Here is a 72,089-nt window from a genome sequence, read left to right as displayed (position 1 = left end):
TATGATCAAGGAAATAATTAATGCTCTGGTGAGCTGTCCTGATGATGAAATGATTGCCCTGCAAATATTGCTTCCACTTATGCACTGCTTGAACAATGGACAACAACTCCTTTTGATAACTAGAGAGTGCTGCAGCTCTTGGTCCCAAGGGTTTGTTGTGGAAGGCAATGGCCATATTATCTTGCATAAGGACAACTTCAATACCCACATCACAAGCATCAGTCTCAAGGACAAATGGCTTAGTAAAATCAGGTAAAGCCAGTGCTGGTGTAGTAGTCATAGAAGTTTTAAGCTTATTGAAAGCTGCAGAAGCAGCAGGAGACCAAGAAAAAGCATCCTTCTTTAATAATTCAGTCAAAGGTTTACTAATGAGACCATAATCTTTAACAAACTTCCTATAATAGCCAGTGATGCCCATGAAACCTGTTAAGTATTTCAGAGTTGTGGGAGTAGGCCATTCAACCATGGCAGATATCTTAGCAGGGTCAGCCTTAACTCTAGTGTTGCTAATGATGTGACCCAAATATTCTAGTTCAGATTGTCCAAAATAACACTTAGAGAAGTTGGAAAATAATTTATGGGTTCTGGGGAGTTCAAGAACAGTTTATAAGTGAAGTAAATGGGATTGTAAACAAGGTCTATAAACCAAGATATCATCAAAAAATACCAGAACAAACGTTTTAAGATAGTCTTTAAAAACTATGTTCATGAGAGCTTGGAAAGTTGCAGGTGCATTTGTAAGGCCAAAAGGCATTACCTTGAATTCAAAGTGGCCATGGTGAGTTCTGAAAGCAGTTTTGTGAATGTCAGAGGGAAAAACTCTAATCTGATGATATCCTAACTTCAAATCCAGCTTTGAAAAAAACTTAGAGCCATGTAGTTCATCCAGCAACTCCTCTCTGACTCGTATTGGAAATTTGTCTTTGATTGTGATGTTGTTAAGTTTTCTATAATCAACACATAACCTCCATGTGTTGTCCTTCTTCTTCACTAACAAGATAGGAGAAGCAAATGGACTATTGCTTGGTTGGATGATACCAGATTGAAGCATCTCTTGTACAATGTTTTCTACCACTGTTTTTTGGATGGATGGACAGCTATATGATCTGAGATTAATAGGGGGGCATTTGGAATGAGGGAAATTTTATGGTCCAAATTTCTTTTTGGTGGCAAAGTCTTTGGGTCAGTGAAAACATCTTGAAATTGGTTAAGGATGGAAGTGACTGGTGGAGGTGGGGAAGTTGGCTGGATAGTGCTTGTTGAGATGGTAAAGAGTTGGCCAACCACTCCATGAGAGTGTTTCTTGAAGAATCTTTTAACAGCTCCACCACTCATCATACTGAAGGATGATTTCTGCTGGACCCCATGCAATGTGATCTTTTTTCCTTTATGTTTGAAGGTAATGCATAACCTGGATAAATTGAATAAGACATCACCTAAATTTCTTAACCAGTCAGCACCAAGAACAATATCACAGCCCCCAAGAGGCAGAAGTCTCAAATTACCAAGGAACTTATGGCCTTGCATAGTCCATTCTAACTGAGGGCATACCCCTGAACTAACAGCTTTATCACCATTTGCCACAGTGACCAACAAACTAGCAGTTTGTTCAATTGGGCATTGTAAAGAAGTTGCCAAAGCTGAATCAATAAAACTGTGAGTACTACCTGTGTATATAAGAATGGAGATTGATTTTTTCTTAATAAATCCAGAAATCTAACAGTGTCACCAGCCGCACTTCCTGCAAGAGCATGTAGGGAGATTTCCATGTCACTCTTAATGGGAGAATCCTGTTCTGTGTCATTATATGTTGCCAAACCCTCTTCAGAATTCTCCTCAACCTCTTCACCGATGAGTACACATAAGTATTGTTTCTTGTACATATGACCTCTTCTGTAGTAATCATCCAAGTTAAAACATAAGCCCTGGGCCTTTCTAGCTTGTACTTGTTCAGGAGTCAATTTCTTTAAAGGCAAAATGGAATTAGATTTGGGTTGTGAAGTTTGTTGAAGTGCTGTTGTAGGCACTGGTAAGGATTTTGGAGGTTGTGGGAATGGCTGGAAAGACTTGGTGGTAGTAAAATTAGTAGTAAATGGTCGTTGAGTAGGCTTAGTGGCTCTTTGTTAGATAAGGAGAGTCTTATCTTGCATTCTAGACAATGAGAAAGCATGAAGTAAGGTAGTGGGTTGGAACATGAGAACATACCCTCTAAGCTCTTCTTTCAACCCTCCAATAAACCTAGAAATAAAATAGGACTCAGGAAAATCCTTGTGAAGACTGAGAAATAAAGCCTTCAAATACTCAAATTCTTTAAAGTATGCATCCACAGTGGTTAATTTAAAAAATTTATTAAATAATCTAACAATATTATCATGAGCATGATTTTCGAATCGAACACAAACAGTATCACAGAAAGATTGCCAAGAAATATGGGTTCGATTCAGACAGAAGTTATCATACCATTTGATTGCTTTGCCGTCCAAGTGAATGGAAGCCATCCTTGTCTTATGGTTATCCTGAATATTGTTCATCTGGAAATAATACTCACATTTTTGAATCCAACTCTTTGGGTTCTCACCATCGAATCGAGGAAAGTCGAGTTTGGGCATACGGTACTGCTGCGAATTGTTTCTACTACTATCAAAGTTAGACCCCCCCCAGCTTGATTTGACATACCACCAGTAGAATCCTGAGATCCATTTTGGTCTCGTTGCAGATCTCGATTTGAAAAAAAAAATTGTAGCTGAGACTGCATCTCTTGTTGAATTTCAACCTTTAATAACTGTAAATCTTCCTTAATAGTTGTAGTACTAAGTTGCAGAGCAAGATTGTTGACTTTTTGATGTAAAGAATCGAGTTCAATCTGCTGTCGATGTTAGTATCATTTAGATCTTTGCAAGTTGGAAGTACCATGATGGATAGGAAGGAACGGCTCTGATGCCAATTGTACTGATCTAGTACAAATCGAGAAAGGTTTAACAAATGAACATAATTGATACCGGAATTAGTAACTCTGCCGTAGCAGCCCTGTTTAACACTCCATTCCACTTAAGTTCTTAAACAATATTATTACAGCTTAAATACTGACCAATAGAAAAGGAAACCCTAAATTAAGTGACTAACCCGAACAAGACACCTGTCAAGAGCACGCAGGCTCAACTGGACCAGTAACTAAACGGCTGGCAACATTATTTAGGCAGACGGAATGATGATGAGGGCACCCTCACACAATAACTCAAGAAGGCACATGACAGAATGAAGAGAGAATCCTACACACGTTGAATGGTGGGAAGGAAACCTTCCGAACTATTTCTGGAGACTCCACAAAATCGTGGAAAATAAAGATATTTTTCTGATGTTCTCTAAGAAAGGAAATCAACCATTTCTTGCGAGGGTGAGAGTACTTGCCACCTTCACATCCGATCGGCAGTGACAAAATCACCACTCGCACAGTATCCAATAGAAACGTCTTCTTTCGGCTCGTCTTCATCTTCATCTTCTTGGTCTTCGGCTTCAATGGTTGATGATAAACTCTTGAACTTCGATCCTTGATAATTTGTAACTCTTTTCCTCAAATTCCTTGTCGCTTGAAACTTCTTTAAAGATTTTTCTTCCATCCCCACGGCTTATTAAATAAACAAAAACTAAAAACAAATAATAAAAATTTCTCTCGTCCATTTTTTTTCTTTTTTTTTTTTTATTTTTGTTCGGTTTATGAAGACAAGAGAAATAAAATACAAAACAATGCGAAAATAAAACAAACCATAGTCGTGGGAAAAGTACTTTACCGCTTGATTCTTCACAACTTGTATCGTCTAAACTTCAATAATTCTCATCTTTTGATTTTCTTCACTCTTGTACTTAGTCTTCCAATTTGATATAAAATCCCGCTCCTTGTATGTAAGTCTTCAACATGTATATGTAAAAATCTGCTCATTGTATGTTGCTTTTACTTGTATATGAAATTTGCTCTTACTTGTATTGTTGCTTGTAAACCTTGAACGTCTTCAACTTTCTTGTAGATTCCGATGTCGCTCCCTTGTTGATGATGATGTGTGTTTCTATGGATTTTTTCTTGTTGAGAGAATGGTGTTAACTTCAAATCAAACTACAAGAAAGTGGTTTTCATCTATAGACGTCACCCTCATGATTGACAAAATTAGCACTCAAGAGATCAAAGAGTAGTGCTTCTATTGGTGGGAGGTTGGATAGCTCACCATTCTACCCGGAATTAACGTACGGTGACACACACTCAAAAGAAAGCTCTTTAGTCAGCTACAAAGAATTTTTGGTCTAGTGCCTCAGTTGATATGAAAATACGTAGTCTCCACTAATGATTGGTCAGCAACTCTAATAATGCATTCCCTCTTCACCTCATTTGCATCACCGGATGATTAAATCTATTACTTAACACTCTAACAAGTAAAAAATCTGAACATAGTTCCCTAACACTTCCAAGTTCAGTTATGTCGGTCAGAATTATCTATGTAAACATACCTAGAAGTATTCTAGCGACTCTAAAATCTCTACAAGTTGGAGGTTTTTTATGCAAAATTTTGAAAAATTCTATGCAAAATAGTCAAACACTCCCCCACACTTAAACTTTACATTGTCCTCAATGTAATTGACTCGTCCAAGTAAAATCAAGGTGGAAAATCCTAATATGATATGCAAAAGAAGAAAAAATGAAAAACAAAAGATAGAAATACAAAACCTATGGGTTGCCTCCCATGCAGCGCTTGGTTTAAATTCGTCAGCCCGACTTTCAGCTCCAATTAATCCTCCAGAGGGAGTGGATCACTCAATTCTATGACTTCTTCATTCTCCGTCACGAACTGCTCATAGTATGGTTTCACTCGGTGGCCATTCACCTTGAAAATCTTCCCCGTTTTGGGACTAGAAATCTCAACTGCACCATGAGAAAACACATTAGAAACAACAAATGGTCCAACCCATCAGGACCTAAGTTTACCGAGAAACAACTTAAGACGAGAATGAAATAAGAGAACTTTCTGCCCTATGACAAAACTTTTCCGAGAAATCATCTTATCATGAAAAGCTTTAATTTTCTCCTTGTAAATGCGCGAACTTTCATATGCATCATTACTGATTTCTTCCAATTCATTAAGTTGAAGCTTTCGTTGTTTCCCTGCGGTATCTAACTCCATGTTTCACATCTTGATGGACCAAAAAGCTTTGTGTTCAAGTTCTACGGGAAGATGACAAGGTTTACCATAAATCATCCTAAATGCAGACATTCCAGTGGGAGTCTTGTACGCTGTCTGGTACGCCCATAAAGCATCATTGAGTCTAAAGCTCCAATCTTTCCTTGTAGTATTCACCGTCTTCTCTAAAATGGACTTGATCTCCCGGTTAGTTTTTTCAGCTTGTCCACTTGTTTGCGGATGGTACGGTGTGCCAACTTTGTGAGTAACGTTGTATGTCTTGAGAAGAGCGTGGAAGGATCTCTGAAAATGGGAACCTCCATCACTAATCACTACTCGAGGTGTGCCAAACCTAGAGAATATTTCTTCCTTCACAAACTCACAAACAACTTGAGAATCATTAGTCTTGGTGGCTCTAGCCTCCACCCATTTAGAAACATAATCAACAACAAGAATAATATAAAGGTTCCCATTCGAATTCACAAAAGTCCCAATAAAATCAATACCCCAAATATCAAATATCTCTACAGGGAGAATCGGTGTTGGTGGCATCTGATTTATAGCACCTAGATTGCCGGTTCTTTGGCACCTATCACAAGCTTTACAAAACAGGTATGCATCTTTGAATAAAGTGGGCCAATAGAAACCACTCTCAAGAACCTTGAGAGCTGTCCTTTTGGACTTAAAATGGCCTCCACAAGCATATGTGTGACAGAAATTAAGAATAGATTGAAACTCAGAGTCTAGGACGCACCTTCACATTATTTGTTCGGCACAATGTTTCCACAAATATGGTTCATCCCATGTATATTGCTTGGAGACTTTCTTGAGTTTCAATTTCTGAAAAGTTGACATGGTACTAGGTACTTGTCATGTCACCAAGTAGTTCACAATATCAGCGTACCATGGAGTTATGTTATCCATCGCAAAGAGTTGCTCATCCGGAAAAATATCATGCAAAGGAATTGCTTCTTCGGATGCAATCAATCTACTCAAGTGATACGCCACGGTATTCTCACTTCCCTTCTTGTACTTAATTTGGAGATGAAACTCTTGAAGAAGTAGAATCCATCTAATGAGCCTTGGCTTAGCATCTTTCTTTGTTAGTAAGTACCGGAGTGCAGCATGATCTGAGAAAACAATCACTTGCATACCCACCAAACAGGATCTGAACTTTTCAAGTGCAAACACTATTGCCAAGAACTCCTTTTCAGTGGTTGAGTAGTTGATTTGTGCGCCATTGAGAGTTCTAGAAGCATAGTAAATGGCATATGGAACTTTACCATCCCGCTGTCCCAGCACGGCTCCAATAGCGTAGTCACTAGCATCACACATCAATTCAAATGGTTTGCTCCAATCAGGTGGTTTGATGATGGGTGCAGTAGTCAAAAACTCTTTCAAGGTATCAAAAGCCTTCTTTCATTCCTTGTCACAATCAAAGGTAACATCTTTTTGCAAAAGTCAACACAGGGGCATTGCAATCTTAAAGAAATCCTTGATGAATCTCCTATAAAAACCCGCATGGCCAAGAAAAGAACGAACCTCCTTCACAGTTGTGGGGTATTGTAAGTTTTTAATCACATCTATCTTAGCTTTGTCCACTTCTAACCCCTAGAGGATACAATATGGCCTAGCACAATACCATGGTTCACCATAAAGTGACATTTTCCCAATTAAGCACAAGATTAGTTTCTACGCATCTTTTAAGAATAAGTGTAAGGTTATCTAAGCACTTGTCAAAAGAATCGCCATACACACTAAAGGCATCCATAAACACTTCTATGATGCTTGCAACATGATCTGAAAATATGCTTATCATACAACGTTGGAAAGTTCCAGGAGCATTACACAAACCGAACGTCATACTTCTATACGCAAATGTGCCACATGGACAAGTAAATGTCGTCTTTTCCTGATCTTCCGGAGCTATGACAATCTGATTATTCCCTGAAAAACCATTAAGAAAACAATAGTGAGAGTGTCCAGCCAATCTCTCAAGCATTTGATCAATAAATGGTAAGGGAAAATGGTCTTTTTGGGTAGTAGAATTCAGCTTCCGGTAATCAATGCACACTCTCCAACCGGTCTGAATTCTAGTTGGAACTAGGTCATTATCTTCATTTTTCACCACTGTGACACCGGATTTCTTTGGAACGACTTGGACAGGGCTCACTCATTTGCTATCGGATATGGGATAGATAACCCCTACATCCAACAACTTCAGGATTTCTTTCTTCACCACTTCCATCATTGGAGGGTTTAAGCGACATTGAGCTTCCCTTGTTGGTTTTTACCCCTCCTCAAGAAGTATTCAGTGCATACACACGGAAGGGCTGATTCCCTTGATATCTGCAATGGTCCACCCTATGGCAGACTTGTATTCTTTTAGCACACGAATAAGATTCTCTTCTTGCACCTTGGTGAGGTTTTTAGCAAGAATCACCGGTAACTCTTCCTTCTCACCTAAATAGACATACTTGAGGTGATCTGGAAGAGGTTTCAATTCAATGACAGGTGCCTGCAAAATAGACGTTAAGATTTTCTCATTAATACAAGGTAAGGAAATATAAGAAACGTCATTTCTAGGTGGGAGTTCTTGTAATGCGGCAAGAGAGCAAATGACTTCTTTAAACTCATCATACATTTCTATATCACTTTTCATGTCATCATGCTTTGCACAATCTAAACTCTTCATATGGATTTCTCTAATGCATCACCGTCTAACTCAAACACTTGTTGAGACAAAGAATCTATCACATCAACCGAAAAACAGGAATGTACGTCACTAGGATATTTCATAGCCTCAAAGATGTTGAAACTTATGGGTTCACCGTCAAACTCCATACTTATTGTGCCTTTAAAGACATCAAATTTAGTTCTAGCAGTTCTCATGAAAGGTCTACCCAACAGCAAAGGTGTAAACGAGGGTGAATATTCATCCCTCATTTCTAGAACATAAAAATTTGCAGGAAAAATAAGCTCGTTAACCTGCACTAAAACATCTCCCACAACCCTTTTCGGGTAAGTAGTGGACCTATCAGCAAGTTGAATAATAATACCGGTATCCTTAAAAGGACCAAGGTCTAATGATTCATATATTGAGGCAGGCATAACATTAATAGTTGCACCTAAGTCTTGCAAAGCACGATCAAACCTGGTTGTCACTATCGGGATCCTTCAATTTTGGTGGAAGTTTCTTTTGAAGATACGCGGAAGCATTCTCACCCACATACATAACTTCATTACCGACCAATTTGTGCTTGTTAGTGCACAATTCCTTTAAAAACTTTGTGTAGCGAGGAACTTGCCTTATCGCCTCAAGAAGTGGTATGTTCACTTGAATATTCTTAAAGATCTCATAAATATCCTTGTATAGTGTCTCCTTCTTGGACTTTGCAAACCTACTAGGAAAAGGAGGAGAAGTGACATTAGTAGAAACAAGAGGTTTAGAGTTAAAATTTGTTACCAAATCAGCCTTGTTAGGGACTGTTTCATCCTCTTGGTGCTCCAAAACAGATTCATGGTGCTCCGATGATGTTGTCGGTTGATTTACTTGCTTCCCACTTCTTAGCTCAATAGCATCGACGTTCTCTTTATGGCTCAACGGTTGCGAAGGAAGTTTTCCAGACCCTTGTGCTTTGAGTAGATTTATATCATTAGCCAATTGACTAACTTGGTTTTGCACATCTCTCATAGCCATCTCGGATTTCTGCTGGAATTGGTTGAACCCTTGCACTGACTTTGAAATCTCTTGCATACCTTGCATCATAAGAGCAAATTTTTCATCCACACTTGTGCTTTGAGTTTCTTGTTGTGGTCTTTGCATGAATTGATAGCCTCCTTGTTGATTGAAAGTAGGATTTGCTGCAGCTTGCTTGTTGGCGTAGCTGAAATTTGGATGATCTCGCCAACCCGGATTGTATGTGTTGGAGTACGGATCATACCTCGGCCTTTGCTGATTTTGGTACATAGCATTTGCGTGCTCCATATTGCTTTCATGCGATAGAACAATCACTGCAGAAATTTGTTGCATCATCCTCTCCATATTACACATCCTTTGTTCCATATGAGAAGCTTCACCAACCTCATTAACCTTCTTAAAAAGAGTTTCTGATCGGGTGGAGAATTGCTGCGAATTAGATGCCATATTCTCAATCAAAGCTCTTGCTTGTGCGGGTGTCTTGTCAACTAAAGCTCCATCGCTTGCAGCATCAATCATTGTCCTATCATTTAATAAGAGTCATTCTTAGAAATATTGGATGATAAGTTGCTCTGTGATTTGGTGATGCGGACAACTTTGACATAATCTCTTGTATCGCTCCCAATACTCATACAAAGTCTCACATGCCATTTGAACAATGCCACATATCTCTTTTCTGATTTTTTTCTACCTTGGATGCGGGAAAGTACTTCTCAAGAAAGAGTTTCTTCATACCGTTCCATGTAGTAATACTACCTGCTGGGAGACTGTAAAACCACTCCTTTGCCATATCCACAAGAGAAAATGGGAATGCTCTAAGCATAGCATCATCGGTTCCAACTTCCTTTGGCTTCACACTTACAAGTACCATGTGAAATTCTTGGAGATGACGGTTTGGATCTTCCCCCGCTAAACCATGGAACTTGGGCAATGAGTTGAGAAAAGTTGGTTTCAACTCAATTTCTTCGTGCAATTGAATACACAAAGGTTGAGTGTTCAATTGTGGTGATGCGAGATCCTTGAGTGTTGCCATAACTACTTGTTCTTCCTCTACTTCCGAATCTGCGAACTCGCTTGATGATGATGAACAAGGAGGAAACAACTTAACCGTTCGAATGAAATCCTTTAATTGAGTGTCGGATCGAAGACGAATACCAATAGGGCTTGGTTTGCCCCCTTTAAGCATCCACAAAAGGAATAGTACCTGAAAATAGGATTCTCAAAAATTGTATTAGTAATCTAAAAGTAAAACTAAAAGCAAAAAGAATAGCTAAAAAGAAAAATAACAACTTAATACTACCACTGCCTCCCCAGCAGAGACGCCAATTTTGATGAGGATGTCAACCTATCAATAATAATTCTCTTATGCTATACAATTCTATAAAGGAGTAGTGAGGCAAGTCGAGTTCGTATCCACAGGGAGGTGTGAGTTTTAAGTTATTATATAAGCCAAATTGATGTTGTTGAAAGACACAAATTCTAAGACTGCAAAGGTTGTAATTCAAATATGAGATAAAATTGACTAGAGATTCATTCGCCACTACCAAACAAGATATTATTAATCATACAAGTTCTACTTCCAATTAATTTCGATTGTTAACAACTTTAAGACAAGTTATAAGTTCAACTAATCTTTAGACTCCAAAAATCACCGCATAGAATAAGTTCTCCAGCGGATTCTAATTAAGTGAACCACCCAAAATAAGCTCTCTAGGTGTAATTCAAACAATTGCATTAATATTTGTGAATCAAGTTGCTCCTAGCCACATGGTCTAAGTTCGACACGTTAACCTAGGGTTAGGGCTGTTCATGGTCGGTTTTGGTTCGGTTTCCAAATGGTTCCAGCTGGTTTCGGTTTGTCCCAGTGGTTTTTGGTTAACCAATAATTCTATATATCAAACCAAAAGAAAAATTGCACAAATTAATAGACAAAAAAATCGTGCCGATAGTATTGGATTACACAAACAGATAATTTTTTTTTATCAAGAATAGTTAAAGCTTACTCTATATCTAGAGATCAAAAGAAGATGTATATAATATATCTTAATTTAGTTATTGACAAACAAAAAAGAAGGAAGACGGGATGAAGAAAGTCTAGTAGCAGTAATGGCAGAGAGAAGGAGAAAGAGAAAGAGGGAGAGTATTATAATGAAATATTGGATTTAGGGTTTCTATTTATTCTTTACATCAATGGATAGAATCTAATACTTGTACATCAACGATAGAAACTAAGTTTAAAAATTAATTGGTTTTCCAATGGTTTTTGGTTCGGTTTTAGCAGTCAAACCAAACCAAAACCAACACTATTGGTTTTCCACTTTCTACACCAAAACCAATCCATTAATAAATGGTTCGGTTTGGTTTCTTCCTAATTGGTCTGGTTTGGTCCGGTTCCAACGAAAAACCGAAACCATGTTCAGCCCTACCTAGGGTTATCTTTTACACACTATTGCATACAAAATCCCTTTACGACAAATAGTGCACCGCTATTTTTGTAAAGATTACTCCAATAATTACGGATTAAAGTTTTCTATACTAGCATTAGAGTTGCAAATGAGTTACCTAATTGCACACTTAGATACCTAGCAAACATCTCGTGGTCATATAAACGGTAAAAGACAATCAACAAAATATCTTTATCGGAAGAATAACTTGCATAAGATTGATCAATAAAACATGTTCGGAATTTTGAAATCCTCCCCAATCAATAAAGGAATTAGCTACTCATAGTTTTGGTTTAAGAACATAGGAATATTCAAAGTAAATAAGGTTTCAAGGAAAAACAGATGTAAAAGCAAACCCACTGCTGCTGCAGGTTCAGGTTCAGGTTCTGTATAGCTTCTCCTCTTTCAGGATTTTTAACGAACTATCTGCAAGCACAAAACTGGTGATCAGGAAGAGGTAGTCCTGTTGTGTCTCTGCGCGTCCCTTATATAGCTTTCTTCTCCTCCAATATCGTGACCTAAAACAGCCCCAGCAATCCTTGTTCAATACAAACTCTGCCACCTCCAAATCTCAGCCATACATCACACAAAACTGACGGCCAAGTCAGCACTTCTCTGGCTGTTTTCACGGCAATAAACTCCTTCCAAAACTAAGATAAAGTTGCGCCCAAGACTCCATATCACGTGGCCTTCTAAGTCTGATCCTAGCCAATGCCAGATAAATAACCCCTGAACTGAGCCTTGAACCAGGGTTAACCACTGCATCAAACCCGGGTTGCACTGGTTGTTTCTTCCCTTCTTTCTAGTTGCCAACAACTCCACCTGAACTTCAACACTTCCATCTGAAATCATCCATTGACTCGACTGCACAGCAATAAAAATAACTCCCAAACTGGTACCATTTCACTAAAGATCTTGTCATTGTCCCTTGCTTGTCTGAACTGCCCTTCATTCAACAGCTAAAACGACTGCAACTGCAACATCAGCTCAGTCTTCATCCATCCATAGCAGTACACCAGCTTCAGTTCCATTCCCTTGCAACAACATTGCTCCTCAATCACCTTCTTTCACTTACCCTTGTTGACAATTTCATCTCGCAACTCTGCCAAGCTCTCAGCGCAACCACTGACCCATGGAAATCATTCACAGATTTAACCCAACAAACCACTTCCTTGCTGCTCTTATCATAGCACCAACAACTATCTTGTTGCCTTGTAGAGACACAACTACATCTCATTCTCCTCGCAGAAGCAACACAACCTCTCTTCTCGCTGCCTGTACAGCTAACACTTGGTTCAAAAGACCATGATAAATTCTGCATCTTAGCTCAGTCATTCCCGGTACATCTCCATACCCACAGCAAACCAGCTAACCTCCTTTCACTTACCCTTGTTGACTTCTTTGTCCGGTTGATTTCAACTGAAACATCACCAAACCCCATCACACAGCTCCATGGCTAAACAGCAACAAACTTACGGCAAAACTGCTAAACGCTGCCTATCTGAGCTCCTAATTCATCTCCATCAAACAAGAGACTCGAGCTTTGCTGGCAAGTTGAACTCTTGGCAGGTGAACAAGAAGAAGAATGTTCATTCAGGCGATTTATCAAATATCTGAAATGCACAACCTGGTGGTCTTATTCTCATCCATGATTCATCTTCTACACTCTCCATTTCCCTGCACAATTGAATTCTGATGCAAACCCACTTCGTCTAATCCTTCAGAACTCATAATTCATCATCAATCTGGCCATTTATCATCACAAACCAACGACAACAGCATTAGTTCTTTTCCCTTCTATTCTCGACCTCAAATGGAACTGTCAGAACCACTGCAATTCACAAATTCTCGACAACCAAAACCCATTCTTTCTGTGTACTTCTCGAGCTCTCTTCATTTCCTTTGCAGCCTCTGAGAACGCCCAACTCCAACATAGCCACCAAAATCTCATCGATTCACAACCTCAGATCCCCTATCTTCAACTGATTTCAGTCTTGAAACTCTACCAAACTATCATATCTCGAGCTCTTTATCACCTGCTCTGAATTTTGCCTTAACCTTGGAAGATGACCACCGGACCTCGGCTAGAACTGACCGCAACAAATCTGGGAGCAGCAACGAGTGAACTCCGGCAATTGGTTCTGCTGGCGAATTGCTTTCTCAAATTGGTTTTAAGGAAATCTAGATTCATCCACACACATGCCAACAGCACAAGGTCTTGTACAGCAGGCCCTTTGGCTGGACTGAGTTGTTTTAATGGGCCGCTGGCTTGGTTTACTCGCCAGAACTGGAAAGATAGCTAGCAATCCGCTCCTTGTACAAGCTTGCTTCTTTATTGTCAAATTATCACCAATAGCAGCCTGGTTTCTCTCCCTTTATGCAAGTTTCTTTCATTGTACCTAAAAGCATGAAAAGCAAACGTAATATACAAATTCACTAGAAAATTATAAAGAACAGTGTTGAAAACCGAAACTAGAATTAGGTGTTTTAGACGCCTATCAAGCCACTACAGACACTAGCCTACTACCAATGAACTTCGGAATGGACTGTAGTTGAACCCTAATCAATATCATACTGATTCAAGGTACAGTTGCGCTCCTTATGTCTCTGATCTCAGCAGGATACTACGCACTTGATTCCCTTAGCTGATCTCACCCACAACTAAGAGTTGCTACGACCCAAAGTCGAAGACTTGATAAACAAATCCGTCTCACACAGAAAACTATATAGGATTGAATAAATCCGTCTCTCACAGAAATACCCAAGAGTTTTTTTTTGTCTTTTGATTAATCAAGGTGAACAGGAACCAATTGTTAAACCAGACTTATATTCCCGAAGAACAGCTCAGTATTATCAATCACCTCACAATAATCCAAATCGTATGATGGCGAAACTAGATATTGTGGAATCAAAAACGATGAGATTAAGATGTTTGTGATCACGTTTTATCTTGCCTATCGGAGAAATTAATCTCGAGCAAATCTTAGAGAAGAATACTCAAACGATATAATCGGGCAAAATTGGAACACACAACTACAAGAGAAATAGTTGGGTCTGGCTTCACAATCCCAATGAAGTCTTCAAGTCGTTAACCTAGAGAGTGTCGAGAAGAAACCTAAGGTTAAAGGAGAATCGACTCTAGTTATGCAACTAGTAACACACAAGAGGTGTGGGGATTAGGTTTCCCAGTTGCTAGAGTTCTTCTTTATATAGTTTTCAAATCAGGGTTTGCAATCTAAGTTACCTTGGTAACAAAGTATTCATTAGTCACCGTTATATGAAAAACCTGATTCAACAAGCTAATATCTTTCAACTGTTAGATCGAACTTAGCTTGTTACACACAAATGAAATGTACCCTCATTTAGGTTTGTGAACCGTACCCAAACGTGTACACCATGTTGGCTCAACAATGGTCAACCGAAGTTCGCCATATGATAACTCTCATATCAACCATATTCATCTTAACCATAACTAGTTCAAATGACTCAAATGAAACTAGTTAAAGAGTCGTTCAATTGTTATTTTCTCATAGAAGTATACAAGAACACAATCGAAACAAAATCGGTTTGATTCACTCGAGTCAATTCATGAACATTATAGCCACGGTTTGCAAAGGTCGCATTCCTTATTATATAAATGTTTAAGTTCATGTACACAACCGATTTTAGAAAGTAACCCACTCAAGTACGCAAACGGGTACACATACTTGAGTAGTCGGAATTGAGTTTGGTCACGCCAGTACGCATACGGGTGTACATACTACTTTGACTTCCAAACTCCGACAGATTTTCACGGACGTAAACTTTCCGTCGGTATGCGAACAGGTACGCATACCTTCCCAGACATCAGAAACCACCAGTACGCGTACGGGTACGCATTCTTTAGGCTCCCGGTTTTTGACTTGCACAATAATGTGATTTACACACTATATTTATATCCAAACATGGTTACATGATTCTAAACTCTTTACTTCAATCATTGAAACTTTCTTAGAGGATGTTATATAGTTGTTATTCACAAACTATTTTTCATCAAAGCAATTTTCAAGTTATTGAAATTATCATAATGAAACATTGCAAGACTTCACCAAATGATTGTATCATACAAACCATGTGGGATGTTACTCGGCAATTTTCATATGATCTTATTCAGACGTTCGTCACGAATGTAAGATGAATTTGGCCGAAGCGAAAGCTTGCCAACACATATTCTGAGAAATATATAAGCGAGTTAAACTCAGCTCGAAATCTCAAATGTGTATAATAGAAAACTATATCGTAACACGACTTATGTCTCAATATAGGAGATAGAGTAGAAATAGACTTTCCAAGTGATAGTAAGTTTCAGTCTCCGCATACCTTTTATCGATGAAGTTCTACAAGCTCCCCTTAGTAGTTCTTCGTCTTCAAATGATGAACACCGTGAAGCCTAAAGCTCAACTACATAATCTATGTCCTAGTTCGAGACATCTAAATAAGCTAGAAATCAAGACTTATAGTGTTGATCACTAACATTTACAAACATGCTTGAGATAACAACTTTTTTCGCATGCGAGTTCGACCGAGAAATGCACTAACAATAACCAATATAATACGAAAAAGGAAAAACACAAGACAATTATATATTTTGCTAACGAGGAAACCGCAACTGCAGAAAACCCCCGGGACCTCGTCCATATTTGAACACCAAACTGTATTAAGACGCTACAGACACTAGCACACTGTCAGACTTCGGACTGGAATGTATTTGAGACCGAATCCACCCTCCAAGCGATTCAATTACAGTTGCGTTCATTACGTCTCTTGAACCTCGCAAGGATCCATGCAATTGATTTATTTAGCTGACGTCCTTTACAATATAAAAGTTTCTTCAACCGAAGTGAAGATTTTCTATACAATCTGCCTCTAACAGATAAGCCTATTTTATTTCCCTTTAGATCAAAGATCAAGGCTTGGGAATCTTTTTGCAATAGACAAAGCTAACAAACCTCACAAATCTGGAATATTTACGCCCAGTTAATTGAGAAGCTTAGATTTTTAACCACATCTTAAGAACAATCGTGAAATAATCAATTAAGAATAGTTTAAAATATATATATCTTGAAGAATCACAAAGTCCAAGACAAATAAACTTTATGATTTCTATATATCTTGCCTGAAAGAGTGTTAATACCCAAAAACCGCTCCTAGGTAAAACAATGTATTGTCAAAGTACTTTGTTTAGGTTCGAAAATCAAAATCGTACAAAACGAGCCTAAACCAAGAAGTTGGCCATTCACGTTTTGCTTCGGTTATAAAGAGAGAAAATGGGTTGATCTTAGGGGAGGGAAAGCAAAGAAATTTGAGGGAATCAGTGGTGATTGAATTGGGTGTGAGGTTATTGAACTATGAAAGAAGAAGAGCTTGGGAATGATAAGCTTGTTCTCTCTTCTGAATAGACAAAGTTGTCTATTTATAGATGTAGGGAACACTCATTATTTCCTCGTAAGCAGTGGAGATTGTAGAGAGATGGAGAAATGGGATTAGTGGAGAAAATGATATGGTTACGCCAGTAGTTTCTGGAAACCCGTAAACCATCACTTTATTACTTAGCCACTTCCTTTAACTGCTTACTACTACTTGTAACTTCCTTACCATGGGATGTTGCCATGCCGCACGTTGCTATAAACCACCAGACCGATACCCATAAATAATTCCCCCATGTAAACATGTTTTGATTTCTCGTAGGAATTAGTAGAGTTACGGATTTATTTCTAGTCTTGTCTAGATTGTCACGATACTTGACTGAGTAATATCCTAAGCTTGCCAGTCGGCGTAGATTGAAGAGACAACTCGATCCAAGGGTATGTGTGACCAACAATTTTGCCATAAGATGGCATTGTAAATAACTAACCATAATAATACACCAAGATACACATACCAAACTAATGATTAGTTTTATGCGCAACCTAGTCGATAGCTAACCGAGTCGGCATGTGCATGGGTGCTTATGAAGTTTCTGTCTATGTTGGTTTGTGATCGTGGCCACGAAATTTGGTGGGACGAATCGTTACCATGGACATATCTTGGCCGGGAAACTAGGTAATCGTGGCCATGAACATAGTAGGCCGAGAAATAAGAGGGCCATGACTATCTAGGCTAGGATAGGCCGGCTAGCAAGGAAACTGTGGCTAGTTAGGGGCTTGGACAACTAGCAAGGAGGCCATGGTTTGGAGGTAAGATGGCCAGCTAGGCTGGTAGCCGTGTGCCAGGCCGTAGTTGGGAGATAAGGAGGTCTTGTCCTGGCTTGCTAGGAGGCAAGGAGGACGTATCCATATGGCTAATCTAGGCTGAGACATGGTTAGGCCGGAAGGAAAAGAGGTCGTGGACATGGATACACTAGGCCTGAAGACAAGGAGGTCGTGGCCATATGGATAAGCCAAAGACATGGCAAAGCCAAAAGATAAGATAGCCGTGGCCAATGGCCAGGCTAGGGGAAAAGAGGTCGTTGTCGTAATTAGGTCAGGCTAGGCCAGCTAACAAGGATGTCGTGGCCATGGTTATCCATGCTAATAGACAAGGAGGTCGTGGCCAAACCTGAAGACAAGGAGGTTTTGGCCATGGTTAGCCAGGCCCGAAGACATGGAGGCGTGGCCAGGCTAGGCCAGGCCTGAAGACAGGGAGGTCGTGGTCTGGTTAGCTAGTTGTCTAGCTAGGAAGTTGGTGGCCACGACCTGGCTAGATAGTTGTATATCTAGGAAGTTGGTGGCCGTGGCTAGGTTATGAGGTCCAACTAGATTAGCCTAGGTATGGAGTGCGGCCATGTTGGCGTTGGCACTTCGTTTGTAGCATACAAAACATATTCGAGGAATTCAACCGTGGAAGTTCTGCGACTCGAAGTAATATTCCAAATATTATGCTATGGTAATTCAAAATAGTGTAGTAGCTTATTCTGAATATTTATAATTGCAGCATCAGTGTAGACTAATCAATGCATGACAAATCATATGGACGTGCATAAAATAATGAGAGTTCATCTGGGTGAAGCTCTAAAATCTTGTAGGCATATTGAAGGCCAGTATGGCCATTAGCAGGATACGCATTCTCAATTATCTTGCGGAATATGATGTAGAAGCACGAATCTATAATTCTGATGTCGGGTCAGGAATTATACATATTTATAAACATATATATATATAGAATACCGGGAGTTCAGCTGGGTGAAGCTCTATTACATATATAATTATAGATATGTCTCTCGTGTAGGTTCAAAGGAGATTTTTACAAGTTTTTCCCTTGTCAAAAAAACTACCATCTACAAAGAGATTACGAAAACCTTGATAACAGAAAAACAATATCAGGATACACGAACTATCAAGGTAAGCATAGTCGGATCCGGCTTAATGAATTCCCAAGTAAATTCTTTCATTCATTGATATAATTATGTTTCTTAGAGGAAACCTAGGTCAATAGAGTATGACTCTAGCTATCAACTAGGACAAAAAAGTGTCGGGGATTAATTTTCTAGTTGAAAGAGTCTTTCTATTATAGATGTTCAAGACTGATAGTTGCTTAGAATTCAATCTCAAATAACTTGATATTCAAGCAAACACCTTTTCTATTTAGATGAAAGTAAGGATGTGAGAAATTTGTCGTGAAATCACATAAAATAATATACATGGTGGTTCAGGTATCTAAACTGGTTATAATGACAGTTCTTGGAAAATATGCCTTTGAACTAATAAGAAATATTGTGTTCGCTTAAACACTTAAAAATTTAATCAAGATGCACATACACAAAGTGTTTTAGTGATCAATGATATCTTATAGGTGTTTATAAGAGTCATATCAATACTAAAAATATTTAAAAAAAAAGTCTTTGAGCATCAATTGTTGGTGAGACAGCTTGTGAACCGTTAGTAAGTTCATGAATCCCAGACACTACGGTTCATGAACCGTTTAGCGGCTCATGAACTCATATGTCAATGGTTTGTGAACTGGATGCGCCAACCATTGGTCTTTTACCAATTTCAGATCACTACAGTTCATGAACCGGGTTGGCAAACTTTCCTATTCTGAACTTTACGGTTCGCGAACTAGTTCGCCAACCTTCCTGTATTCCAGAAACTCATATATATTCATGATTTGCGAGATGGTTCGCTAACCTGCCCTGAGTCCAAATTACCATAATTCTTATTTTCCTATTTGATGTTTGAAACCTTCCCAAGATGCCATAAATATAAATATCATTGCTTGGGCAATTTTTGAATGATCCACAAACATTAATTCTTGAACATAAATTGTTTCGAATTAAGATTGCTTGGACCAATGAACATCTATTGCTTGAATCATATTTCGATATGTTTAACAAGACAAGCTTGACTTGAAATTTCTTCTTTGAAATAAATCTATTAGATGTCATAAGACATAGTCTCATGCAGGTAGTGAAAATACCGGGGTCTAACAACCACACCCAACAATTCGTTTGACAATCTGAGAGGACTTACTCTAATATACTTTATAGAGAATCAACTAGACAGTCAAACTCAATCTAGAGAAAAGTATATAGAAGAGTATTAATATCTTTAACTCTTAATTCAATCCGCAGTCATCAAATAGATATCTGCGAGCCCGATTGAATATAAGAGGAATAAACTGGAACGGTAGCAAAGGCCAATGTTCGAGGATCAATCAATCTCAATCAACAACCAAATGTTGGATTTCCTAATTGGTCGATACAACGCACAACCTGTGATATTTCAATTATATAACAAAATATAATGCAGAAAAGAAATAACACAGACACCAGAATTTTGTTAACGAGAAAACCGCAAATGCAGAAAAACCCCGGGACCTAGTCCAGTTTGAACACCACACTGTATTAAGCCGCTACAGACACTATCCTACTACCAATGAACTTCAGACTGGACTGTAGTTGAACCCTAATCAATCTCACACTGATTCAAGGTACAGTTGCGCTCCTTACGTCTCTGATCCCAGTAGGATACTACGCACTTGATTCCCTTAGCTGATCTCACCCACAACTAAGAGTTGCTACGACTCAAAGTCGAAGACTTGATAAACAAATCTGTCTCACACAGAAAAGTATATAGGATTGAATAAATTTGTCTCTCACAGGAATAAATCGGTTTGTTTCACTCGAATCAATTCATGAACATTATATCCACGGTTTGCAAAGATTGCATTCCTTATTATATAAATATTTAAGTTTATGTACACAACCAATTTTAGAAAGTAACCCACTCAAGTACGCAAACGGGTAGCCGGACTTTATTTTGGTTACTCCAGTACGCGTACGGGTGCGCATACTACTTAAACTTCCAAACTCCAGCAGATTTTCACGGACGTGAATTTTCCGCCGGTATGCGTACGGGTACGCATACTTGCCAGACATCTGCAACCACCAGTACGCATACGTGTACGTATACTTCAAGCTCCCGGTTTTGTACTTGCACAATAATGCTCCACACTATGTTTATATCCAAACATGGTTACATGATTCTAAACTCTTTATTTCAATCATTGAAACTTTCTTAGAGGATGTTATATAGTTGTTATTCACAAATTATTTTTTATCAAAGCAAGATTCAAGTTATTGAAATTATCATAATGAAACATTCCAATACTTCACCAAATGATTGTATCACAGAAACCATGTGGGATGTTACACGGCAATTTTCATATGATCTTATTCGGACTTTCGTCACGAATGTAAGATGAATTTGGCCGAAGCAAAAGCTTTCCAACACATATTCTGAGAAATATATAAACGAGTTAAACTCAGCTCGAAATCTCAAATGTGTCGTAACACGACTTATGTCTCAATATAGGAGATAGAGTAGAAATAGACTTTCCAAGTGATAGATAAGTTTCAGTCTCCACATACCTTTTGTCGATGAAGTTCCTTAAGCTCTCCTTAGTAGTTCTTTGTCTTCAAATGATGAACGCCGTGAAGTCTAAAGCTCAACTACACAATCTATGTCCTAGTACGAGACATCCAAATAGGCTAGAAATCAAGACTTATAGTTTTGATCACTAACATTGACAAACATGCTCGAGATAGAAACGTATGCGAGTTCTACCGAGCAATGCTCTAACGGATAGAATGGTAAAGCTTGTGAGTAAATAGAAAGGTTCAGTCTTCACATACCTTGTTGATGAAGTTCTCCGAATATCTTCGTAAATCTTTAGTTTTCGAGTGTTATTCGGTAAGGTCTGCTACTCAACTACCAATTTCTACATCTAGTCCGGGAGTTGACTTAGTAAACTAGAAATCAAGATACAGTTTTGTTCAACTAATATTGAAAACAAGCTTGAGATAGCAAAACTTGTGGGTTCTACCAAGCAGTGCTCTGACATTCTTCTACACGATCAGGTTCACAGACTTTTAATTTAACATATTGATTGTGGAAGAGATAAGAGAAGAACTCTACATACGTATTGCCCAAGGGTCTTGACTTATATCTACTTCCAATTGTATTGGGTTTTTTACATAATGGTTGCAGAACGAAAGAGTAGGTGGTGTACTTGGTACGCTAGCCTTTTCAGTAATCCTCATATATCCAGAAGCTGGTCAAAGCTATTGTTGACAATTGTTTTTATCCCCAAAAAGATATTCTAATTTGAAAAAGAGATAACAGTGGACACCCTACTTTTAAGAGTGCCTACAATTATTTATGTTCAGAAAATTTTTGGGAGCTTGATGAAAATAAAAAATGGACTAAACTGTGACATTTGTTTATCCTTTTACATATTCAACATTTTTTATGGTTGCTTTAAACTCAGGTCAGACCTAATTTGTATCAAAGATGACCGACTATATTTACAAAAATATCTTATTTAGGGTTCAACAACAATAATAATGGTCTCTATTAAGAAATCATGTCAACCTTAATTGAAGTCTCAACAATGTTAGCATGTTCCCTCCAAACAGTAAGTCTTTTAAGGATTGATCTCCTCTTTCATGATGTGGGAAACCTGGAATGCTAGGAAGTCTGGCATTTTTAGGAATGTTACGCCTCATTCCTTATCTTTGATTACTATGATAATAAACAAAGCAGTGGAATGCCATATTCATATTTCTCATAATATGAGTTCAACTCACTTTAAGTAAATGATTATTGTAACATGAGATGTCCAACTATTGATTATAATAAGTTAAACACAGTGGTGCATGTAATCATCTTGGTTTAATTTGCATGAATTGATAGTATTCTCAGGGATGAAAAATGGGACTTCATTGGAGCTTATATGTGTAAAGTACATTTACAAAAATGGAAACAACATGACTGAACTTAGAGTAATCAAAGATGTCCCATCTAGCTCACAAATTAGACAAAAAGAAGCCATGGTGGAGAGTGATTCAACATATATTACTAATGTTTGTAAAAGTCCAGTTATTTTTCCTTATTTGTTTTACCCAATATCTTAAGTGATATCCAATTCTTGATATGTCATATGGAGTCTGTTCTCTTTGTACATTAGGCATACAAAAAATAATACAAATGCTGATATTTTGGCTTTAAAAGCAGATAATGCAAATTTATTTGAAGAGGAATTAATACACCCCCACTTTCCTTGTTTTTTTTTTGTTGAATGATTGTTTGATTTTGTATAATGGTAATATAAAGTTCGATCTATGAGATTTGTGAATATTTTTCTTAGAGCCAAATTCTGATTTAAACTAGTAAATAAATAAAAGATGATAACAATATTAAGAGAAACTGGAACTCAGGATTCCGCCATTAATCATATTCAAGTGATACATGACTCAGTTTCTTTGCAAAAAAATAGATTTCTATAACATTAATTGTAAATCATAAGCATGGCACATCAAAAGATCTAAGTCTAAGCATATACCATAAGACAAAATCACAACTAATTAATGAAACTCATAGATCATAAAATTAATGCAAAAAGTAAAAACAAAAATTGAATATAATTACAATTCAATTGTGAAGTATGGCTTCCTTCATTTTTTTCGTGATTGGTGAAAAAGCGGGGGTCTAACAACACCACCCAATATTTACTTAGCAATATGTATGGACAAACTCGAATATACTTCTAAGATAATCAACAAGACTCAATCAATTAAAAGTATATCAACGATTTTATATCTCTCTTCTTGATTTGATTTACTCAAGCAAGAACTGCGAGTTCTAATCAAATACAAGGAATAACTTGGATGGTACCAAAGACCAATATCCAAGGATCAATCAATGACAATCAACAACCAAAGGTTGGATTATTCTAGTTGATGATCTAAACGCACAACCTGTATTATTTCAATTATAAAGATAAACAATATAATGCAGAAATAGAAATAACACAGACACCAGAAATTTTGTTAACGAGGAAACCGCAAATGCACAAAAACCCCGGGACCTAGTCCAGATTGAACACACACTGCATTAAGCCGCTACAGACACTAGCCTACTCCAAGCTAACTTCGTAATGGACTGTAGTTGAACCCCAATCAGTCTCCAACCGGTCCAAGGTACAGTTTTACTCCCTACGCCTCTGATCCCAGCAGGATACTACGCACTTGATTCCCTTAGATGATCTCACCCGCAACTAAGAGTTGCTACGACCCAACATCGCAGGGTTTGTCAATAAACAAATCTGTCTCACACAGACAATTCTATCAAAGGATCAATATGTATCCCACAGATAAACCCTAAAGGTTTTGTTTCGTCTTTTGATAATAATCAAGGTGAACAGGAACCAATTGATAATCCGGTCTTATATTCCCGAAGAACAACCTAGAGTTATCAGTCACCTCACAACAATCTTAATCGTATGGTAGCGAAACAAGATGTTGCGGAATCACAAACAATGAGACGAAGATGTTTGTGACTACTTTTTATATCTTGCCTATCGGAGATATCAATCTCAAGCCAATCAATCTGATTGTACTTGTACGATAGAACATGCAAGATCAGATCACACAACTACGATAAAGGTAGTATCGGTCTGGCTTCACAATCCCAATGAAGTCTTTAAGTCATTAACCTGGTTTTAGAAGAAGAAAACCAAAGGTTAAAGGAGAATCGACTCTAGCACGCAAACTAGTATCACATGCAATATGTGGGGATTATTTTTGCACAATACTAGATGTCGCCTTTATATAGTCTTTCAAATCAGGGTTTGCAATTAAGTTACCTTGGTAACAAAGTAATAAATATCCACCGTTAGATGAAAACCTGATTTAGATTCAAGCTAATATTTCTCAACCGTTAGATCGAAAACTTAGCTTGTTACACACACTTGACAATGCACGTTTATAGGTTTGTTAACTGTACCCAAACGTATGCACTTTGTTGGTTCAACAATAATTAACCAAAAGGTTAGCCATACAAGCATTTCATATCAACCATGTTCTTCTTTACCATAACTAGTTCAAATGACTTCAAGATGAACTAGTTAGAGAGTTGTTCAATTGCAAGGAAATCTCATGTACTACACAAGACACAATTGAAGCAAAGATGATTTGATTCACTTGAATCGGTTCATGAGATTTTATAGCCACGGTTTGCAAACCACATTCTTAGTCTTTTTAAGTTTAAGTTCAGAAATCATCTTCAGATATATAACCTTCTCAAGTTCGTAGACTAGGTTCGCGGACTTAAGTTACTGGGCAGAGTTTACAAACTCCAGCAGAAATTCTCGGGAATGAGAACTTCGCCGGTTCGCGGACTTAGCTTCACGCAAATAGTTTATCAACTCCAGCAGAAATTCTCGGGTTTGAGAACTTCGGCAGTTCGCAGACATGGCTCATGCCATTCTTCCGGTTTTCCTGATCAACAAAGTTCGCAAACTTTGGTTCAAGGAATAGGACTTATACATAAATGTGTTTCCGCAACAATACTTATGTCCACTATTGGTTATGTAATCTAAACTATCATTTCAATCATTGAAACATTCTTAGAGGACATTGTATAGTTGTTACACCATTTCTTGTCAAAGCAATTTTCAAGATGATTGAAACATATCATGACTTTTGTCACTAGGTAAAGATAAACTTGATCGAAGCGAAAATCTCACCAACACATATTTCGAGATATAGATAGGCGAGGTATACTCGGCTCGAAATACCAAATTGTATAATCAAAGTCGATATATATAGCATACGACTTCTTGTCTCAAAGAGTAGGAAATAGAGTAGATAGACTTTTTAGTGACAGATAAGTTCAAGTCTTCACATACCTTTTTGTCGAGAAGTTCCACCGGTTCCTTTAGTAGTTCTTCTACTTGTATGATGAATCTCCATGAAGTCCTTGAGCTCAACTAGACTTTCTATCCTAGTCCGAGACTTAGCTATAATAGACTAGAAATCAAGACTTATAGTTTTGATCATTAATATTGACAAACATGCTTGAGATAGCAACGCATGCGAGTTCGACCGAGCAATGCTCTAACAATCTCCCTCTTTGTCAATTTTAATGACAAAACTATCAATACATATGGAATACAAAAAAGATAAAGAAACTTTAGTAGCTCCTATTCCACATGTCTAATCTTCAACATTCCTCGAAATCTTCATCACTTCCAAGTACTCCAATGATCCCAAAGGTTGTAAGTTTAGCATCACCATTGTTGAAGATTTGTAGCTATAACAATGAGAAAACATAGTTCTCCATCATTGTTATACAGTGTCATAGTATTACTACACATCGTCAAAGTTTAATTGTATCACAACTTCAACAATAATACTATGGTGATATGTATCACCCCCTCTTAGTCAATACTCCATCTAACATGGAAACCACTCCCCCTTACACAATGATCCGAAAACCATATGTATTTGTAGTATGAACTACATATTAATTCTCCCCCTTTTTGTAAATAAAATTGGCAAAGGTACAAGAACGGGATCATAATGAAATTTTCGAAAGAGACATTTCATGACAAAAGGAAAAATACGTACCAACTAATTTAAATGCAATCATAAGCCGAAGGTAAATGCATTCATTAAGGAGCTTAAAGATACAAGATAACCCCTCAAAAATTCCACAGCCGCACACCCCTCAAGATATGACCATTAAGCACAAGTTCAAAAGAACTCTCCCCCATTTGATGTCATTCCCGAAAGAACAACAAGAGCGACCTTAATTTCAAAAGAAAAGAAGGATTTTTATTGGACAACAAAAACCATAAGAATGATTTTCTATATCCAGAAACTCAATCAAGTTAATCACAAGTAAACCCATGATTAATTTAATCGGAATACACAATCAATTAAACACAAAAAGTGATCAATTCAATTGATTATGCTCAACATAAGAGAACTTACGGAGACACGAAAATACTCAACTAGATTAATTACAAGAGAACCCATAATTAATCTAATTGGAATACACAGCGAAACTAATTCCAAAAGTAATCAATTTGATTGTCATTTTGCTCGACATAACATACCTCACGGAACACCAACTAAGCTAAAAAATCAACTTGGTTGTATAGTGCTCAACATAAGATACATTACGGAGCCTCACAATAATACATAAAATATGGATCAGGGATGATCAATACTGCGGAATACACAAGGATTCATTCTATCTTCCCATCACTATTTGCATAATGATATTAATAGACATGATCCTTGAAAACAAAAGATTCTAACCTATCTTCCATCAAATATTTGACAATATAGGCTTAACTTTTGTATTTGTCAAAAGTTCATTCATTCTTTTACCAGTACGCGAATACCGATCACGAGCGACTTTATTTTTGACAAAGTATGGGTCAAACATAGTTCACGGACGTAAACACCAATCCCATAACAAATTGCAATATAACAAATCATAAATATTAAATACTGCAAAACATCATCCTCCAAATATTTTTAGATTTTAAACCAAATAAACCTAAAAAAGAACAAGAAGATGAAAAATAATAGCTATGTGTAGTCACAATCATTGCTATTCAAAGCACTAGTTATTCTTCCGACTAAATCAAAAAGAAGACATACCAGGAAGAAATGTCTTTGAGAAATTCCTTATCATTCCCGAAGTCCTTGTTGTCAACAACCATTGGAATATAAGGTTCGTGGAGGAGGGAGTCAATATCAAAAAAACGTCTTGGCTGATGATGTCGAACCAGGGCCTTCTGAATTTCCAAAGATCTTAGAACGCAAGCCTTTATTTCAATAATATCTTTTCTTACTTCCTTCAACTCATCAAGAACATCGGCAAACTTCTGAGAGTTAGAAGGGACAGCCCTTGGCTTTCTTGTATTCCTCATCTTTCTTTTCAAGGAAAGAGTTACTGGAGATTTCTCTTTTTCCTTGATTGATGGCTTAACAATCATATTGACATATTTTCCATCCAAAGACATGATGCTTAGAGAACAGTTATAAACAACTGGTTTTTGTGAGTGCAATTCACAATCTCATCAAGCAGTCTTAAGATATAAAGGATATCAGAGAGGAAAAAGAATGTAGGGTTCGCAACCTTTAAACAGGTTCGTGGACGCCCAATTCTAAACCCTATAAAGAGTAGAATTATCGATAATAACCCTTTACTTTATTTGATAGACAGGAAAAATAAACCTAAGAAAAAAAACTTTTCCTAAAGCCTGAGCGATACACAATCTTATCTCTTTTGATCAGGCACATGAGACAAGATTTACCAAATAACACAATTAATTTGTGTTGTGGTGAACAACAATTTTTCCACCATTTTCCTATTGAGAGGAATCCTCTGACTTCTGTCTATCAAAGCGATTTGACCATACCTTCTTCTCTAATGGTCTTATGTTGTCTTTGGAAACCAACTTCTTAGACAAAGATAAAATCCTACATACCTCAGCAGTCTTCTGAGTAAGTTTAAGCTTCCTTGACAATCGATTTGCTCTTCGTTGAAGTTTGTTAGCGTGCCTCGCTTGATGTTTGTACTTGTAACATCTTGATAGTTCATGACCCTTCTGAGAACAAAACGAGCACGTCAAACTTGGACAATATTCAGGTATCTGTGGTATGAAAGCAGCTAGACACATAGTAGATCCTGAAACATTACAAACAGAGTTTCCAAAGGATGGGTCAATTGATTCTTCCAGCTTGATTGGATTCTCTTCTTTACCGAAACCATCAAGGTTGATATATGTATTGCTACAATTATTAAAAACAATGTTTTCACATAGAAGACCAACACTTGATTTCCTATCTTCATCAGAATCATAGATCTCAGACATCTCATCAAGTGTTACAGCAAGACCTTTGTTCCCAGTGTATTTTCTACGATTTGGGCACTCGTTTGCAAAATTATCAAAACCTTTACAGTTAAAGCATTGTGGCATATCCTCGTCAGCATCCTTGTTTTTAGGAGGGACGCGATTGTGAGGTTTATCTGATGACCTAGGTTTGTCTCTTGAAAACCGTTTACTCCTCTTCAATAGAAGATCCCTAAACTGTCTTGTGATCAAGGAAACTGATTTGTCTAGTGATAAGCATGTATATGCTACATTTTATACCCATATTTATATTATCTATGATACAATGTTTTAGTTACTAATACTATTTTAGTGCTTTTGTAAAAAGTACAAGTGAATTCGATCATCCAGCGAATAAACAACAAAATGTGAAACTTAATGGTGTTTGCGACGAAAATTGAAAAATGTGGTTGGCCTGGTACTTCCATATATCAGCAACCACAATGATGAAATGTGGTTGGCCTAGTATTTCCATGTATCAGCAAACACAATGATCAATTATGCTGGCCTGGTATTTCTATATATCAGCAACACTTATTATGCTGGCCTGGTATTTCCATGTATCAGCAGCCGGGTTGGTCTGGTATTTCCATGTATCAGCAACCACAATTATGAAATGGGGTTGGCCTAGTATTTCCGTATATCAGCAACCACAATGATGAAATGAGGTTGGCGTGGTATTTCCATATATCAACAACCACAATGAAAAAAATGACAAAATGTAGCTGGCATGGTATTTCCATATATATCAGCAGCATAAAATTGTTTCATAGGCGAGGCACAAACGCAGCAAATGAATTGAAATCAAAATGAGGTTGGCACATGCAAACTGAAAATGGGAGTATTTTATCTTTCTTACTTTATTACAAATATATTCCACCGGGAAAGATAATTTATTTGCCATGTGAAGAATTAATTGAGGAATATTTACACGTGAGATTATTTTGGAAATAAAGTAACTCTTTCTTCATTTGGGAGATTTTGGAAATAAGGAGAGATTATTATTTCATTGGAAGAACGAGGTGGCAATACTATTTGGGGAAAGATATTGATGACGACATCAACTTGCATGCAAGATATATTCATATAATAATTTATTTTGATTCTTTGATTAATGAAATAAAAGAAAGGGAAGGTTATAAGAAGGGGTGTCGACTATTTGAGAGGAGAAGCCCGGCCACAGGGCCGTAAGTAGAGAAGGATTTTGAAGTTTTGTTTTCGATTCTTCATTTTTCATTAGCTAGAGTTTGATTTTAATATGTTTATGGCTTTTGAGAAAGCCATGTCTAGCTAGAGTCATGTTAGGGTTTAGGTAGAAACCAATTTAATTGTGTAAACTCTACATTTATATGCTCAATAATGATTTGAATGACTAGTAGTTTTTCTTCGTATGGATTGGTATTTTATTGTTCATGTGATTTCCTTGATTATTTATGATTTTCAATTGATATGTCATGCTTTGGTTAAGTTCTTTGACGTGATATGCTTTAGGATTGATAGGTAATACTTTAGAATCACTACCCATGAAGCGAAGAAAATTACAACGGAGAAACAATATTTGAAAATGCATGAAATATATTTTCAATGACTAGTAGAATTTGCATAATTAATTGGTGGAAACCAAAAATCTTAATAACCCGCTCTCGTTTTGTTTACTGTTAGAATTATTATTATTTCAATTTGGTCCAAATTTCTGAAAATCGTTCAAACATCATCTTGTCGATTAGTTAGTTTTGATATTAATTAGTAGTAGTATTTCACACTTCTCGTGTGAAGGACCTGTACCTACCACTATTCTGCTAGTTAGACATTGTGCACTTGCAGTATTTTATTTTAGGTTTCCCAACCTACCAAGTTTTTGGCGCCGCTGCCGGGAAGTGGTTGCATAATACTCTCTGATTGATATCTTGTACATAGTTTATTTTTTTTATTTTTTTTTTCTGTACATAATTTATTTTTATTTTTATTTTAGTTCTTTTTACACAGTTTTCTTGGAATTTTCCAGGTACCTTAGTTTGAAGTGCTACTAGCGAAAAGATGCACTAGTTTTCTTCGATTCTAAACTCCCTAATCATTTTGTAACCCCCCTGTGACTCGACACTAGCTTATTTATACACCATATGCTAAGTTCTCTCGAAAAAAATAAAATTTCTTCCTCTACGCGTCACCCTGTTATACTCTAAACTATATCTGTACATGATGGGTACTAATCCTATGAGAGTTATGTTCTCCCTAATCCTAAATACTTTCCAGTTTAAAATCTGGAAGTCCAGTAACACTCTCTCTTCACTTTTTTAGCCTAGATAACAAGAAATCATCCTTTGTTTTACGTTTCTAAACAAATTATGAATCATGTTACTCCAAGTCCAAACCCTTTAAATATATCCTTAAAAATATCTTCTAAATTCTCATAGAGAATTATGTAGATAAACAACGTTTTTTCCGCCAAAATTGGTGCAGAAGAAGGGGTTCCCTGAATCCAAAATGTGGGTTCCCTTATCAACTAGGGTGCTCATATCCAAAGTGAGGGTTTCTTTAGTAAATTTTATGGGCGCCTTTATCACTTTTTGAGCCAACTTTTCGACAAAAACTTATTTCCCAAAAACACCTAGAAACACAATAAGTATAAAATTGAGTACTAACAAAATAGATAATTGAGAAACGTTAAGACACAAAACTTTGAATAATCAGTTTTCCCTGTTTTAACTACGGAGACTTCCCTTTTTTCGATTTCAAAAGAATTACCAACCCTATTTTGATGTATAGGGTTACTAACAATCCATATCCAAGACAAAATCAGAAAAAATCGCTCGAGATTTATGCCCATAATAGTATGCAGATCGATGAGAGGCTAAAGTGGGATTCTAGGGTTTCTGAAAGTGAGTTACGGGAGGTTGAGCACGAACAGTGTTTGACTAAACCATGCACAGTGTTCGTTCAAAGGCTGCTTCAGTCACATGAGAGATTAGAGCTGGTCTTAGGGAGGGAAGCAGATAAAGAGAGCTATCAGAGAATTCTACGGTTTGAAGAAGAACTGCTCTGAGAGGTTATGATAAAGATAGTCTTAGATTGGAGAAATATAGGACCTATTTATAGCTGAATTCTCTAATCTCAGGTTGGTAAAGATAAGGATTGCTTTCCGTGCCGTGTGGAGTAGTTCTCCCGTCTCTTCAGGAATAGTCAGAGACAAACTAGGTTGAGTTTATCTCATTATTCCACCGCTTTTACTCTCTTATGCGGTGAGAAATAAGCCGGGCATTTCTCACACGTGTCGTAGACAGCCAGACCAAAACCCTAATTGTTATCCTCCCATTTGTGTGAAGCTAAGTCAGCCTTTGTGATGATGTGTTGAGAGAGGGAAATATTCTCTTGAGCCGAGTTGACCAAGATATAGAGAGATATTTTATGATTTGTAAGAATGACTAGGATGAGTCACATGAAAAGGCATGGGATGCCTCAGAGTTCGTGTGGAGAGTCTGAAAGGAGACTCGATTCCTACACGAGGCTCGTGCCTGGGGAATATTCGGAGATATCCCGAGAGATTTGAATCTCTCCGAGATTTTGAGGAGAGATGTGAACCTCTCGGGGATTTTGCAGAGAGATGTGAATCTCTCCGGGATTTCGAGGAGAGATGAGAATCTCTCTGAGATTTTGCAGAGAGATCCAAATCTATTTGTGCTTAGATGAGACCCTAGTTAGCAATTCGGAATTCGGGAAACGTACGGAACGAGAAACGTACGAGTATTATACGGATTTATAAAATTCAAATCCGATCAAAAATCCGGTCAACAGTTCGTGATTCGGGTATAATTCAGAACGGCATACGTACGTGTATAATTCGTTTTAGAGATATCAGTCCGGCATACAAAATTCGGCACACCTTACCTATAAAAAAATTAGATTTTTCAAAATGGGGTATTGATTTTAGTACTTAAATCTGACTATACATAAAATATATGCAATTCCATCAACAAATAAGCTAAGGTAGAGTGGTTCACAACCTTGTTAGGGCGCATGGGGTGCCTGGGTTCGAACCGCAGCAGAACACTTTTTTGAATAAAACCCTGGAATAGTGAAAACGGTTCTAACAGTTGGAAAATCATTCCGATTCGGGATGAATCAGTTCCGGTTTAGTTGCTAACATGTGGCGATTACGAATACCGTCTGAATCGCGAACCCGAATAAATCGCGTATTATGCGGGAAGTCCACATAATGCGCGTACAGAGGTCGGTGTTCCTATAATACGTGAAACAGACACGAATTTGTTCGTTCCCGAATAATTCGCGAATAATACACGTATTATTCGGCGAATTTCTAACTAGGGCTGAGACTCGTCCTGAAGAGAGAGAAAGGGCTTTGTACTCACGATTAATGTATCTGCGAGACTTTGGCTCACTTGCCTTGCAGAGATGTGCTAGGAATTAATTGTGTCTGTATTTATCGGGCCGACATGACCAGTGTATCTTGGAAGGATGTTTTAGGAGTATGTCGAACGGGCCCAGGGGCAAAATAACCAGCGTATCTCGCGGGGATGTCCTAGGAATTATTTTGAAGCCTCGGTAAGTCGATTCATATCCTAGAGTAGACACGACCAGTGTATCTCGCGATGTTGTACTAGGAATCAATCCTTGATCTCAAATAGGGTGAGTCGTGCTTACACGAGACATGTATGTCTATGCTCTGGGTCATAAGTCCGCCGGGGACGTTTTTTACGCATCTACAGAGCCTACATGACCAGTAGCATCTCACGGGAATGTATACTAGGAATCATGGCATCACAATCAGCTGCGTCTCGCGAAGACATGCTGGAATTGTGGCTGTTCTGGTTCATAAGTATGTCGGGAACGTTTTACGCTCTACAGAACCTTCGTGACCAGCAGTATCTCGTCGAGGACGTGCAATAGGAATCACGGCATCACGACCAGCAGTATCTCGCGGGGACGTATACTAGAAATTGGCTATTGGTGCCCTGAGGACCAAGGGTTTAATCTCTCCCGTGATAATTGAGTTTCGTCTATGGTCTTGAAACGATGCTTTTGCCCCGTATCCGAATTTCACCATCTACACCAGCCAATTATTCTTTGGGGGTGGGGGGGGGGTATCCAAAATGGCGGAACTGGGGTGCCCTTATTCAGAGTGAGGGTGCATTTAGTAACTTTTATGGGTGCCCTTGTCATTTTTGAGATAATTCTTCCGCAAAAGTTTATTTTCGAAAAACACTACAAACACTTAAGTTAAAGTAATAAGTACAAAATTAGGTACTAACAATATACAAAATTAAGAACAGTTAAGACATAAAAGATATGCCCATCAATGATCCCAGGGGAAAGGCACTTTCCCTTTACTTAAAGCCCTACTAGTTTCCTGTGAATGTAAGCCATGTACCAAAATAGAATAAAAGAAACTATTATGCATCCATAATGGAACTGGTACGCAAAATATCGGATAGTAACGGATTTAAAACTAATATTTTATTGATACGTTCCTCCAACGTATCTATCAAAAATGGACGTATTTCGAAATATCAAAATCCCAATATTTACATTTCCGGTTTTTAATGCTCCCTGATTGAATTTGAAATGTGGAATAATATCTAGCATGATTTATAAAGGCTGATACCATTTAAGATTTCCGGTCAGGATCGTTTAAGATCTTGAAATGGTATCAGCCCTTAGTAATTTGATATCAGCCTTTATATATCGTGATATCTACATCCATTGAATTAGAGAAAAGGGTATAAAAATGAGTCTTGTCAGAGCTTACGTTAAATTTCAACATGTCTCTCCGGTTGGGTAAAAGGACACGATTTACTAAACCAAATAAACGATGAAAGGTCTCCTAACAAAACCCATTTGGTTTGACTCCATTCCTTGATCCCTATAGCGAGCGGGAATACAGTCATGACCTCAACCATATTATCCTGTTCTTATCCTAAAGGAAATTAATACAATTTCCAGCTAGTAAGTTCTGAATCTTCTGATCAAGTAAATGACACGATTTACTCTGTCCAATAAACGACGCGATATAAAGAATCTCATAACAAAACTCGTTTGGTTTGACTTCATCTCTCATAACAAAAAGAGAATACATTACGTAATGTTCTTATCCTAAAACAATCAATACAATTTCTGGTTAGCAAGTTCATGTGATGTTTGCTATGTAAGTGCTCACGACGTGTACGTGAATCCAACACCTTCAGCTTATGATACGACTACCATCTCGCCACAATCCTTTCATCAGCTCATGTCTATCTTATAAGTTGTACAGTGTGACTCTATGGGGGTTACCAGGAAGAAGACATTAGATACTCCGTCCGGATAGCTTTTTTGTTTTTTTTGGTGCCCTTTCCTAATATTCTAATTACCTAATTGAATTTTGTGTTAGAGAAAAGAGAAATGAATCCCACCAAATTTTGATCTGGTCTCCTAAAAGTTAATACCTTCTGTCACGATTTCTCATAGGAGGATTGTTTAATTCTTCTCCGCATGACCCTTTTCTGGTATGTAACCCACTAACACATCCAAGCGTTCCTACCTGGTTGTAAAAAAAGAGTTCCCACTCGGCAAAATAAAGAAAAATATAAAAAGTAAATTAAGCTCAACAAGAAAAAAATAATGCTAAAATGGAGGGTATTTGTAATATTCTCATTTTATTTATTTTGGTTACAAGACGGACTCGTTACATAATTTCCATCAATTTTTAGTAACTCAAACAGATAACATCGATAAACCAAGCACTTAGCAAAGTAGTTACAAAACCGATTTTGACAGAGAGCTCTAATCATTCCTTTCAGATTTCCAGGTTTGGTAAGATGTAGTAACAATAACAGGAAAAATTTGAATGATCTTAGATGAAAATGAACACATCCAAATCAATATAGTCGATTCTGGATTTAAGTCCGTCTCGGTCGGGACCAGGACATTGAAATAATTTTATCTCGGGGAGATTTTTGGTGAAGTCTCGGAATAACTACCAGAACTTCGTTATCGAATTTTATATCTATAGTATGTATATCAAACATTTTTCACACATTGCACTTATTAAGTTGTATATAGATATAATGAAATACCACCAATTTAAAAAAAAGGAAACAAGTTTTCATTCAAAATATTATAAAACGCAAGATCCGCACAAATTTCAAACTGGAAACACAAGAGAAATAAACTTCGACCGAGATTTTCGGCCAATTCCAGCCGAGTTAACCGAGATTTTCGGCCAAATTACGTCTCGACGAAATCAAACATTTTTCTACCTTGATTGCCGAAACCAGAATTTCCGACAAGATCTTCACCACCTGGGCCGAGATTGACTGCATTGATCCAAACCACTTGACAACTCCACAATCAGTAGAGGTGTATGATCCAAAGATCCAACCATTTCTTAATGATTTTTTTCATAAAAGTAGTAACACGAGTAACAAATATGATTGGAATCGTTTATCTCGGGTAGAAATTGGCTAAAATCGGTTAAAGTCTTCGATGAAATCCGTCTCATGTAACTATCAACTGTTGGTGTCTTTGAAGTAAATGTTGTTGTTGGTGTCCTTGATAGAAATCACGTTGCCGATGTTGCAAAAGTTCTTTGATATTGCTGCGAACTTGATTCTCTCCATAAAATAGATTGTAAAACTAGTTGATGGGAACTATCAAAAATTATGAAGTCATAATATTATACACGAAATATGAGACATAAATCAAAGAAGATGAAAACAAGTTAGGGTTAGAATAAAAAACAGATTCAGAACCAAAATCATAAGAAACAACTGAAATCAAAGCAGGTAAAGAAGAACTAGCAAAGGTTGTTGATGTGTTAAGATTCTTTTGCTAAGATCTGCTCCAGATAATCCAATATGAGGAGGACTAATCTCAAACGATGCTAGAGTTTTAATAGGTATGATGAGACTGAGGAGAGAGGAGAGGACGAATAAATTTTTAGAGTACGATGGACCAAGTTTTAGTATTTTGTTGCACTGTTTTGAAAGTCATTCATACTGGGGTATCCAGTAAGGAATAATAGTGATTCCAATGATATGCGGCCTATTATTTTCTCTCTTGATCACCGTGGACGACCAAAAATGAGCTCATATTCTGACGAAAGCATGAAAAGTATGGAGACATCTTAATGAGATCTTTAGAGCAACAACAAAAATTCGAATGGGAACAAAATCTCACCTTCAGTACTTTTTGGGGATCACCAACCAATACCCCAGTAACAACAAGAACTATCTCAATAGACTGGTCCAGCTAGGATAGGGATTGGATCAAAATCAACACCGATAAATTTCCAGGAGACACCCGAGAATTGCAGGTACAAGTTTCATTTGCAGGGATTCAGAGACACGAATTGTGATGACACTCAACATTCGAGAATAACCACTACTTTAACAGCCGGAACTTGGGCCACGCTAATGGCATCCAGAACCGCGATAAAAATACAATGGTTTAAAGTTCTTTTTGAGACCGATTCTGAAAAATCTCATGCGCTTAATAAATTCTTTTGCTGAACCACCATGTATATATCATGAACTTGCTGAAACAAAGCAGAGAATGTGTTAAATGCCATATTGTGCTATCCATATATTACTAAATGACTCTATGGGTACCACATACCCACGTATATTCTCCACTTTTTAATCAAATCCATTTTTTCCCATAAGAAGCGAAGATGGAAACAAAAAAAAAAGTAACATGATATATTAAAGGGGAAAAAATCGATATCAATATATTATATACGAAGGTCTATATAAACAAGTAAAATATACTGCAACTACCTCATCAACGTTATTGACTGACTCCAAAGATTGCAACCATCTATTGTTAGAAAATATGAGCAACCCAGTGCGTTAGCAATCATCTCTTAACTCGTACACATAACCTAGATAATATAAGTTACCTCAAATGATTAATACCTACTCGGTACTGTATCTTAATAATATCAACAAAGTTTTTATACCCTGATAACCATGTAGCTTTTATGTGGTTTGTAGATGGCGTCATGTTAGTTTTAAGGGTATTTTAATAAAGTGCCACACTTATAATTTCATATTTAAGAAGGTGTCACCGTTTTTTTCAAAATTAATTTAATGCCACTAGTTTGACCTTTTTCGTCCCGTTATTTTGAGAAAACGTTTAAAATCTGTTAGTGTATATGTAGCAGTTATTCAACCTAGTAAAAGACATTTACACCCTCAAACCGTCTTACTATAGCTGAGTTGAATTGAGTCATCTTAATGAGTTACTACCGAGTTAGCTAAATCAGAACTCAAACTTGCAGCCAAATTCAAGAACAATAAAAAATTGGTACTCGATCTTTTGGTATGAGCTGAAAATTCTTTGCAACTGTTATATGTGATTAGTGATGCAGATCAACAGTATTGGTGGTGTTGGTTACTGCGAAAAGTTTACTGACGAGATAAAATTGGTTATGGAGTTTTCACAAACAGCTGATGTGCAGAGATGATCAAGAGGTGCATTTCTCGTGTTATATTCAACAATTAACACTTTTTATAACTTTTGTCACCTGCAAATTGAGTTTAACAACAAACCGTCTATGATAATACTACAATGAGTCTATACTCACTCGATTTACTCGCATTCAGTTCATCTGAAACTCTACTAATTCTATTAATAAGATCCCAATTTCACTACCGATTTAAAAATATCTTCTTTTGCTTCCTCAACAGTAGAAGATGTAATTGAATCTCCATATACATCCTATTCACAGTCCACCACCCAGTATATACCAGAACCATCACCACAACCCTAACCCTACCTTGAACTTATTCTTATTCTTGTTGTTTTTGAGTTTTGTTTTAAAAATAAGGTTTTGGTGGTTATGATTTTGCATTTAAGAACTCGTACCAAACAGCTCAAACTTAATAACAGTTTCAAATCAATTTAAGAAATGTAGGTTTTGTTAAGAAATTGATACAGTGGGAGGAGTCTTTCATTGAAAAAGCTCGTAGAAAAAGAAGGGAAGGCTACGGTAACAACCTAGCTTTAGGTTTATATGTCGCTAAGGGTAACAAAGTAAATTTAATCAAATTTTCATCTTTTACGATGAAATATTGACCGGTTCTAATAAGATTGGCTAACGAAGGTGGGTCATGACGGAAATTATACAGTTGTGGCATTTTATATATTTTGGAAAAAACGATGGCACTTTCTTAAACCGAAAAACCAATGTGTGGCATTTTGTTAAAATTCCCTAGTTTTAACCAACAACCTACACTAACAACCAACAAAGAATTCTCTGTCAAGTCGTTGTATGCTACTCTATGCAATCCAAATCATCAAGTTTCTCAGCAAGCTTCTAACTTATGGAAAGTCCTATTGAGCATGAGTACTTCTCAAAGAATCAAACTCTTTGTATGAAAATGTATCCAAAACGCATACCAACAAGACAGAAACTGGGAGCTTTCATGAACATAGATACACATTGTGTTTCTGTGAACACTCAATAGAATACATGCAACTTTTGCTTTTTGATTGTGACTATGCTAAAGCAGTATGGATGCTACCTCCGATGGGTAACCAGGGAGTGATTTCTAATACTTCTACTTCCTTTTTAAGAAAATATAATGAATGGGTTGCAGGGAAGGGCAACACAACTTCCATGGGGTTAGTATCAACAAAATGATGGTTTTTGGAAAGAGATGATCAAGGATTTTTGATACCCCTCCTCCCCACCCAACCCCCCAACAACTATCTATTTATATTAAGAGGTATATCAACTACTTGAATATAACAAGGACTCATCCCCTAAAATGAATATTGGAATTGCTAATGTTAACTGGAATCGGGTGTCACCAATGCTCAACACTTTGAACTGAATTACGATGCTTCCTGATTATCTGCTATTAGCAACTATGGCTTTAGTTTAGTCTTTGATAAATATTCATGTACTACCAAAGAAGCTGCACATGAGAACTTCAAAATTGTATCGCCTGAAGAAGCGGAGGCTATAACTCTACTCCAAGCTATAAAATGAGCCCATGAGAAAAGCTATCAAATTTGGGCATAAAAGAGACTGTTGATCTACAATCAGCTATCTGAAAGGAACAAGTAACACAATTAAATGAAATATTAGGCAGCTAAAATAACAGCCGATACATTAGTATCTTTCGGTTTACAGTTTGCAAACAAGAATGCTAATGGAGCAGCAGATCCTTCGGCGAAGAAGGGGAAAAAACTAGCAGAAGTACAATCAATATGGGAAGATTAAGGCCTTGCTTTTCTTGTACTTATACTTTCTTTTTATTCTAGCGAATTTCTGGTGACGCTAATCTTCTTGTTACAACCATTGGAATGGATCACGCATGTATCAGAGGAGTAGTTTGTTTGCCTTTTTTAAAAAAAAAGAGTATGTTATAATATCTTACTTCAAAATCTAAAACATTTAGAGCACTTCCTATGGACTCAACAAACTTCATTTGATCCCATTATGGACTCAACAAACATGAAAAATGGATGTACAAACCAAAAAATTTGTTGATTTGTTGGATTAGATAGAACATGTAGCACGCGAGTAAAGGAAGGCCGGGCGTTGGAATGAAAAACGCGGAGTTGAAAGGAACAACGCTGGAGTTGGAAGGAAAAACTCCAGCATTTGAAGCAAAAACGCCACTTGTTTTTCTCTCTCCAAAACCCGGTTATTATATTTAGGATTTATTTTATTATTATTTGTTTTATTAGTTACTAGAATTTCACCCGTGCCGTAACGGTACGGCCTCCATAGCAAGTAAAAAAATTATGTCAATTTTAACCTTTGTCATTTTTTTGTCGGCTCTATATAAAAAGACAATTATTCTCCTATGTTTTTTTTAATTGTTAGGTTTTCTTTCTGAAATTTTTTAGGTTGACCTAAATATTTGTCTCGAAAAGATTATCGGGTGAAACATGTGGTGGGACCAATTAAAAATCTTTATTATCCCTATCGTCGCTGAGTTTTTCTCGGGTTATTTTTCGGAAAAAATTGTGGGCAGCTTGTACAATTTTTCCTTTTGTATTAATAACCATCTTATTTTCACATTAAGAAAATCAACCACAACTTCGATAATGATGTTACTTATGTCATAACGACATAGAATAAACATTCCCACAAACACACTAAGCACCCGCATTACCATAGCCGGAACCACCCGTAACCACTACCTTGTCCACCACCAGCATTACCGTCACCGACTCCATGCACCACCGCTCACAAAGACCAACCCGATCATCCGTAATGGTTATTAACAAATTTATTATTTATTTAATGAAAATATATTTCATTTACAATGAGAGATTAGTAAAATATTTGTTATGTGAAGTTAATAATAAAATAAGGATGTAAACAACCACAACCATTGATATATCTTTTTTCCTAAACAAATCTAAGCCCCTGTTTATCTTGCCTAACTTGTCCAAATGCAAAATTTAGATTAATACGTAAAAGAATAATTTTATAGTTTTTTTGATATGGTATGCAAAGTAAAACACTTACAGTTTAGATATAAATAATTTTTTAGATGTCAAAAAGGGTTGGTGCCCAGCTTGTCGCTCGACTACCAATCAACTTATTATAAACATTTTCTCTTTTGTTATCTAGCATAACCCTCTGAGGCATCTTTTTGTGCAAAATAATTTTTTCAATTATAATCGCGCTTTATCTTGGTTTGATATCTAACTTTTAGAATGACATTGGTTTCTTTATAGTCCTCAACCATTCATTTTCTTTCCTGTCGCGACCCGACAAAAATCTTCCCTATAATATTTATTTTAATTTAAAATTTTTTAAATTTTTTTTTTGAAAATCTAATACCGAATAAAAAAACAAACAAAGATAACTAAGAAATTTATATACTTTAGGACACATTTCTCATCCCACTACCACTACTTCTTCCAGCACCACCACCATTTAACGTCATCACCCCACCAATCTCACGTGCAACATCCACCACCATTATCACCACCACTGATCCACCATCCCGCCCACCATTACAACCACTATTAATGTCCACTGATTAAATATAATATAAAATTATTATGTATTGTATTGATGAAAGTCTTATTTTAAATTTAAAGAAATTAGAAAAAATAAAAGAAAAACAAATTTAAAAATTAATATCAAATAACAAAATAAACCAAGGGTAACTAAGTAATTTATCTATCTTATGACACCTTTCTCATACCACTACCACTGCTTCTTCCACCACCGCCACCATTAACGTCATCACTCCATCATTCTCACCAACACCCACCACTATTATCCTCACCGTTGCTCCACCACTCCCGCCCACCATCACAACCACCATTAATGTCTATTGATTTAGTATAAGATAAATTTATTATGTACTGTATTAATGGAAGTATATTTATTTGATTAATTAAACAAACATTTATTATGAAATACTAATACAATATTTATTATTGAAAGTTAATTAAACTGATCATTTTACAGCTATAGATTTAGCTTTCGCAAGAATAAATCTGGACCACTCTTTAAAAAAAATATAAAAAAAAAACAACCAAAGTTAACTAAGTAATTTATATACTTTAGGACACATTTCTCATCCCACTAGCACTACTTCTTCCAGCACCATCACTATTAACGTCATCACCCCACCAATCTCACGTGCAACACCCACCACCATTATCACCACCACTGATCCACCACCCCGCCCACCATCACAACCACTATTAATGTCCACTGATTTAATATAATATAAAATTGTTATGTATTGTATTAATGAAAGTATTATTATTATTTTAAATTCAAAAAAAAATAAAAAAAATAAAAGAAAAACAAATTTAAAAATTAATATCAAATAAAAAAATAAACCAAGGGTTATTAAGTAATTTATCTATCTTAGGAAACCTTTCTCATACAACTACCACTGCTTCTTCCACCACCGCCACCATTAACGTCACCACTCCACCATTCCCACCAACACCCACGGTCATTATCCCTACTGTTGGTCTACCACTCCCGCCCACCATCACAACCACTATTAATGTCTATTAATTTAATATAAGATAAATTTATTATGTACTGTATTAATGGAAGTATATTTATTTGATTAATTAAACAAACATTTATTATGAAATACTAATAGAACATTTATTATTGAAAGTTAATTAAAGTGATCATTTTAAAGTCGTAGATTTAACTTTTCCAAGAAGAAATCTGAACCACTCTTTAACTTGCCTAAGTTGTCCAAACTATTCTTTAGTACAAGGGAGAAGTAACCTGTGGGACCCAACCCTTATTAGTGTATATTAATAAAACGAAAATGCTATTTGGCTCCCTATTCTCCACCTCCCTATAATTTAAGCCTCACATCCATATCGAGATCTGTATTCAGGTTTAGATGGGGTTCACCATTCCCCTAATATAGGGTTTAGATTGTAGGAATGAAAATAGGGAGGTGGAGATTAGGAAGCCAAATAGAACTGCCGTTAATAAAATCACTAGTATGATCTTACAATATTAGATTTATTCATTTTGTCTTGATTTTTCATAGTGGAAAAACTTGTTGTTCATCCACGCGGCTCAATAAAAATTTTAATTTTTACATTGCCATGGGAACCGTCCTTATTTTCACTCCGACCAGCTGCTATACGAAATTACAACGTAACAACCAGTAACAAACGACCATTTTAAAAATTGCCTTTTTACTTGAGATGGGACTACACGGTTGCGTCAATCTATTTAGTGGAAACGCGGATAGAAAAAGTGATGAAATTTCTTTCTTTTGCAATAAATTCAGTAATCGTGCAGGAAGAGTACGATATACGAAAAGCAGGTGACAATTATGCTTGACCACAACTTAAACTATCACCATCGTCATCATGTTTATATGGATAAGGGGATTATCTTGGCATTTTTAAATAGAAGTTATACCTACTTCAAGATACTTAATAAGAAGATGTTTCAACTTTTAACCAATTAGTACTCTGGATTAGTATTAGTAAGAGCATGTACCAAGTACCAACTAAATAGGCTTACTGTTTTTAACATTTTATTGGTTCTGGACCTGCACCACTGGTACCACCACCTGCAACACCCGCAATGTGCGCTAACTCTCCCAACTGCAGCGAAGGCATATTTCTTGCAGGGGATGCCATTGTTCCAAAAAGAATCGACATCCGCGCTTGGCATTGACCACTTTTTCCTCCACTTTAATTGGCAAATGCTGCTAAAAAAAAGTACTGCAAATAGTCCTGATTCTCCAGAATGTGTACCAAACCCTATAAATGCAGACTGGAGGAATATTAGCAAAGCTAATAGCAACCTATGCAATGGCATTGTTAATCTAACTAGCATAAAACCCGTCATTTTATTGTTTTAGGAATATCAAAGAGACTTTAATGATATACAGGAGTATATTTTTTTTTAAAATGAAAATTATACAAACACATTGGAGATACTACTAATTTAATCAAAAGTGGTGTAGTTAAAACTATGGCCGAATCTCTAACTAGCTATACCAAATACCAACCCCAATTGACTAATTATATTCCTAATTGCTTAAAATTTGTCCATAAAATAATAAAATACCTTATCTCTTTACCAATTAAACAGACAAACAATTTAAATAAAACCAAATTAATTTGCTTTCATAATTTAAAAGGGTGTTTTCGTCATTCTATAAAAACCCCTATTCTTCAGAATATTCCTAAAACCTCATTTCCACCATTAAACCCAGCGGTTTTAACTTTTAAGTCTTCAATACAACCATTTTCTTGCATTTCTTCTTCCCCTCCACCGACTATAAAACCAAAATTTCCAAAACCCAAAATTTTCTCAATTTTCATCCAATCAGACCCTGAAACAGTGATTCAGGGTTCTAAGAAATTAGATAAGAGGTACATCTCATTTGCAGAAAAAGAAGATAAAAGGTTTCAATTTTTTGTTTTTCGAAAATGCTTCCTCAACAAAGTTCTCAATCCGAGTCAAATCGGTCATCTCCTCACAAAATCGAACCCTCATCACCGAGATTTCTGTCTGCAACAAATACTCCACCTATAGCTGGAGCTCAACGTAAGATAGCAATAGCTGTTGATTTGAGTGATGAAAGTGCTTATGCAGTGAAATGGGCTGTACAGAATTACCTCCGACCTGGTGATGTTGTAATTCTTCTTCATGTCAGACCAACTGGTGTTCTTTATGGAGCTGATTGGGGTTCAATTGATTTAAGTGTTGAAACAGATGAAGAATCTCAACAAAAACTTGAAGATGATTTCGATGCTTTCACAACAACCAAGTCAACTGATCTTGCTCAGCCATTAGTTGAATCGCAAATTCCATTTAAGATTCATATTGTGAAAGATCATGATATGAAGGAAAGACTTTGTTTAGAAGTTGAAAGGTTAGGGTTAAGTGCTGTTATTATGGGTAGTCGAGGGTTTGGTGCATCTAAGAGGAATAAGAAAGGCAGACTTGGAAGTGTTAGTGATTATTGTGTTCATCACTGTGTTTGTCCAGTTGTTGTTGTTAGACTTCCAGAGGATAAAGATGATGCTGCTGATGAGGAGAAAGAAAAAGAGGGAGATCTTCATACAGTTCCAGAGGAGGATGCGGAGAGTCATGATGCCTCCGTTGAAAAGAAAGGTTTATAATTTCTCTGATTTATTTGTTTTATTTTGAGTTCTCATCTTTAATTGACATTTGATTGTTTACTTGTTTAATATCTGTGCTCATGGTTTAGTGAATCATATTAGTAGATAAAGTGAGTTTCTTGTTTTGATTGTTTTAGGTGTTTCTCACACTCCCGATTTAACTGTTTTTAGGCTGGATTCTTACATTGTTTTAGTTGACCGATTAAGATAAAGATCATCTTCTTTTCCTAGTTAATTGAACCCAAATTGAAATTGCTTAATGTCAAATCCATTGTTTGCCTCAGATTGTTTGACAAAAAGGCAATTTTGAACTTGTGTTTATCCATTAGATCCTTTGTTTCACTCATGCATGAAAGCGTTAAACAGTCACTCTTCAAATCCAGATGATATTGCATAATTTTGATGTGAAACGGGAAACAAACATTGAAATGAGAAGAAAATATACTTTGCATCCTCCGGTTTTGGTTCATATAAACCAGCAAGTATCAAGCTTCATTTTTGGAGTTACTATTCTTGGAAGATATTAAATACAATTTACGCAATAGGCTGTCAGTTATCAACCTCAACGTGGTACCGAAAGCTCAGACAAATCTAACTTTGGATGAGAAATGCCAAAATACATTGTTGCACCTTCTGCTAGATAAGATAATGTAACGCCTGATTGCAACCAACTTTAAGAAACGGGTCAGTTAGTGAAGTGTGTGTGTTATGAACACCGATGTCTGTTATGGCAGTATTACCTTCGAACGTGTCCGTCAATCTTCGTATCCTTTTATTTGTTAAATGTTTCTACTTGATATCTTTATGCTAATGCTGCAAGTTACCGGGTTCCTGTTTTGGTAGCAATTCCGTAAAACTATTTGGTGTATGTAGGTCATAGATTGCGGGTATTCATAGTCATATATAAAAAGGTTCCTTGTAAGATGATGCCTAGCTTTTTCTTTCTATTATTATTGTTAACCAGCCTTACCTCTTGGGTGCCCAAAGTAAAGGTAGTGATGATGCTTCCTGTGCGTCATGTCATGCAGTATAGTCCTTTCTATTTTCTGGGCTTGTTTCTTGTTTTTCTCTGTAACTAGCGTTATGAATGCACAAGTTGATTTATATAAAACTGGCTTACGAAGCAAGTGTATCCAAGTATCTGAGTTTTAGTTGCCTGGTTGATTGTTAAAATTGTTATTATCATGAAGTTCCATTTTTTCTCTCAACATTCATTTTCTGATACTCGATCATATGTTGTTCAGATGCATAAGAAGTCCGTGTGTTCGTGGTGGGGTCCTCATGAATCCAGGTGGGTGATGAATAATCCTTTCCTCCTTTACTGTATTGTATCATATTACAAGTTTGAGTTGCTATTTATTTCTAGAGTCGCGGCCATAATTCTTATGCGATCCTGAAAATCAGAGTTGCTATTTGATATTCTGTACCTCTTTTGAAACATATCTTGTCATTGACATTTTAGAGAAAAATAGGATGCCCCCTTAAACCCTTCGAAACAAGATAAATAAAACCTATGAGCCTCTTAGAGATTTTGATGACTCTGCGATAAAGAAACACTCGTCCAACTGCTTAACTTCAGATTTTTCACAGCACAATTACGAGAAAATTTATTGGATATATTGCAAGAAGATTCTCCTTCTCGATTCATAGCTACTTCTGGGGTGGGAACAGTGTTCACTTGCTGTATTCTAAACGCTGACATGCATCTATGTTTTTCAATTGAATTGCAGAGTTTGAGAAACATGCTCGAGTTGAAGACCAGGAGAAGTTTTAGAGAACTGAGAAGGTTTCGTGCTGGTTGCTGGGACTCACGCCATGTAAATTTGAAGGCTGCAATGTTGTTAACTCTTTCTCTTTCTTTCTCCATCTGATCTATTTATAGTTTTGTTGTCTGTATGTTGCACATAAGAATAGTGGATACTTGATGGATGGTATTCATCTGGTGGCTTAGGACGGTTGTTGATGTAGGTTCTTCAAAAGGATTCTACTGCTTTTCTTTGTGAAATATATGTTCTGTTGTTAGATGTATCTGTTGCATCACACCCCTATTTCCTCCTCTTCATCGTTATATTTTTACATTTTTGCGAAGAATAAGGAATATGGAGCAACTGATCTCCTGGCAACTTATTGAGACGATCACAGGATGGTGCACGCATGAAAATTAGTCCTAAAGCCACTGTTTGCATAACTTTTGGTGTTAACTTTGACACAATTAACTCAAAATGTGCATAATCATTTGCTTTGAAGTTTTTTTATTCCCTGCAAATGATGAGGAGTTGTTCTTCCAATATTTCGATATGCTTCCTCTCTTTTTCTTCTCTCTTTTTTGGTAGGCAATGTGCCATGTTTGTTGGATTGTGGGCTTATAAATGACTGGATAGAAAAAGTCCTGAGGTTGAGGTGCCATGAGCATTTAATTGTAGTTATTGCCTCTTACGTGTAGGCGGCTAGTAAGACTGGCTTGGGGTGATCTGTGCTATATTGCACGACCAACATGGTAATAAGCATAGATATAAGGGTTTGGAGTCCGATTCTTTCGCCTGAAGTTTCAATTTCATTGGACTTCGATAGATATGTAACAATATGACAAGTGGATGAGTTTTTAAGCAAGCATGGTTATAGGACCAGTCACTAACTAACCAGATGACTGCTACAGCATTGCGGGGACGACCAAAGTCAGGGAGCCTGTTTTTGTGACGCAATTTGTTACAGATTTTGCAACAAAATTTGTAACACGATTTTATAACATTTATAAGCGTTATATTTATCTAACACTTATATTTTAACAATTCTGTAACATATTTTGAAACATTTCACAGCAGTTTTAAATCTGATGGGTGAATTTTGTTGGCAACCAACGATCAAGATTAAAATTAAAAGTTTAGGTGACGGTTTTTTGACCATTTTCGTGCCTAATTAGCCGTCAATCGGGTCGACTTCCAACCGTTTTCATTGCTCCTAACCATAGTCGGGGACGATAACTCTCCGATTGTTGATTCAATTTCAAGAGAAAACGACCAATACCCATTTAATTGGATCGATTAAAAATGAAAAAAAAAGCGTTGCAAGCGATGCATTTTTAGCCCCCATATTGACAGTATAGAAGGGACTCCCTTCGGTCGTCCCGTTTAACAAATTAAATACGAATGTTTTCCATAGAAACCTGTTTTGAGGCATCCTGAATTTTTTTTGAGGCACACTCATTCATTATCCCATCTAGGATGGGTTTATAAGGGGTGTCTAAAAGTAGTGTAATTATCTATATATCCTTAAACAATTTAAATTACTAGAGTGCCCTTATCCTCAAAAACCTAAAATCAAAAATCAAAATAACCTTTAAACTTAAACATTTTGAACTCCAATTCAATCAAGCAAAGGAAACACGAATCGAAGTGAGCAATGTTGGGGGTGCGAAATCCAAATCTCAATTGCTCTCAGATGTATTTTAGAGTGTATTTATAACAAACCCTTGTTTTTGATTGATTTTATTTTGTTTGATCGATAGAATATGATTTCAAAGATGAAATTAGGGTTTTCAGAAGATCAGTTCGGCTGATCTTGGAATATCAATTTTTAGCCGAACCTAGTATATGATTTAGAGAAACACTATGTTCGGATAATGCGACTTTGCTAGATTTTGTTCGAAACAGCCGAACCTAGCCTTGTTCTTTGTTTTGAATTTTTAGAAGATCAGTTCGGCTGATCTTGGAATATCAATTTTGACCTGAATCAAATATATGATTTAGAGAAACATTATGTTCGGCTGATACGACTTTGCTATATTTTGTTCGAATCAGCCGAACCTAAATTCGTCAGTTACAGAGTGAAGTTCGACTGACAAGTTGTCCGCCGAACCTCTGTTTTTTGAAAATATACCTAGGTTCGACTGACAAGTTATCAACCGAACAGTTCATATGGTAAGTAGACCTAGGTTTTAAAAATTCAATTTTTTGACAGATTCAACTTATAAAAAGGACATTAAACCTCGTATAGAAGTCTACCTCTGATTTGAATCACACATTTTGGTCACTTTTAATCACTAAAATCTCAAAACCCAAGTTTTTTTTCACTTCTCCTTCTTCTTCCTCTCAAAAATCCCAACTCTCTCACATGAATTTGATTTCTCTACTAATTTACCACTAATAATTTAATTTTTAACCAATCCTTAAAATTCTTTTCAACCCATTACATTTTTCACTATTTTTTAATAGAAGATGAAAATTACACTTTTGGTTGGTAACCTAGCAACAAGCCGGGCTCCAACTCCTTTCTGAATAACAATACATAATCTATGAAAAATAAAACTACCAACTCCACTACTAGCATCATTACTAACTAAACAGTTCTTTAGACGCTTGAAAAAACATAAAGTATCATCTCCTAGTTCTCCTAAGGTAGAGAAATCCAAAACGCCAAGACCATAACCAAGTGATGTACACTTATCCAAGTATTTAGTGCGTTTCCGCGCAACAGTATTAGAAATAGCTTTGCCAGGAACGAAAGAGAGAATGCCATAACCTGTGAAGGGAGAGACACCTGTGACATCCATGCAAACATCCTTACCATTTTCCCAGTTAAGAACAAGGATATCCGCAGGCCGTAGATATTTGCCATCATCTGATTGAAGCCCAAGAGAAACTTCCTTGCGCGTAGGCACATCAACTTTGTAACAAATGTCAACAACTATATCACGTACAAAGTCATGTCGAAACTTAATTCCAACATCCTTAGCACAATGAAGCGCATGGTCTCCATAAATGTCCATATATTTGTTACAACTGGAGAATAACCCATTCTCAACAAACATTGGGATACCCAGACGATAGCAAAGGACAGCTCTGAACTGTCTCGGCCCGAGGCATTGTTAAGCCAACTAATAGGTATTGCTAATAAATAATCTTGCGCATGCTAACTAATCAAATCTAATCATAATCATTAACAACATTTATGTAAGGGTAGTTATGCCATTATCAAAAATGGTGGATAAGGGGTGATGTTGTTTTTTATTTAGTGACCCTATTTTGGCATTATTTAGTATGCCTCAAAACAGGTTTCTTTCCGTATCCAGTGACAAGAGGAACTGAGGAACATATGAATATTGCAACAAATGTTGCATAACTGTTGGGCTTGATTACTTGAGAAATAATACATGAACTCTTGGCTTGATCATATGTATTATGTAGCTCTCCCATAAGCATGTTCTGGAATCTGGGGTCTACGTTGTTTTTTTTAATTCAAAAAAGATAAATTTATAAGATTAAGAATGATTGTGGACATAGTTTGCTGCCTCCTCCAAGATTACAGAAGCAATGAAGTTTGGAGGATAAGCATGCCAAATATTAGACACTCTCAGATTTCTCGCATGCTTAGCCAATCTATCAGCTGGCTTATTAAACTTTCTACTTAAAAATTTGCAAACCCATAAAGGATGTTTTCCTAAAAAAGACCTTATCTCTAAAAATTAGGACTTGGTTCTGCCATGCAACTACTTGTATGTCTCCATTTACAGCCTTGATGACCAGCTTCGCATCTAACTCAAAGCACACCATCTGTAGCTCTATATTTTCAGCAACTTGCATAGCCTGAATCAATCCCTTGCACTCAGCTTCCTCTGCGTTCACGATTCCATTAGCATAGATGCATTCATCTCGGATGAATTGACCTGCAAAATCACGACAAATCAGTCCCCATCCAGAATGTTCAACATTATTAACAGATTTAAAAGAGGCATCACAGCATATAGAGTAATAAGGTGAGGATGGAGGCATCCATTTGGTAACAGATGTTCCACTGTCAATGACATAAACTTCAGTTTGGTGTTTGTGCACCATTTTCTGTCCTGTTGTAGCATTTAGTAGCTCGATTGATTTAATGACTCCCACTGGGTTTGGTCTGGCATTGTCAAACACACACTTGCAGCATTCTTTCCATATCTCCCATGTTGTATTTGCCATCTTAACAATCCAGTCATCTTCAATCTGAGAGAACTCACTGTTGAACCAACTTTTTATCCATTCTTGTACACTGGTATCTGGATTCATCATGCTTCTTCTCTCCCCAGGACGTGTAGTCCAAACTTCCCTAGAGAACGAACATTCCCATAGAATATGTTTCGTTATTTCAGTACCATTCTGACACATCTTGTATTGATCTCCTGTGTATCCCATTACTCTAGCCATTCTCTCATTTGATGGCATAACATCTATCATGCACTTCCATAAGAAATGCTTGAATTTTGGCAGTGTAGGAATATCCCAAAGCTTTTTCCAGAGCTTAGATGCTTCCTCGTCGAAGGTACTATTTACATTCTTCAATTCAACCAGTTTTCTATAAGACGACTTCACTGAAAACACCCCATTACGTGTTAACATCCACATTAATCTAACTTCAGAGTTATGCTGTATATTTATTTGCAAGATTTTTGTTGCATCCTATTCTGTAAAAAGATTTTGAACAATCTCTGCCTTCCAAGTTTTAGTTTCCTGATCAATCAGTTTGCTAACATGGTTATACTGCTCCACAATTTGAATGTCTGCTACTGGTATTGGTGGTGATTTTCTTCCTGGTATCCAGTTATCCAACCAAGTGCATACTCTACTGCCATCTCCAACAACCCAGAAACTGAATTGTCTCAAAAAATCCATGCTGCTGTGAATACTCTGCCAAGCCCACGTACTGTTTTTCTTTTTCTTAGCATGTAAAGCTGATGTATTAGGAAAGTATCTCTCCTTCATAGCTTTTTCCCATAGTTGCTTCTCATGCTAAATTAATCTCTAGGCCGCCTTTGCCAATAATGCTTGATTGAAACACTTTAAATCTTTAAATCCCATACCACCTCCATGTTTATGTTTGCAGACATTAGGCCATCCAATTAGTTTATGTTTCCTTCATGGGGTCTACGCGTTCGTTCCTAACACACCAAACCTAACGTAGGTAATAACGAGCGTCGCAATAGCTCTCAATAGACCAGTCCAGAAATGCACACTAACTGTATGACGTCATGTTGCATTAAATATCTAATCCTTCAAGATTACCACTGTTCCTAATTGCTGATGGACATAGGTCACTGAGCTGATCTCTCGGAGTTGCTCACGGAGAGAGGGAGGGGATAAACCCTGCTGAAGAAGCTGGAAATTTCTGGGGTACATTATTTTTATTTATTATTTTTGACGGAAAGGCAAATTCAAATTAAGAAATTTAGAGCAACGCGAAATCAAAAGATTAAGCTAAGGGTAACTTCATTGGGCACCATCAAATCAGTTGGTTTACTTGTCCAGGTGGATAGATAAACTGAGCTTTGTACAGTGGAAAAAATGTTCCACGAGACAGGTTAAACCGAGCAGATCAATATGGGATGGTCGTCCCATACTTAGACGAGTATACCGAAATCTCTCATGGATGATAACCAAATATTAGCTAGAATACAAGTATACTTTATTAATATAATATCCATAGATATGCTCTAATAACTGGGAAATTAAAAGACATAAATTTTGAATATCAAAAGAGATGTTATGGAATATTTCAGTTTGGGATTTTCACCTTGAGTATCAAGGACAATACTTGAACATTCAATAATAATAGTTTAACACATGTTCAAACTATTAGGCCGACATTAACAAACTTTCTATGTTAACTAAAACATATTCCGATATCTATGCAAACCCTAAAGTAATAGACAAATCAGAAACACGTTTTTAATCTGTTAACCCAAAAGGGATTGGTCCTGAAATACATCCCCAACCAAAGGATTAGTCCTGTTATAAATCCTTGGGCCGGTCCTAGTATAGATCATTGTTTATGGGATCGGTCCGAGAATTGATCCTTTGATTCATTTCAAATACGAAACAAGTTTGGTAAGTCTACTTCCTTAAACTAATGTAGTTAAACATAGTTTTCTACTACTGGAATCAAATCAAAGTTCAGACACGCTAATCTAATACTCCGTAATCCAATATACCAAAGTTGTATGAAACAATTAGTATAGACTTTCTTGACATTTTGATCATAATGTAATGATCAACTCTCGAATTCTAGAGATATTCAAATATACTTCATATATTATGTTTTCAATCAAAACGACCTGAACAAAGAAGTCAAGTATGTATTACTAACCTCGAACAGAAGGATGTGTACGTTGATGCCGATACGTCTTCACGTTCTTCGGAGTAACACAAGTTTTCTCAACATTTCTAATGTTCATAATCTAACCTAACGAAGTTGACTCTAGTAGTCTAATCAAACATCTTCGAGTTTTGGAGCTAAAATATGACAACCAAACTTGACAACGCTTGGTGAGGTTCATCGGAGCAGTGCTTTAACTATTATCTCATGAGCAGTGATGAACCTCTATGGAGGCGAAATCTAGCTCAAGCTCGAACCAACCCCCAAATTCACTAACAAATTTTATACGTAAAGGTTTTAGAATAGGCTTGTTTACGACTTTTAGCATCTAAAGCTAATTTTTTTTAGCCCTTTTGGGACCATCCCTACTCATGAAGGTAGCGAGTTTTCACTAATAAAGTTATAAATGGACAGCCTTTTAAATTCAAAGCCTAGAGAAGATTTACCCTAAAGGCGCGACACGTGAATGGAATCCAATGAAACCTAAAGACACAAACAACGACAATTTCAATTTTCTCTGATCATATTGTTTTGATATAAAGAATGAGGTAAAGTATAAATAGCTATTCAATGTTGTAAAGTTAACTAGTGCCCGTGAATCTCACACCTTTTATTATAGGTTTTCGAGTCAACTCGGTCGGAAGAAAAAAGAAGATCGCTTGTTTTAGTTGAATAGATTTTAAGATAAATAATGCAGATCGATTGGCACCAATACCTATCCTAATACTACTTAATTTCCCTCATATAAATATACTATTTAAACCAAAAAATTCTTACCCATATATGTAAAAATTGACCACAATTTTTAGATTTATAATTCAACATACGATTCGATTCATGAAAATGAAAGATGTATTGTCACTATTGTATAACTCTGGACTACAAGTTTTGAGTTAATCCTTAGAATTTTTTTCTACTTGGTAGTCAATAACAACAACAAAAAATCTTGTTTATGGTAATTACCAACATATCATAAAATATATTGGGTCATGCAATCAATTTCATGCAATGCCTTTGTACATTGAAGATTGGCTCTATATGCAATGCAATCCTTAATGTTCTTCCCCTTATATTGTAATTAAACTAATCTCTTATTATTAATCTAGTTTAAAACCATCTTTTCTGGTTTTAAAAGAAGTTTATATCAAAATACTTTCTTTAGTTCATGTTGAAATAAAATGTCTTCATTTCTCCGTTAAGTTTCTTTATGATTCTTTCTTATTAGCTTGTGGTTTTCTATTTTTCATGGAAATATAACTTTCTCTTTTATGTTTGCAGTTTTGCATGTCTTCCTTATGAGATTACCAGTCATGGTCATCCAAGAGTAATGTGTATCCGAAGTCTATAGAAGTTGTGCTTTTTCTTCAGTCGTGCATTATCACCATAATAGATCTTTGTTTATATCTCAGTTGGTGATTCTTTTCGGTGTGTTCAATTCTTGTTCTCGGACATAGTATTCTATCTGTTAGAGCATTGCTCGGTTGAACCCACCAAGCGTTGGTATGTCAAGTTTGCTTGTCATATTTTAGTGAATCAAAACTCATGTTAAGAGTCGCTTGATTATGTACTAGATTTAAACTTCGTATAGGTTAGTTTGAAAGCATTGGGATATGAGACATTACAAATATTGCGAAGTCCTGAAGATGTGAAGAAGAAAGGAGCTACAACGACAATAATCATCCTTCCACTTGAGGTTAGTGATATTTGACTTGAACTGTTTCATTCCCTAACTACTTTCAAGTAGTGCATATTGAAAACATAATTGCGAAGCATATATGAACTCTAGATAGACATAGTATTAAGGAATACAATACGAGGTTTATTGCGTAACCATTAAACTTTGTAGATAAGACATCGCCATAATCATTTGAATGCTATTGTGATTATGTATGGATATGAGGTGAGGATTTCATCCTAGGGAACAATTTTTTATGTGTTCTAATGAAGTAAGTTCATAAACTTGTTTGTGGACCGAACAAGAAATTGCCAGGAGTTATTGGTTTTGTTATTCATTGCATATCTTATGAACAACCAATATATGTGATAGAGTATAACCGCTCACAACTTGTTGTGTTCTTGGTAGAACTATTCACAAAGTCCTGACTTTTGTATTGGTATAACTTTTATTAGTAAAACCAATCTTAAGTAATCACCTGTGGTATGATCGGATTATGTCTGCCTTGGGGAAAGGGAACTGTAACTAGTAAGGGAAAGGGAACCGATCCTTGTAACAGAAAGGGAACCGATCCTTGTAAGGGAAAGGGAACCGATCCTAGTAAGGGAAAGGGAACCGATCCTTGTAAGGGGTGCAGTACATCAAGGGGAACCAATCCTTGTATGTGGTGCAACAAGGTTTATAACAGGAAGGGGAACCGATCCTATGGACATGTGCAACACATATAAGTTAGAAACCATATATATGTGGGGAACCGATCCTAGTACCTAGTCAACCGAATATTTGGGAAGCTAGTGTGACTATGCGTAGTACTCACATGGAGGTAGAACCGAAACTTGTTTTGGTAGAACCGTAAACCCATGATTGTGATTGAATGTTGGTTTGATCAATCACATAGTTCTTGAAAGTCAGATGAACCAATTCTAAACTTGTTTGGAAATGTGGAAAATCGGTTTCAAGGTTGTAAGTGTGAAAGAGAACTTACAAAGTAAAGATGTCGACAAACTTTGAACACGTGATGTGAATGTTTATTTCTATAATTGTTCAAATATATTCCTTAACGGCTAAAGGAAGAGAATCCCAGGATCGAAACATAAGTAAGTTAAGAATCTTTTAATTAAGGTTATTAATTTATCTTTGTAGGGAAATTACAGAATTAGTAATGTGCATTTACTAATTAGATTTTCCGAGAGATTTCGATTGTTATTTTTGGACAGAGCATTTCCAGGAATTATGGAAACCGAATTTTTGCTTTAATGAATATCTTGAGAATATTTTCGATTTTGGAAATTCCTTGGTGTCCAAACTTCCTTGTCTATAAATACACGAAGTTTTCCTTTCTAGCAAACTAATCCTTCGTAACAACAAACTTCCTCTTTTGTCTTTGTTACTGGTGTAGCCTCCTATCGGAGAGGAGAGTAATCTAATTAGGTGAAATCTCTTATAGCCGCTCGTTTTAAAGTCTTCTTTGGTATTGAGAAGCTCTAGCGCGACCCGTTGGTGGGAAACTAGATAATTGCGGTTTATCTTTGTTTTCGATTGATTTGATTGACTAACGGTGGTTGAAATCTGATTGCACCTAGTTTGTTTATTCTTGAGAATCTTCTCTTCTGATATAAGATTCACTCAAACTAGTTTAGAGTTTCGACAGGGATCTTTAGACTGTTGTTAGTTCTAAAGACGATCTTGTGATAATCCATTGTTAACATGCTTCGTTCTATGCGTGATTGATCACAAGAGATTCAAGTGATTGTGTGTAGGTTTTTATTGAAGATTTAAGAAGATTGGAAGACAAAGAAGATATTGAAGATATGACTTGGGTTTTATAATCTTTGGTGTGCACAATACTTGTTTGGGTAAAATAGGATCCAATTAATAATCGGTTTATCCTTGTGGTAGATTGGTTTGATTGATTGAGTAGATCGACATCAACACGGTTCTTCAGATTAAAGGTTTTGTTGGCTTAATCTTAATCGGTTACCTTTGGGTGATTGAACATAAGATAGATATAGACCCGACGAAGGAGTTTATGTTGAGATAAACAGAAGAGCCTTTGTCCGACTCATATCACTTGGTTGAATAGAGTTGATACCAAACAGATTTCTTGTTCCTTTACTGTTTGGAATACGAACCAAAGGGATTGTTCCAAGTATGTGACTTATTCATAAGTCGGAAGCGTGGGAATACAGACGGAACTAGGTGAACTATAGGGTTAGTTACTTGGTCTCAACTATACGAAGTTAAGTGTAATTTTGTGTAGCGGCTTAATCCTGAGAGTATTCAATTCTGGACTAGGTCCCGGGGTTTTTCTGCATTTGCGGTTTTCTCGTTAACAAAATCTTGATGTGTCATTTACTTTTATTTTCCGTATTATAATTATTTTATTATAATTAAAGTAAATTACACAAACATTAATTCCTATTTACTTGATAAGCAATCCTATTGTGTTTGGTTAAGTCCGAACCTTTATATCAAGTAAACATACTTCGTTGTTGTATTGTCTCGATTTCGTATCCATAGACGATCACACGAAGTGTGAACCGATTTATTGTATTGTCTCGACTCAGTCCATAGACAATCACTTTCGGAGAAAGGACTTATAGGTAGGAAAAGTTTTAGCTTGAGGTATATTTGGGTACCCTCGCCTTTTAAATTGTTATCAGAGCAGGAAACACATGAAAAGATCTAACAATCTGTGTTTGGTGCGATCCAACCTATAAGAATGAATCTATGAAGTGATTCATTTAACGTTCCACCAAGATTTACTGGGACTAATTATCCATTATGGAAATTGGCTATGAAGGCTTTTCTTCAATACCGAGATTTTAATACATGGCTATTAATCAAAGACGGATACCAACATCCGATAGATTATTCGGAGTCAGAGTTCAAACGATTAGCATCTTACACTCTTGAAGAAAGGATTCTTGCAAAACAGAATTCTGATGGTTTAAATGCCATTTTACATGCAGTTAGTGATGATCTTCTTAATCATGTGCTATCATGCAGAACTTCTAAAGAAGCATGGGATATTCTTGAGACTGTATTCGAAGGAGATGAATCTGAAAAAGAGGCTAGACTTCTCACCCTTTCATTTGAATGGGAACATCTCCATATGGATGATAACAACACCTTCGAGGAGTTTAACTGTAAACTTTCTGAGATTGTTAATGCATATTTTCTCCTTGGAAAGGCAATACCTGAAAAGGAAATAGTATGCAAAATTCTCAGATCGTTACCATCCAAATACGAGTCTAAGAAACATGCCATAATAGAATGAAATGATCTTTCTACACTTTCTCGAATCTCTTTTGTAAGAAAGTTAAAGATCTTTGATAAAGAAATTCCGCTAAAGAATCAAACTGAGAAACATTGCCAAAAAGATATGGCACCTGATGAAAAGGAGCTTGACTCATCTATTTTGCTTCTTTCTCAACGAATTAAGAACATATTATCCTGTGATAAATGTGTTCATGATGCATTATCAATTTGCCATAAAAAGGGTAATGTTGAAACTCAATGTTTCAAATGCCGTAAATTCAGACATATGGAAAAACACTGTCCCAACTGAAAAACTAGAAAGTGCAGTAGGGCGTATGTCTCCCTTCTTGATGATATTCCGGAGGAAGAAACCAATGAAGAAATATCTAATTGCAATGCACTTCTTGCCAACTCTAATTGTGATGATTCCCGTGAGTCTAATCAACTCCTAGAAAAACTTGAGTTGGAAATTGAGAAAAATAAAAGGTTAAGCCTAGATATTGAAAACCTTTTAAAGTTCATTTCAGACAAACCTTGTATGGTAGAATCTGAACCAAAAACATTGGATAAAATACCAAGAGATTCGGAAACCAGTTTTTCTGATGATACAACAAGTTCTTCATGTGAAGAAAACAATCTCGCTACAATCCTTTGCGAAATCAATCTTGTCCAAGCCCTTCGAAAAGGGATAAAGAAGACTGGTAAATTGTTTGGCTTTCAAAAAATGAGTGCAAACTCTCGAAATTGCAAGAGAGAAGAAAAACTGAAGAGAACACAGTCTAATGTGTTAATAAATCATCCTAAGGATGATTCTGCTAAGAATGGTGAGGATTATTCTCACCTCAACACTCCCTGATGGTGTTGAGATCTGCATCCTCACTTGTTGCCCAAAATTCTGATTGTGAGGAAGCATAAATCTGGGCAAGTTATTCATGATTGTTTCTTTAGAGAAAAATATTGAATAGTTATTATTTTTGGAAAAAATAGTTTCGGTTTCCTTAAACCAAATATTTTTATATTCCTTGATTTTCTCCCATCTTATAAATCTTCTTCCTATCCGAAAGAAGACTATTATATTTTTATGGAGATATCGATAGAAGAAAAATCATCTCTTGGTGATCTAGCACTCTGTGCATCAGTTATGACTGAAACTCATGATCTTCCTCTTCATGATATTTCTCAGGATTCTTTAAGGAAACAGATTAACTCTGTTAAAGGTTGTATTAAGTATCATGAAGTGATGTTAAAGGATTCAAAAGAAGTACTAGCAAGTCTTCATTTTCAACTGCCGGAGATGAACATATCTACTGAAAAAGAAAGTACTCAGAGGAACTTGAATCCATATTTTGAAAGCAACCTTCACAAGAAATGAGAGAGAGTAGTATAATAGACATCAATTTTTTGATTTCTTTTATTGATTGTATTGGTCTATTATGAATAAAATTATTTGATTAGTAATTTTTCTTGTGATAGTTTTCGGTTTACATAGCTTGTGCTTAATTTCTTTTATCTTATTGCTATGTATGTTTATGGGATGTTTGATTTCGGTTTTACTACCTTAATATTCGATCTCATATATGGTCAACCCTCATGGTTTGGGTGACTTTTTGATTTAGCGGGATTAAGTTCTAGCCCTAGTAGGTAGGCTTTATCAAAGGATTATGAGGGTTTTAATAGAAACAGTATGTGAAGAAGTCACAATATGTTGATTCGGTTTTGGTTTAGCATAAAAGCATATGTGTTTCGACGGTTTTCAACTTTTGCTTGCAATTGTTAAAACTGGTTTTCAACCTTTCTCTGGTAAAGGTTGAGGTGTGTTGTTATTCTTTTGTTTATGCATAAGGATGACAATGTGGTGATATTTCGATATCAATTCTCCCTGGTGGATGATAACGATACCTTGGAGGAGTTTAACTCTAAACTTTCTGAGATTGTTAATGCATATTTTCTCCTTGGAAAGGCAATACCTGAAAAGGAAATAGTATGCAAAATTCTTAGATCGTTACCATCCAAATACGAGTCTAAGAAACATGCCATAATAGAAGGAAATGATATTTCTATCCATAGACGATCACATGAAGTGTGAACCGATTTGTTGTATTGTCTCGACTCAGTCCATAGACAATCACTTTCGGAGAAAGGACTTATAGGTAGGAAAAGTTTTAGCTTGAGGTATATTTGGGTACCCTCGCCTTTTCACTATCCTTTCGGATTCCACTTTTATCTACAATGAACCGATTCATTTCATTCATCCTATTGTTCATCTCCAACACAGGAAACTTTTGCCGGTTTCATCTATGCTTTCCTCCCGGTAATTATTCGTCAGTTCTGTATTTCAAAATCATCAAAAATGGAAGTTATATTATGTTATTGGTCAATAATTATTGGCCATATTCAAACCAATTTCCGTCATATTCGTCCTATAGATACTTTCAAAAACTTTCTCTTTCCAAAAACCAAGGAGATAAGAGAAACTTCCAATCCCTAAGATCAGATTTGCTCCCATGGGAGCAAAATATGAGTGGAAAAACACTAATAACATTCTCCTCTTATCTGTACCACCTCTCTCTATCGCTAATGTCTGGTTAAGTTTCGTTTTCATTTTTTGTTTTCATTTTCACTTTCTAGATTTAGGGCTTTTTCTATCACTGGTTTCTTCTAGATCTTTGTAATCTTGCTGATCTCAGTTGTTTTGGGTTTGATCTATCTTTTGCTAGTTTGAATCTCTGATTGCAGCAGAAATTATAGGGTTTCAATCTTTTCTTAGATTTGGTTTTTAGTGTAGACTTAATTGAGTTCGGCATTTATTTTTTGTGATAATCTAATTGGGTTCTTAATTTTCATTGTTGCGAATTTACACCTTACAAAGCTTTTGGTTTGAAGTAGTTTCCAGTTAGGGTTGAGATATTTCGTCAATTTCTTGCTCAAGGTCTTTGCAGATTTATCAATCAAGCAACTCTAGTTCTTCACATCTAAAGATCCTTCATCAGCCTCAAGTTCTCAATTGCAACAAATTTGGGATTCATGTCTCCGATTCCTATTTACTCTCCAGCAACAACAAGACTCTCAAAGATAACAAAGATACCAAGACCGATTTCTCAACCGATCCAGAAAGATCCATGGTGATTCAGCCAAATTTTCACCGATTCAGGTTATACTAGTTACTTATGTTACTGTTACTATGAAAAAATCACTGGCATTTAGGTGGATATATGGATCCTTTTTGACCAATGTCACATGTTTTATTGTTGTAACACCCCGTGTTTTTAGCATGGCGCATGCTAAAAGATGCGCCATGGCCTGAGATGAAGCTTCATCCAAAGATTCTGTTGCATAGGAAAAGGAACATTGTCCCCGGGCCAATGTGTTGACAACGGACAACCAACATGGCTGGACATCGGGTTGGCAGTGGACAACCAACATGGCCGGACATCGGGTTGGCAGCGGACAAACAACTTGGCCGGACATCGGGTTGGCAGCGGACAACCAACATGGCCGGACATCGGGTTGGCAGCGGACAACCAACATGGCCGGACATCGGGTTGGCAGCGGACAACCAACATGGCTGGACATCGGGTTGGCAGTGGACAGTCAACATGGACGGACATCGGGTTGGCAGCGTACATCCAACATGGACGGACATCGGGTTGGCAGCGGACAGCCAACATGGCTGAACATCGGGTTGGCAGCGGACAACCAACATGGCTGAACATCGCAGTTGGCCAGAATGGTAAGGTGCATCCATCATGACCTGGGGAGTTGATGAATAATTTTTGCTCCCTCAATTTGAGTTGTAAAAATGTCAATTTAACATATATAGGGAGGGGTAGTTGGTTAATGGTGCATATGCGGGCTATGCACCAAGTAAGCTTCATAGCTTAGCCGGAAGAGTATAAGTGATGCCTAAGGCTCATTTATAGTTGTGTACCTCGCGAAGAGGGCATTTGGTGCTTAGGAATCGTTATGCCATATTTCGGACCAAACATGCATCACTTGGATACATTTTGACGGAACGACCTATACGGACTAGGCCATTACCCTTATTGTTTGGCCACGGCCTCGCAAACGAGTTGGTTTAAGCTTCTGTCCCTTCGTGGATGAACTACGACCTGTGATTGATCCCTTTCGAGTAGGGAAGGGTACGTAGGAAGCCGCAATGAGTTGCAACATTGCCGGTCCAGCACTTTGTCGCTCATATCATCTAATTGGGAGATGATTGCGACATTCTGGCCTCTCATATCATCTGGCTCGGCAGCTCGACGCAAGAGATGATTGTGGCCAAACTTGATGAGGCAAGTTGCATTCCATTCACTGGATGCTCATACTTCCTATCAAGGTGTTCGACGTAGGCTAAAAACCCGAGTGTCGTAATTTAGCTCAAGAGGAGTTCATTTTGATGGGAAACGTCCCAAATATCAGGATATGTGATCTATAGATCCACATGGTCACCAGAATTTATCCAAATTCCATCGTTTAGGGCCTCAAATGGACGTTTTTGCCGTTTTAGGAAAGTTTTTGTTTTCTTAATAAACCTTTAGCGGATCAAGGGTAAGTTGGAACGGTGTGGAAGCTAAGTTAGCTGCATCATGCTCCACGAGCATGCTTGCAAGGTAAAATGGACGTGCATTTTCCTAGCTTTGAGGACCGGATCGTAGCTTCATCATGGCGCATCGGGGAGATTACGACCTGCGGGCATAATTTTCCGATCCGTCACAGTTGGTATCAAAGAAAGTTTCGAGAAAACTCTAGGGACTGTGCGGAGTGGACTTGTCCACGAGTGTTTTCCTTAATGGAAACTTAAAGTCGGAGAGTAGGCCAACTTTTGCGCGGAAAGGAGTTTGTAACTGCTTTGTCAGTTACTTTGCGAATCGAGTTGAGCTTGTTTAAGTATTGTGAGCTTGCGTGGCCTAAGTGGCACCCCACTTACGAGTGGATATCCAGAAGATCGTCTGGTACGGTGGGTAGACAATGGGACTGATCATCCCCACACGTTGGCACTGGCCAAAGGTGGGCGTTGTTAGGCCCCGCTAACATCCCACTTACGAGTGGCAACCTGGATGACGTCAGGGACGGTGGGCAACTGGAAACTGTTCCACAAAGTATTGTGCTAAAATCTTGTCATTTCAATGACACCTTTCAACTTGTGAACCTTAGGGATTCCTGGGTGGTAGTATGGGATGCCATCTAGGATACCTGGTCGAGATATCCTCTTGGCACTGGCCAATTGCAATTCTTGGTATTATTGTGGGCACTTTTGGATTCCTAGGTAGGAGGTATGGGACGGTTGCTCAGAAGGTCTAAATTGTTGTTCACGATAACTTGAAGAAACCCGTGATTTCTGAGCATCTGGTATGGGACTTTTGCTCAGAAAATCCAAAATCGAAGAAATTGTCCATAACAGTTTTTTTTTTTGAAGTGGGATGTTAGCCGGGCATGCTTGCAAGGGAAAATGGACGTGCATTTTCCTAGCTTTGAGTCCCGGATTGTAGCTTCATCATGGCGCATCGGGGAGATTACGACCTGCGGGGCAACGCGCCAAAGGCGTAATTTTACGGTCCGTCACAACTGTGATTTAAACAAAACCCTTGAGAAATAGTTGGATTTATTCCTAACATCTCTATTGATTTTATATTTGTGCTACTATTAATCCAATCAAGACTGTTTAAACTTGTCACTTTAGCAAGGAATCAGTTAGGAACGGTAAGATTTTGTTGTCATATTGGGTATTGGTACTATGGTGTTACGTGGTTTAGTTGTCTTTGTAATTTGGTTGAAACTTTGGAAACCTATGTAATTGTTTGATACTTTAGAGTCAGTCTTGTAATCACTCATAATCTTTATTTAGAGTTTTACCATCAATATATTTGAGGCTTGCTTCGAGAAAAAAAAAATTCCGCCTAAATTCAGATTTCAAAAGTTTCAGAAATCTCCTCTTCCGAGGTATAAACAATATCCTAAATTATATTGTACCTTAAGGAAAGAAAATATTCCATGTGAATCCAATTATGCATGTTTATACTCTACGGAGCAACTTTTAAACCCTAGCATTAAACTTTTGATTCACATCTCTGACAAGCATAAAAATTTGAAAACTCCTACTTTGTTTTTGATCTTAATAATTTCATGGATTCATCATCTAAAATTTGAAAACTCCTACAAGCATCTAGAGTTCTCCCTTATATAGTCTTCAACTCAGGGTTTGCAATCAATGCAACCTTGATAAAAAAAACATTCAATATTCACCGTCAGATGAAAACCTGATTAGACTCAAGCTAATATATTTCAACAGTTGGATCGAACTTATCTTGTTACGCGCAAATGAAAATTGACTTCATTTGGATATGAGTAACCGTACCTAAACGTGTACACTTTTGTTGGCTCAATAATAGTTAACCAAAGTTAGCCATATGAACACTTTCATATCACCCATATTCATCTTAACCATAACTAGTTCAAATGACTCAAATGAAACTAGTTCTAGAGTTGTTCAATTGTTTATATTCTCATAGAAGTATACAAGACACAATTGAAGCAAAATTGATTTTGATCCACTTGAATCAAGTCATAAGCATTATATACACGGTTTGCAAAATATTGCATTCCTAATTATATAAATGTATTAGTTCATGAACAAACCGATTTTAGAACATAACCTACTCAAGTATGAAAACGGGTACGCATGCCTAAGTAGCCGGACTTAGTTTGGGTTCACCAGTATGCGAACGGGTACGCATACCTTCCAAACTCCGTAGAAATTTCCGGACCTGAACCTCACGCTAGTAAGCATACCGGTATGCATACAAGGTTCTCGGACTTTCACTAAACCAACTAGTACGCACACGGGTATGCATATTATGGTTCCCGGACTTGGATTACATATATGAAAGTGTGTATACTATGCTTTATCCAATCATGGTTAAGTGTTCTAAACTCCATTTCAATCATTGAAACATTCTTGGAAGACGACAATAGATGCCTCACACAAACTATTAGCTTCAAAACAATTTTCAAGTGATCGAATAATCAATAAGAAACATTCTGAGTCTACATCAAATGACTGCTCACACAAATCATGTAAGATGTTACAAGGCGATTTTCACATGATCATCTTTAGACTTTCGTCAAGAATATAAGATAAACTTGGTTAAAGCGAAAGCTTACTGTTTGAGTGTGAAAATGGTTTCTGCTGGTTTTGGTAAATTCGTGTGTGTGGATGAGAAACGATTCCAAACCCTAAACAATGTACTGCACGGGAGTACTTTTGATTCGAGAGATCAATCTGTATAATCCTGGCCTAAACCAAAAAACGGACGTTCCAAGCTTGCTTTGGTCACAAAGTGAAGGAGAAGGGTTGGTCTTAGGGAGGGAAGCGAAGAAAGTGTTGAGACCAGAATCGTTGATCCTAAAGGTGTGGTTGCTTATGACTTATATCAGAAAGTAGAAATGGCTAGCAGAATGGAAAGCTACCAGGTGATTTCTGGATACTATGTTATTCTCCGACCAAAACTTGTTGTCTGGTGGAAATAGGTGAAACCTATTTATACAAGCCCTAATAAGACGTAACCTGGCCTCGTAGGAAGTGGAAAACGATTGAGTGGTGGAAGAGTGGAGTAACGTGTAACGTCAGGAATTATGCTTCCATAATGAAGGATCCGTTTACACCATTACTTCTTGTCATTACTAACCGCCCCACTTTATGACACTTAATTGTAACGGGCGTATTTCACGCCGAACGCTGTAAACCGCCAGACCAATACCCGGATGAGTATCCCCCAGTTTGTGACATGTTTGATGTCTCGAGTGTTTTCGTGGAAAACATGTAGCACTTTGCTACGTGTGGCAAGTTAAAATCAAGAGGTTTTCCGTAGGAAAATAGCATGTGATACTATCAGGCTCGTCTTAGCTGGTCGCCTAAAATTTGCCACAAGTTTGTCAGTTCGGTGGAACACTTCGATGGCTGAGATCACATCTCATGAGGAAGGGTAGCCGTTGATTATGGATACCTTGTGTTGGCGCATGATAATGGCACAGTAGCGTTTTGGCGTATGCCAGTGGCACAGTGGTGCAAGTGGCGCCTGGCGTAGCCATGGCCACTAGATTTAGGTGGATGGTCTCCCAAAACTTGCCACAAGCCTGCCAGCTTGGTGGCGAACTTGGATGGTTGAGATTGCATCTCATGAGGAAAGGTAGCCGTTGATTATGGCTACCTTCTGCTGACGCCTGATAGTGGAACAATGACGCCTTTAGTGTATGCCAATGGCATTGCGGCATGGATGGCATAGTTCGTGCATGCCAGTGGCACGGTGGAATGGCTGGCATAGTTTGTGCATGCCAGCGACACGATGGTGAAAGTGGCGCCTGGCGTAGCCATGGCAACTGAAATTTTGGCACGTTGGTGCTAGACTCAAACGTGGTGTGGAAACATCAGTTTCAATAGACACATTGATCCCCATGTTCTGTGGAACATTGTTTGGCTCGGTTGGCGCAGCAACTTTGCCTAAATTAGGGTTTGGCTTGTCGAAACCCTAATTAGCATATATGGCATGTTGCGGGCCCGAGGTGGCATAGTTTTGTGCCACGTTTAGAAATTATGATTTCTTCCACGCCACTAGAGCATGGCCGCGCCTAGGGTTTAGGCTAGCCAAATTGAAGTCCGTTGTGAAGCTGGTCACGCACGGAGAGTGGGGTGGAAAGTTTTGGCATGCTGTCGCGGTAAGTGGCGCGTTTGGCATGTGCACCTGGCATGTTTGGCATGTCGTTAGCATGTTGGCACGGTTTTGGAAATACAACTTAGTATGAAGACCTCTTGACACAATTTCCACCTCTCTGTGGCAGGTTTAGAGCAACCTGATTGGTCACTGAAAGTAGGGGGCCGACCAAGCACGGGCGCGGCAACCCTTTTGGTGCGCGTGGAAGGTTTAGTGCGACTTGATTGGTCGATAAAGTAATAAGGGCCGGTTGAGTAGCAGGGGGCGTGGCTAAGTGGCGCTGGCTAGCCTATGGCGTGGCCACGCTCCCTTTTATTGCTGCTGCTACCCCGCGGCTCCATTATTCTTTGTATTCTGATTTTGGGTAGGACCCTGCTCCTACTAATCCATAGCGTATTAATTGCTTAGTTGTTTAAGCATAGTCTCGACCGACGGGGTATGATATACTGCGCATGGCGCAATAACCCTAACTTTGTAAATTAGTCGGGTTCATGAGCTTTGTGAGTTATCACAAAATTGATTGAATTCTATGTGCTGGCACAAAATTCTTTATTTACAGAGTGCAGTGCGCTTCCTGACTGAGTATTTTGTGCAAGGGAAATTACTTTGGTACTTGGAGATCCGTGCTACTCTGCTGCGAATGAACAAAAATCCATCATGCTATACCGATATTAAGGGTTCTGCCGGGGAACATGGCACAGAAAAGGTACCCAGTGAGTCTCATATTAATAAGTAATATAGGCAAGGCGCCGAAATTTACAGAGTATCTGGGATTGTTGCTACATGCGCCAGTCTGGATAAATTTCACTTAAAATATATTGAACAACTCAATAAATATGCCAATGAAGAGGTTGACACTCATGGCTCCGCTTCCTTACAGAGTGACATCACATCAGATGCAAGGTTTTACGATTTTGACCCTAAGCTAAAAACCACTATCAACACTTGCCAACACATATTTCGAGAAATATGTAAGCGAGTTAAACTCAGCTCGAAATATCAAATGTGCATAATTGAAGTCTATATAGCTATACGAATTTTGTCTCAAATAGAAGATAGAGTAGATAGACTTTTGAGTGATATATGAGTTCAAGTCTCCACATAACTTTTGTTGATGAAGTTCCACAAGATCCCCTTAGTAGTTCTTCGTCTTCAATCGATGAACGCCGTGAATTCTAATGCTCAACTAAACTTTCTATCCTAATCCAAGACTTAGCTATAAGTATACTAGAAATCAAGACTTATAGTTTTGGCAACTAAACTTGACAAACAAGCTTGAGATAGCAACGCTTGTGAGTTCGACCTAGCAGTGCTCTAACAATCTCCCCTTTTGTCAATTTTAGCGGAAAAACTATCAATATATATGGATTACAAAATAAATAAACTTTGTAGATCTCAATCCAAATGCTTGATTTCCTTGGTTCTTCAACATTACTCGGAATTTTAGTCACTTTCAAGTACTCCAGTGATTCTGAACGTGTTAAACTCAGCATCATAGTTGTTGAAGATCCGTAGCTATAACAATGAGAAAACAGTAGCTCTCAATCATTGTTATACAATGTCATAGTATCATCACACAACATGAAAGTCCAATTGTATCACAACTTTGACAACAATACTATGGTGATATGTGTCACTCCCCCTTAGTCAATACTTCATATCACATGAAAACCACTCCCCCTTACATAATGATCCGTAAACCATATGTATTTGTAGTGTGAACTACACATTAATTCTCCCCCTTTTTGTCAATATAAATTGGCAAAGGTACAAAAACTAGTGGGATCCTAATGAAATTTCCATAGATATACTTCATGACCAAAAGAGAACATATCAACTTTGTTTCGATGATTTCACATAGGCGAAACTAGTGTATTCATCAAGGAGTTTATAAAGATACAAGAAAAATCCTAAAATATTCCATAGCCGCACTCCCCAAAAAGATTTGACAATTAAGCACAAGTCCAATTAAGAACTCTCCCCGATAAAATGTCATTCCCGAAAGAACAACAAGAACGACCTTACTTTCACAAGAAAATAAGGATTCCTTTGGACATTAACAAATCACGTGAAACATGAATTTGTATCCAAAATACTCAATTGAATTAACCACATGAGAACCCATGATTAATTTAATCGAAAATGCTCAACACAAGAGAACTTATGGAGCCGCACAGTATTTACACAAAGATGTAGATCAGGGAAAGACCAATACTGCGGAATATTCAAAGATTCATTCTATTTTTCATCAATATTTGCATAGAGACATGTAATATACTTAATGTTTGTAAACAAAAATTCATCCTATCTTCCATAAATATTTTCATAGTGACATAATAGGTTTAACTTTTGTTGTCAAAAGTTCATTCTATCTTTTATCAATAAAGACATATGATAGACTGAACTTTTGAGCAAATATGGGACAATCATAGTTCATGGACACAAACACACATATCCCATAACAAGTTGCAATATATAAAACCATAAAGATTAATACTGCAAAATCATCTCCCAAATAAACTTTAGAATTTAAATAAATAAATCTAAAGACATTGCAAGATGAAAAACGTTGGAAATAGATATGTGTACTCACAATAATTGCTATCCCAAACCCTAGTTATCCTTCTTAAAACACAAGAATAAATTCTCATAAGAAGTTTCCTAGGAAAAAAATAACTCATAGGAAGAACACAACCGAGAGTCATCGGACATGACCAACAACCATAGATCGAGCATAAACAAGTTCATCAGTTGCTTTTTCAGAAATTCAAGATTCTTTGTTGCAATTCCAAGTTGTTCACGTACGACCTCAAAATCTCGAAGAAGATTTCCTGCCAGTTGAGATAATATCTGAACTGGAAGTTTGTTTTCATGATCAACAACATGATAGCAAGTTATGGAAACAGGGTTCTCATGAAACTCAATAACCGTACCTTGTTCAACTTTGTTTTCCTTTTTGCATCCATCTATTGTGTGCGCCACAAAGAGTCAGAGAAATTTTGACGTTACAGAACGTGTATGAATCAGAAGAAGAAAACCATGATATATATATATATATATATATGAGTGCATCATAGGGAAACCCTAGGCTTACTCGTTTATATTCGGTAAGGTTCGGGTGCACGTACGCTCATGGTTGAGAACCAGGTTCAAAACCAAGAGAGTGATGGAGCCTAATTTAGAAGTAGTTTTGGTAAAAAAATCAAAGACAAATTCTAAACATATTGACATACGATCTTAGCTCAAAACAATATAAGATAATTGTTGATGAACAACAACTCACCCGTCAATGAGAAGAAAACAAGAATTTTTCAAGGTAAGCAACAAAGAGAATATTCTCAAGAGTTATTGATCAAAAATATTACACTATGTAATAACATACTGGAGCAGGGCTCAAAAGTAAGATGATCATTATAACAAGAAAAATAACAATAATAATACAACAAAGACCACTTTCTCAAGACAAAAGAACTTCTTGAGAATTATGAGCATCCTCGCACAGTTTCAAAGAGGATGCTCTTTTGGGAAGTCAAGTTGTATTTTGATGAGCATATTGCTCATCAATGATATTGATATTTTCCCTTTTACTTTCTTGAATATATTCAGAAGAAACGAAAGGGTTAGTCAAAAGAGAATTATCAAGAGGAGGGCAAGAGATACCTGAAACTGCCGCCTTCCTTGCCTTCTTAATGATGCGTTTGAGTTTATTTATACTTTTCTTGAGCTCCGACACACGATTATTGATGTGAATGTAATCAAGAGTAGACAATTAATATTTAAGACTTTCTTCCGTGAGAGTCAAGGAGTTTGAACTCTTCTTCTTCTGTCGATGACTTTTTCTTTTTACAGAGTGATTTGAAGATCAGTTGTCCATATGACATTCTTTCCTTTACAATTGTAAATAGGTATTGTGTCATATTTACAATCAAAAATTGACTCATCCCAACACTTTTCTTGATTTCAGACAAGACCTTTTACTCCAGCAAAATGAGAGGCAGGTTTGATTACTTCTTTAGACATCCATACGGGAATGTTATGAAGTTTTTCATTCCGCAGTCAAAAACGACATCTCGTTTCAAGGTGACCTTTGTTCCCACAATAATAACATTTGTAGGGAATGTTTTTGACTGTTCTCATATGAGATATTTTCGAAGGTAGACAAACTTTGTTCACGAGAACATCAGCCGCTGAAGGAGGTTTTTCACTTTTGACGTCAGTGAAATTTTCACTTAGAAACTTGTCATTAGCACAGACAAAATTTATCTTACTGGTACTTGGAGCATCTATTCCTTTATATCCAAGACCACGTGTATCACGATGTTCTTTACATGATCTTAGCATAGTGGATAATTTTGTAGAGCTAGCACTGAATCTTTTCAGATTCTCTTCAAGTGATTTGACTTTATCAAGAGCAGCAACAAGATCATCCTCCAATTGTTTTTCTCTGGCGATAAAGTTGATTTCTCTGTCATTAAAACATTTTTGTTGAGAGTCATATCTTGCTTCAATTTCTGCAAGTCTTTCTTTCAGCACAAAGAGATTTCGACGAAGATTATCACATTCAGAATTATTTGAACACACATCTTCTTCACGATATTTAAGTATAGATTGTAAGAGTTTGTAACCAAAACCATATCCCCTAAAGAGTTTTCTCAATTTCCTGTTTTCTTGATAGAGAGGAGTCAGATATTCAGCCAAGCAAGCTGTTGACTTATTTTTCTTTATGAGATGGTCAAAAAGCTTGATATATTGTAAGACTTCCTCATCAAGATCTTGTCCCCCTTATGAATTAGTTTCATCTGAAAGATCATCCAACTGTTCATCTAGGAATTTTTCCCAAATGAACACAGTTTCAGTTAATGAAGAAGATATGAGAGATTTCTCAGGAGACTCAAGACTTTGAACCAAATCAAAGACCTTCTGAACTGGTGTTGTGTTGTCAGAGATAACACTACTTTCCATAGAGTCGGATTGCTACAAACATAGACTTAGAAGGTCTTAAACGTGTTTGCCTGCTCTGATACCAATTGAAAAAACGGGGGTCCAACAACCACACCCAATATTTCGCTTAGCAATCTGTATGGGAAAACTCCAATATACTTTCAAGAGAATCAACTAGACATTCAGACTCAATCTTAAGAAAAGTATATCAAAGAGTTATATCTTTATTTCTCAATTCAATCCGCAATCAAACGAATAGGA

The 72,089-nt window shown here is 37.0% G+C and overlaps 3 protein-coding genes across 3 annotated transcripts; 1 reads left to right on the top strand and 2 right to left on the bottom strand.

The window, feature by feature from the left end:
- Positions 1-7,856: 7,856 nt before the first annotated feature.
- Positions 7,857-9,898, bottom strand: LOC113351710. Its single transcript, XM_026595648.1, has 3 exons — positions 9,576-9,898; positions 8,320-9,388; positions 7,857-8,231 (listed from the first exon to the last, which is right to left on the bottom strand). The coding sequence occupies exons 1-3, from the start codon at positions 9,896-9,898 to the stop codon at positions 7,857-7,859; spliced, it is 1,767 nt and encodes a 588-aa protein (XP_026451433.1).
- Positions 9,899-44,205: 34,307 nt separating this feature from the next.
- LOC113348652 (universal stress protein PHOS32-like) lies at positions 44,206-47,147 on the top strand. Its single transcript, XM_026592497.1, has 3 exons — positions 44,206-45,111; positions 46,364-46,410; positions 46,850-47,147. The coding sequence occupies exons 1-2, from the start codon at positions 44,424-44,426 to the stop codon at positions 46,369-46,371; spliced, it is 696 nt and encodes a 231-aa protein (XP_026448282.1). The 5' UTR covers positions 44,206-44,423; the 3' UTR covers positions 46,372-46,410; positions 46,850-47,147.
- Positions 47,148-50,518: 3,371 nt separating this feature from the next.
- LOC113351709 lies at positions 50,519-51,496 on the bottom strand. Its single transcript, XM_026595647.1, has one exon. It carries the CDS (start codon positions 51,494-51,496, stop codon positions 50,519-50,521), a length of 978 nt encoding a protein of 325 aa, XP_026451432.1.
- Positions 51,497-72,089: the final 20,593 nt, after the last annotated feature.

The sequence above is a fragment of the Papaver somniferum genome, chromosome 2, assembly GCF_003573695.1.
Source record: "Papaver somniferum cultivar HN1 chromosome 2, ASM357369v1, whole genome shotgun sequence".
NCBI lineage: Eukaryota > Viridiplantae > Streptophyta > Magnoliopsida > Ranunculales > Papaveraceae > Papaver > Papaver somniferum.
Note: the sequence above shows the minus strand (reverse complement) of the source record. Positions and strands in the feature narration are given on the sequence as shown.

Bases quoted from the DNA above. Each gene is read 5' to 3' on its own strand.
- LOC113351710 (XM_026595648.1), bottom strand. From the start codon at position 9,898: ATGGCAACACTCAAGGATCTCGCATCACCACAATTGAACACTCAACCT. The intron at 9,389-9,575 runs GTACTTTCCCGC...ATTAAATGATAG, and splicing joins AAGAAACTCTTTCTTGAGAA to GACAATGATTGATGCTGCAA. The intron at 8,232-8,319 runs GTTTGATCGTGC...GGTCCTTTTAAG, and splicing joins ATCCCGATAGTGACAACCAG to GATACCGGTATTATTATTCA.
- LOC113348652 (XM_026592497.1), top strand. From the start codon at position 44,424: ATGCTTCCTCAACAAAGTTCTCAATCCGAGTCAAATCGGTCATCTCCT.
- LOC113351709 (XM_026595647.1), bottom strand. From the start codon at position 51,496: ATGTGGATGTTAACACGTAATGGGGTGTTTTCAGTGAAGTCGTCTTAT.